Here is a 72089-nt window from a genome sequence, read left to right as displayed (position 1 = left end):
AAAGTCTAGGAACAAAGGTAAGATCAGTATAAAAAGAATTCAGGTATTTGATAAAAATTGCATAGTGTCAAAAACAAAAAAAGGTGCACAAAGAAATACAAGACTGAAGAAGTACAGTAAGTGAGGGCTCACAAGGCATGGGATTAACACTATTTGACATGGTGAGCACTGAGGGGTTGAGCATGGGCTTGAGGGACAGCCCATCTGGATTTGAATCTGAGGCCCACATCTTCCTAATCATGCAAGTACTCTGAGCAAGTACACTTTCTTCACCTACGGAATGGAAGTCAGAGAAACACTGGCACTTCATAGAGGTACTATAAGGATAGGCAAGATATATATGAAATATGAAAGATATTCAGTAATGTTATTCTTAGTCCCAAGGTATTCTTGCAAGTTGACACTATATAGATAAAGAATTTTAATAATGGCACAATGGAACCCCTATTGCTTGTTTAAGGTGAGAATAGCAGTTTCGGGTATTAGAACATTTGCCAAGCTATAATTGTAAAAGGAAAATTAGGGACTCCTCTTCTACACTCCAATTCCTACTTCTTCAGCCAGAGGCAACAGAGTCACTTTCAGCTTAAACTCATCATTCCTGGTGGCTCTTCTGTCCTGGACAGAGCCTCAGAAGTTTGGGGCTTTGGAGGAAGAGAATGATCTCAGAGGGGGGGGAGGGGAATAAAACCTCCTACTGGTGTCCCCAGAAGGTGTTATTGGTGCCATTAGTATCCAAGGATCCATCTGCTTCCTTCTCTTCTGCTACCACCTATTTCTTCAAATTAGAGAATCATTTATGCTATGGTTCTCTTGGGTACATGGAAATTCCCCCTTTCTCTGTTTGAACTCAGGCTCTGTGAAGCTCTTAGATATATTTTAACTATGTTCAACAAAAGGAAATTGAATAATATAGAAAGATGTTGGGTCCTTTTTTCTGACTAACTTCTCTCTCCACACTGCTCCATCTTTCCCCTTCAGGCCTACACAAAGACAAAGGGAGCTGAGGAAGATCTTTTAGTACTTGAAATCCTGAGCAGAGATTCAATTTGCCATAATGTTCCTGGACATTTGATTACAGAAACTGGACATAGGATTTGGAGTGTAGAACAGTATCAGGCATGGGATAGAGAGATGGTGCTTGAGGATGGGTCCAGAGTGGGGATGTTGCAGATAAAAACAGTGAGCAAAGAAAGAGATGGGGAGCTCAGGCTAGGTGGGAAGAGAAAACCAGGCCACTAAGTCCAGGTGCTGCTTTATTATATGTAAACAGGTTAGCCCCAGGCTGGACACCTGTATAGTGCCCTAAATAAATGTTTAGTGAAGGCCAAAGAATTGAAGTAGTTGTGGCTCCTTTCCCTAATGGACACAATCCAGAAGAGGAGGCAGATAGGTCAATAGATAGTTAAAATGTGTTGCTTTAAATGATACTGAGGTTTACATAGAAACTCTGAGGAGAGAGATTTAACTGGGGCCAGCTTTGCAGGTGGACAGCCTGTGCTGTTAAGCAAGAGCCCTGCATTTAGAAGGGCCTAGGGCTTAGTTCAATGCTCTACCATCATTATATCAAAGTTACTAATGATTTTTAAGCAAAAAGCTACACGATCTTATTTTGCTGTGGGCCCTAAAAGCTATGCAGCTGATACTGTATATAACCCATGTGGAATTAGGACAGGGAGAGGGGAGGGAGAGACCCTAAAAGGATGTCAGTGTAGAGTTAGCTGAATGAGCAGCCAGCAATTCATGCTAGCCGCAACACAGCTAAGGGTGGGAAGGAGCAGCAGTGGAAAAAATGCCTGATAAAGAGTGGATTCTACACTAGAGGCCAAGAAAAGGCTTTGTACGGATTTAGGCAAAAGGAGTAACATTTAGATTAAGTCTGCATTTTAGAAGGCTCAGTCTTGGGACGGTGATAGAATGTTTTCTCCCTCTGGCATTGGCAGGAGGACGGAGGTATGGAAATGAAAGAAGAAAAGATGGTTTATCATAGAAGAGGCTCTTTAGCAGCCCAGGGGAGATGATGTCACAGTTGTGAGCTAAGAATACACTGTGGAAATAGAAAAGTGACTTCAGAAGGCAGGATCAATGAAATTTCATGATTCATGGGGTGTGAGAGTTAAGGGACAGAAAGAAGTCAAGGATGTCTCCCAGATTACAGTGAATCAAAATATTTTGATTTTTTCCTTATGTATGGATTAATTCTTCATTTACATTCTTATCAATGGAATGTGAGCAGACTCCACATAGTTAAATAATTGAATTTTATTATTGAATTATTACTTCATTCAAAAATTATCTTTGTGTTGTCTCTAGAACTCGATTGTTTATATTAATGGGAATTTTGCCTTTTTTTTTTTATAGTATGGGCTGAGTCCTGCATTTTTAGCAACATTACTGGAATGGCAAAGCAAATCTCATCTCTGATGTCAGGTGAATATCAAGTAGGTGCCCTCCTCTTTGCTGGATGGTGCACATGTTACTTCTCAGTTAACATCCCACAAACATGTCACAGAGATTGTTTTCTCAATATTTGGAGAAAAGGAAACAATGGCTCAGATTAAGGAAGAGCTAATAAGGAGAAAAGAAGAGGCTCAAAACCAAGTTTTCTAACTTCATGTTTTTTATTCTTTCCACCAAATGACATTTGCCTCAAGAGAGTAAACCAAGAAAAGTTAAACCAGCAGATTAGCCACCCCCAAATATTTCCACATTTTCTTCCATTGTGCATCATTTATGTTGTCTTAGAGATGGATCAAAGAGAACCAAAAGAGCAAATGATGTGAGTAAGAGAGAAGAGAACAGTAGAAGAGTCATAATATTCACTAAATGACTGTTGGACAAAATTGATGAAAGTCACATGGTTGTGATGTAGTCAAGGAGAATCGTGGCCATGTGACACAGAGTGAGCACACGTTCCTGACCACTCTTGTAATCATCTTTCCCTAGTCTCAGGTCTTCAAGGAATGCATGTCTTTTCAGAGCATCATCTGAGATTACTCTGATTAATCTGATATTTAGCTTTATTTCCTATATTAGATTATCAGCTCCTTTGAGACAGTGGCCATTATGTCTGGTTCACTATCACCAGAGCCCAAAAAAATGCTAGTATACAGTAATGCCTTATTTATGTGACTTTGCTTATTTTTTAAAGAGTAAAAGAGAGAATGTGTGTGAGTGTGGGGCAAGTGTGGGCAGAAGGAGAGGGAGAGAAAGAATCTTAAGCGGGCTCCATGCTCAGTACAGAGCCCAACACATGGCTCAGTCTCCTGACTCTGAAACCATGACCTGAGCCAAAATCAAGAAGAGGTCACTTAACTGACTGAGCCACCTAGGTGGCCCTAAAACAAAAAACAAAAAACTCCTGTTAAACAGTGCAGTATAAACAAAACAACTTGCTAAATTAAATTATCAACTTTGGTTACGGAAGCCTGTGTATAATATTTTAGAGGATGATTTTTCCATTTCTTTATCTACTGCTGGTGCCTAAAAATGTAAAAGGAAGACTTTATAAGCCCTGAAAGAGATGTGAGTAATCTTAGGGGGAAAATCATTACAAAGATTAATGCGTATGAGTACTAATAAGGAATCTTATAATGCCACATTATATTTTATTGTTAGGGCAATGTGGAATGAATTATTCAAGAGTTCTTAAGATATAAGAAAACTCTGATTTCATGGAAGGAAATCCTAACCATTAACTCTATATGCTTTGACCCAGAATCCTGGAGCCAGGCAGTGACAGTGCAAACAAAACTGTCTTTGTTTATAGGTAGTGTAAAATTTAGTTCTTTGATCAAAACAAAACTTACTTAGCTCCAAATGCCAACATTTCTTGTTCCTATGAGAAAGAATATCATGTTCATTGTCCAAAGAAGGGGAAACTCTGTATTATACTTCAGAGATTGAGGCCTAAAATTAATAAATTGGGAGTGGTAATAACCTATCACATGTAACTTGCAATTGGGAAAACAATGATGAATGCTAAATACCCCTGGACATTTTCATTTTTGTGTATGCACATGGACTAGTTCTAATTAATTAAAAGTCAAAAAGTAAAAAGAAAGAAAATAGAAGGTATTAAAATTTACTTAATTTATCAAAATTTATTAAATAACTCATCCTCACTCTTGCAAAGAACTGATAATTACACTTTTAACTAGTTATTTAATAAAGACATTAGAAAATAATATTGATGATGTTTTTCATCTTATAATGATTTGATATCAACCGTAGGTAGATATGTTTACCTGGGCAAAAAACAAATCTGTTTCTATGTCAACTGAGTTATAAAATCTCCTTTGGATTATAAAGTGAAATGAGGGAGCTCATGAAAATAAGGCCCCTCCTGATGTAGCTCCTAGTTGCTGGAAGAGTAACACACATAAGCAGATGTTGAAAGCTATATAGGAAGTGCAGGTTAAAGGTGTATGCAGGAAATTATAGGTGCCTGAAGGAAGGTCACCTAATGGGGCCAGGCCAAAATCATCTAAAGAAGACAAAATTCTTGTTGAGTTTTTAAAAAATTCAATGGAATCCTATTGCATGTTTATAAAAACACAAGTATTCGCTATTTTGCTTTTAATATTTGCTTCATTGCTAATACTAAAATTGCCATTATGTGGCATACATATTATATCTAGATGTGTGCAAACCAATATTTGTTATGCTATCTGTGAGGAAGAACTTTGGCAGATGTATTAGTTTGCTAGAGCCACCGTAACAAAGTACCACAGACCAGGTGGCTTCAATAACAGAAATTTATTTCCTCACAGTGTAGGGTGCTAGAAGTCCAAGATTAAGATATTATCAGGGTTGATTTCTTCCGAGGACTCTCTCTTTGGCTTATAAATGGCGGTCTTCTCCCTATGTCTTTGCATGGTCTTTCCTCTGCATGTGTCTGTGTCCTGATCTCCTCTTCTTATAAACATAGCAGTTATATTGAGTTAGCGCCCATCCAATGACCTCGTTTTTACTTAATTGCCTCTTCAAAGACTTTATCTCCAAATGCAGTCACAATCTGAGGGGGTGGGGATTAGGATTTCAACACATGGATTGTGAAGGCACAATTCAGCCCGTAACAGCAAGCTGATTCATTTGTCTTTCCTTTCAGCTAAACACTTGCCCACTTCAATTTTTTAGTGGCATGAAGAAAGCAGCATTTTCCTCTTACATATAGAATGACATAATTCCCACCTTTAATAGCATACAGATAGTTGCCTTTCGTTTGAGGGACTGGAGGGAAGAGGTGGGAGAAGAGACATGGAAGAATGTTTCCCTGGGGCTTGACCCACATTTGTCCAAGCTCTGAGCCTCACATCCTGAATGACAGTCACCATGTGCTCCTTAACAATCTCTTGTGTTTGTGATATGCTGGTCCTTCTGTAGCACAGCACCTAGGGCAAGGGCCCCTTTTGTCTGACTCTCCAGAAGGAATGATGAGGGCTTCCATGATAACTTTGCAAGCCATGACCAAAGAATAGAGAATAGGAGATGATTTGATAAAAATTGATGCAAGGCAAAATCTAGGATTTATAGGAAGAAGTAAGGAAAAGGAAGGAGCCAAGAGTAATTAGGTGAATAGTAATACTACTAATTAAGGAAGGGCTTCTGGAGAATCTACTTTCAGGGTAAAAAGGTGCTGCATTTGAGGCATACAAACTCCACAGATAAATTCTACCAACCACAATTGATTGAGCTCATATTCTCCTATGTGCAGCATCGTTAATTATGCCAGCTAGCAGAACTTGATTTATAAACTATGGTGGTAATTGGTGTGCTAATTAAAAATCAACATACATCAATCAAAACGTGAAACCCGAGTTTCTTGACAATACTATAGCCATGACAAAAGGGAGAAAGAAAAGGAAACGAGACAGGGGTGTAACGTTTAAGAGCTGTGCAAAATCAGAACCAGATACACCTGAACAAACAACAAAAGCAAGCCTTTCTTAGAGAATGCCACCTATTCGGCTATGACTTTCACCTGGGCTTCTAGAGCCACCTCTGACGATACCAGTGGCACAAAATTCAGTGGCTGATTTCTGGCATATTCACTTATCATTTGATATCAAATGATAGGTATCAATGCTAATAACAATGAAGCCAAATTTTGAATTCCAGGAAAATTTAACAAATTTTTTTTCTTTCTTTTTTTTTTTTTTTAAGCATTGCACTTATAAAACCTATTGTGTCATATAGCTGAAAGTTGGGACTACTCTTAATTCCATTAACAAATGAATGGATAAATAGAGTGCAGTTTATACATACAAAAGGATATTATTCAGCTTTCTAAAAATGAAATTCTGATAGATGCCTCAACATAAATATACCTTAAAAACATTATGCTAAGTGAAATCAACTAGATACAAAAGGGCAAATATCGTATGATTCACTTAGACAAAATGTCTAGGATGAGCGAATTCATGGAGAAAGAAAGTCGATCACAGATTACCAGGGGCTGATGAGAGTAGGGAATGGGAAGTTTTTGTTTAATGGATATAGAGTTTCTGTTTTGATGAAAAAGTTTTAGAAAGAGATAGTGGTTATGGTTTCATAACATTGTAAATTTAATTAGTGTCACTAAATTGTACACTTTAAAATGTTATATGTATTTCACCATAACAAAGAAAAAATTTCCTATTGTGTAGGTTTTGAGCTGACCAACAGAGTTGAGAAATCCAGTTTTTACCTAAAAAAAAAAAAAAAACATAGTCTAATATGTTCCAGAGCAATAATATCAGAGTAGACATGAACTTACACCCCAATTACTGATTATAGGAGGACCCAGATAGTTTTCCAGAATATAACAATTTTCTGTTTAATAGATGCTGATTAGCATTTGAAATAAGGTTTTTGGGTCATCAATTCATTCTTAATGCAAAAAACCCAATCTAAATGCATCTTCAGAGATGAGTTCCTTTGGGTTATTCCTACTTACTAGATTCATAGGCAGTGGCCTACTTTTGGATTAAAAAAAAGAAAAGAAAAGAAAAAACAGTCAAAATCCTGTAAGATTAGTAGTAGCAATATATTTTATAAGCCAAAGGAAGCAAAATCTCCCAACAGTCTCTTTTTCTCAAATTTACAAATCGTTTTTTCTTAAGGTATCAGATCTAATTTTTTCTACTTCATTTGTCTTTTAAAATAAACTATTTTAGAATATTTTTAGATTCATGGAAAAGTTAAAAAGGTCTTCCATGAGGCCCTACCCAATTTTCCCCTACTGGTAACACTAGTATGGTACACTTGTTGTCACTAATGAACCAATATTAATACATTATTATTATTATTATTATTATTATTATTATTATTTTTTTTTTTAAAGAAAGTTATCTAGAATATGAGGTACACATTTTAAATTTTTTTTTAATTTTTATTTATTTATGATAGTCACAGAGAGAGAGAGAGAGAGAGGCAGAGACACAGGCAGAGGGAGAAGCAGGCTCCATGCACCGGGAGCCTGATGTGGGATTCGATCCCGGGTCTCCAGGATCGCGCCCCGGGCCAAAGGCAAGCGCCAAACCACTGCGCCACCCAGGGATCCCCTAATACATTATTATTAACTAAAGTCTGTATTGTATTTAGATACCTTTAGATTTTTTTTAACCTAATGTCCTTTTTCTGTTCCAGGATCCCATACAGAATACCACACTGCCTTTAGTTATCTTGTTTCTTTGGACTTCTCAGACTTTCCTTGTTTTTCATGACTATGACAGTTTTGAAAACAGCTTAGTTAAGTATTTTGTAGAATTTCCTTCAGTTGGGGGTTCCTGGATGTTGGTCTCATGATTAGACAGAGTTATGGGTATGGGGAGGAAGATCTCAGAGGTAAATTGTCATTCTCATCATATCATGGCAGGGTACATACATGCTGGCAATATGACTTAAGACTGATGATGTTAACCTTGATTACCTGGCTGAGATAGTGTTTGTCAGGTTTCTCCATGATAGAATTCTTGTCCTCTCATCTTCCACACTCCATTCTCTGGAAAGAAGTCACTGCGTGCATCTCTCCCTTAACAGGGGCAGCAGGAGGTTTATGTTCCAGCTCTTCCAGTGAGGAGTTGAACTTTACAGCATGAAAAGTGAACCTTAATGTATGCAAATTTCTTTAGGGGGTAAGAGGGCATTTTTCTAGAGAACACACAGATTAAGGCACGGGTTTCAAAAATTTCTATGCTAGTAAATTGGTTTATTCCATTTAAGCCCTATATAGAGAAAGCTAGAATAATCATCATTTTTTCCACCCTTGGAAGTGAGAAAATGAGAGAATTTAGCATGCATATTTAACGTAAGCATTATTTTAAGGAAACAAATGAGGTTCATATTTAGTCAAGCTGATGCCAAATAGTATTTTCATGAGATAAAAATAAAGATAAGGCAAAAACAATGTGGTGACAAAGTGAGGAAGGGATGGGCTGGGGACCAAGAGCAAAAGTCAGGCAGGTATCTGAACAAAGCCAGAAAAGGAAAATCAATTCTGGAGCCAGAACAGGTGTGCTGACTTTACCATAGCATATTTTATAAGGTTTTGAAAGTCATTTGATTTCTTCCTTGTGAGACTAAGCAGTCTCTTAGGTAAAATACAACAAAGAAACTCGTCTCAAGTCAAAGAGGAATTCTTATAGTCTGTAACGATTTAGGGAGGCTTCATGGACAAGTGCGTTAGCTTTCTTTGGAACGAAGCTGGAGTACTAACAGAGATAAACAACTGCTAACGGCATTTATTTTTTTAATATATGCAAATTTAAAACATCATTTAAGAGATTGAGGGATCCCAGGATGAAATGCAGACTATGCCAAAATAATCTATCTATACTATGAACATGGGGAATAATCTTACCAAAGGGGGTGGGGAGAAGGCTGCTGATCTAAGTAACTTTGGAAATGAATAGAGACTATATAACCAAAGGGAAAAGGAATTTGTGCTTAAGCACTGCATTCTATTGGAAAGATGAGCCCCACTGGAGTGGGTTAATGTTAAAACCACTAGATAGGTCTACCAGAATTGAACAAAGAGTAAATTGGTGGTGGATGTTGGGAGCCAAGTTTCTCACTTTTGGAGAAGATTACAGATAAGCCAAGGGGAGAGGCTAGAATGATATACGCGGTATTACATCGGAGACATCAGTAGCAATTCATGTTTATCTTAATATAGATCCAAATGAATACACACCAAAACGTGTGTATGTATAGACGTGTACGTATGCTGATTTGTACACACATGTATACTTATTGGTTTGCCAACTGAGAGGACTTAAGAACAACAGTGCCCATGCAAGAAGATACTGGTTTCTAATGACATTCTCCCATAAAAACAACCAAGACTCCCTGGAGAAATGGCTTATTTAAGATTGGGGCAGGAAATATACAAGGTAAGCTTGCCGCACCTTGTAGTGACGGAAAATAAGGAAGAACTCAAAGAAAAGCAATAGTAAAACAGCAGAAAAACAAAACAAAACTAAAAGAAAACAAAACAAAAAACCCCCACAATGACAGGAATATGTCTAAGTGACACAGGAACTAACTGAAAAATTTCCCAATGACCAAAACTGGAACAATTTGAGCAAGAAAATAGATAAAATAGTATTGGCTTATAACTCAAAGCACTGAATAAATATCCAGTGAGTAAATAAATAATAGGAAAGAACAGACAAATCTGTGCAGAAGATTTTTTGTAGATCTAATTTGTATACTTATAATTCTCATTTCAACATCATATAAAATTATATGAGTTATTAAAAATGTTGAATTTGTACAGGCAAAGTTCAGGGATGATAAAGGGTATCCTTTAATTGAAATGAGCAAACTTGGGGCATCTGGGTGGCTCAGTCAGTTGGGCATCTGCCTTCACCTCAGGTCACGATCCCGGGGTCCTGGGATCCAGCCTCACGTCGGGCTCATTGCTCTGTGGGAAGCCTGTTTCTCCCTCTGTCTGCCTCTCTTCCTGCTCATTCTCTCTCTCTCAAATAAATAAATAAATAAATAATCTTAAAAAAAAAAAAGGAGGGTCATTTGTTTAAAAAAAAAAGAAATGAGCAAACTCAAGGTCATATAAAGTCACCATTTTCACTTGCTTCACCCTTAGGTTTCCATGGTAATGAACCTTATCTGGTAATTACTACTTATACCTACTTAGGTCTTAAGCCCACACCTCTCTTAAGTCTCACCATAGGGATTTGAATTACCAGGGGTGTGTGCTCTTGTACAAGAGTGCGTTGCATAGCCACATATTACACACCTTTAAAAGAAAAAGCAATGTAACAATATTTGTTTCTGTTTGTAGCTAAAACAAGATTTCAGTGTTTACTAGTTTCTGAAAACCACAACCACGATGGGATGTGTCATCCTGCTAATCACCCATTGCTGAGTGCTCACGGTGTAAGGGCTGAGGTGACTCAGTAGCAGACCCTGCTGACACACCCCTTGTCCTCCCTGAGAGGCACAGAGGGGGTGGGCCGTGTGACTAAGCCCCTGGATATCTACAGTGAAGTTGTGTGTTGCTCAGAAGTAGGCACCAGCAAGGGCTTGTTTTATTTTATTTTTTTGTAAGATTTTATTTATTCATTCATGAAAGACACACACACACAGAGAGGCAGAGACACAGGCAGCGGGAGAAGCAGGCTCCAGGCAGGGAGCCCGACATGGGACTTGACCCGGGTCTCCAGGATCATGCCCTGGGCCAAAGGCTAAACCACTGAGCCACCCAGGGATCCCCCAAGGGCTTGTTTTAAAAAGCAAAACAAGCACCACTATGACTGCTGAGAAATATATTTAATCTTCTCTCTACAGAAGTTTTGATAGTCTGAGACATTTGAAATGATGGCAGTGCATTGTTCAACCTTGATTGTTCTTTCCTACACATTCTGTGTCACAATGTGTGTGTCCTGCTCTGTGCCACCCAGGGAGCTGTGAATGACAGCCCTCCACAGAGAATCTTCTGAGAGCAAGATTTACACCACCCTTCCATCCTCAGAGAAATGGCAGGCCACAGGGAGCAGTCACATATTCTCAAGTAACAATCTTGCCTTTAAAATCTGCTTTTCTTCTATTGTAGATATAACAACTGTTAGGGTAGATATGACCCTGAAAGAAGGACAATTCTGAAAGGGAAATTCTTAAGAAACCCAAATCAAGCTTAAAATATAAATAACAGATGTGCCATTAAAAATAACTTATTCCATCATATAAGCCAGATTCTGCAGAAATCAGAAGATCTAAAAATTTAGGTATATATAAAAAGTTCACAACTGGATCAGGATGCGCTTTTTCCCTCTTACTCTCTTGGATGTCCACTCCAGCATACCTATAATGACAATATGCTTAAAAAATGCCAATGACATAGATTTTCAATGTATTTAACTAAAATACCCAAAATGCTCACATTTAAAATATGTTAACCTCTCTCTCTCTCTCTCTCTTTCTCTCTGTCTCATGAATAAATAATTAAAAAAAAAAGTATTAAAAGAGACACCTGGGTGGCTCAGAGGTTTAGCGCCTGCCTTCGGCCCAGAGTGTGATCCTGGTGTTCCAGGATCGAGTCCCACATCTGGCTCCTCGCATGAAGCCTGCTTCTCCCTCTGCCTATGTCTCTGCTTCTGTGTGTCTCTCATGAATAAATAAATTTTTAAAAATCTTTAAAAAATTTTTTTTTAAATAAAATCTGTTAACCCAGGCCCTGGCCAATATTTTATGCTGGTCTGTAATTCTTACTCTATTGTAAAAATGATGCAGTATTGTAATGACTCTATGAGGTTTGGGTACATTATTTTTGTAATTTCCTTTATGTAATGGAAATATTTCCTGTTTCAGAACTGTAGAAACACCTGAAGAAATGCCAAGGTCAGGTTAACAGATTGTGGAATTTAGATTGGCCACCTAAGCTATTTGAGGTCGACGCTCACCGTAATCTTGAATGTTTGCACCTGCTGTACATAAGTAGATGTCCTTGGACACCTTACCAAGCTCAGCGTGTGCACAAGTTGGGGAGAAGAAGCAGATTGGCAAAATTGTTCCCTTACCAAATCACTCAAGCCCCTCTCCATCTCTCTTCATAATGTTTTGTTTACATCAATAGCAATAGCATCACTTTTTAGCTACCAAGGAAGAAGTGACCTCTAACACCCAGAAGTGTGACTGGCACTGAATACTGGTACAACCTGCTGGCTCGCAGAGTCTAGTCTATATTCCATACTATTGTTGATACCATGAATTTGGGGGTGTTCACCCCTGTTGGACTTTCTCCATGTTATATGCTGCCTTTTGGCTTCAGTGTCCCCTTATAGAAATATATGTAATGGCTGCTACCTCTGTTAAGATAACTGCCATTGTAGCAAATCCTGGAATGAAGGTAAGGCAGGTAAAAAACTTGTTCTACCAGGCCCCTGGGTGGCTCAGTCAGTTGTGTCTGACTTCTGACTGTCTCAGGTCATCATCTCAGGGTCTTTACACCCTGTGTCAGGTTCCATACTGGGCATACAGTCTGCTTAGGATTCTCTCTTTCTCCCTCTCCCCTCCTCCATTCTCTCTCTCAAAAAATAGATAAATAAATAAATAATTTAAAAAATTAAAAATTTATCCTTCATTAAAATTTTTTCCCTTTTCTATTAGATAGCTTATATTTAGGGTAACCAGATTTCCAAAATAAGGATGAAGAGGAAGGGAGAACTGGAGAGAGGAGAGAGACTACTGGAGAGGCATTGTTATCCACAAGGAAAGGATATGGGTAAAAGAAATACAAACAAGGATGACATTCTCCTCTCTCTCCCCTCAAAAGAACTTTCTTGTCACCTTGCAAAGATATATAAAAAGTTGTGTTATAATCAATATAAATAAAATATTTAATTAACAAGGAAATATGTATCCTTCACATAATTACTGAATGTTTGCCAGAAATTGGGGGTTTAGAGAAAAAATGGTATTCTCCAGTTGTAGCTGCATGGAGGATTAGAAATAAAATGAAAGTACTCACTGTTTCTGCCTATGTTTGCAAAGAGTGACAAGCTGTTGTCCCCAAAGTAACTGAAACAATACGAAAAACAAATTTGAAAAAACAGACAACGATACTGCTAGCTTATCATCTTACCACTTATTTCATTTAAACATATCTACCCTTTCATGGTTTGAAATCTAAAGTAAGTATCTGGAGGCTGACCTAGTATTGCCAATTTGTATCAATCTGATAAGACTTCGCCGTTTATTTCCTCTGTATTTTTGCTTTTTTATCAGGCTAAAAATGTCTACTTTTTGATTTGTAATAGAAGACTTGGAAATGTCTTTCAACACTTCTGGAGGAAGTCTGTATGAAGCATAAAATGCTTTTATATTTTAGAATGAACCCTCTGCATGTGCCAAAAGAGAATTAATAAAGAGTAGTGATTAATGTGCCCCAAAATGTTCAGAGAGTCTTTCCTATTATTTTGCCATACCTTAGCAGAATCACAATTTAAGGGTTGGCTAAGAGAGGAAAGAATAGAGGAGGAGTTTGGGTAGGTGGGATATAGAACCAAGTTAGCAACTTAACAGAAGTCCCTGTGGATATTTACACTTCAAAAAGACTTAAAGGTTCTGAAATTTCATGAAGCATTGTCCCAGATTCAACAAATATGCAATTGTTAAACAATGTCAGTAAAAAGTTGTGGAAAAGTAGACTAAGGCCTACCTAAGTTATCCTCTTGTGGGATGCCTGGGTGGCTCAGAGGTTAAGCGTCTGCCTTTCGCCCGGGGTCTGATCCTGGAGTCCTGAGATCGAGTCCCACATCGGGCTCCCTACATGGAGCCTGCTTCTCTCTCTGCCTATGTCTCTGCCTCTCTCTCTGTGTGTCTCTCATGAATAAATAAATAAAATCTTTAAAAAAAAGTTATCCTTTTGAATTACATGCCTCAAGGTGTTTTGAAAGCCTCGTTATCTATATTTCATGTAGTGCTTGGTACTAAAATAAGTGTATGAAATTGTGGGCTTGCAGAGCATTTATTTAGAACTTTTTTTTTTTCTCTCTCTCTAGGGCAGCAAGACTTCACTGAGACATTGTGGGACAGAGATTGGAAGAGGAACGAAGCCAGAGAATTGATGCTGGTATTTGGGGACCATTTTCCCCTTGAAGTGATTGCCAGTTCCAGTAACAGATAAATCCTCATAGAGAATGAACCCCATCTTTGACTCATCTTAATCTGTAATTGGATTTGCAATGAGTTCAGATAGCTCATGCTTCAAACCTAGCTACTTGGTGGAAATAAGAATAAATTGGTGTTAGAGAAAGATTAAGTCATTAAAAGCTTAAAATTACTTCCAAATTCTTCATATATATTTTTGAGCACCCAGTCAAAAATAACTAAGTGTAATAGGAAATAAGACCATATGACCAAAAATCCAAAATAACAATAATCCATAGAAATATATATGAATCTAGATAATGCACTTATCAGAGATTTGTTTTTAAATGCTACACATGTTTAAGGAATTAAGACAAGACTGAAAATTTTGGCAAAGTACTATAGAAGAGAACCAAATAGAAATTTAGAACTGAAAAATAAAATACATGAAATTAGATGTTAGTGAATGAATATAAAGGAAATTTCCAGATTTGAGGAAAAACTTATAGATTGGTCCCAACATTTCACCATAATGATGAATCCATATGTGGAAAGCAATCTAGGAAAAATATGCATAGAGAAATATTTGGATTAGGTTTCTCTACACATAAATGAATAAACAATCCATACATTCAACTATATAATTCAACAGACAATTTAGATATTACAAGGTAAATACAGATAGTGTCTATTGTGACATGAATCTCTTATGAAAGGATCATTCCAAATCAATATATATGTCACATTATTTTTATCCTATTCAAGTCTGACTTAATACAACTTTCTTTTTCTGAGCCTGAAGTTTAGGAATCCTCAACACTTGGATTTCTTTCTTTCCTCTTGGGCCAGATGCTTTAGAAAAAAAAGTACTTGATTAGAGGTTGGGAATCTAGGCTCATTGCCACTATCTCTGACTGACAATGACTCACAGGGCTCTCAGTTTCTTCATCTGTAACATGAACACATATTACAAATGAGTTCAAGACTCAGTTTCTCTCACTTATAGAAGTCCAGGTGATAATAACAATAATAGTAATAGTAATAACAGTTATTAAGCTTTCAAGGAAGGGAGGGTATATGTTTAAAAAAAGAGAGTGAGAGGCACCTGCGTGGCTCAGTAGGTTAAGTGTCCCACCATATTGGGCTCTACACTCAGTGTGGAGTTGGCTTGAGCTTCTCTCTCCCTCTCTCCTCCTCAACTCCTTCCCTTGCTCATTCTCTCTCTCTCTAAAAATAAATAAATAAAATATTTAAAGAAAGAGAGAGAGAGAAAGAAGGAAGAAAAGAGCTTAAAGTTTTCCAGAAGTAAAGGGCAAAATATAACTCTCACCATGTAGGGAGGTTACAGTTCACTCAGATTAACTGTAGTAAAATAAGAAGACAGATATTGACTAACTTTTAATGTTTTCTGGAAGGAGAGATACACTTTTCATATACGGATTCATCAAAAGTTGACTTCATAAATTTCTGTGTGTAGAAACCTATATATATTAATAATTATTCCATTTTACATTTATATGGTGCTTTGAGTTCATGAATTCTCCATACACTCATCTATTTTGATCTTTATAACAAATGTATGAGGTACAAATTAGAGCCCTAGAAAAAAATGTGCAACTGACAAAAATGCTCAGCCCTTGGTTCAGGACCTCAGTATTGTTTTTAAGACAGATTTCTGTTGAACTTATATTCTCTTACTTATTTTCTGGTGATCAAATATTTGAGAATTTGTTATTGTCAGGATGTATAATGGTGACAGTAGTTGTTTTTACAAGAGATATATTTTAAACCCACTGAATGATTCTGGGTTAAAAATTAGACCTTAGCTCAAAATAATTCTTAGCATGGTGCTGATGTTCAAAAAAAGTAGATTATTTGATATTCCTTGCATTACATGAAGTATCTGCAATGCCTTGCCCAAGATCTCACAAATAGTAGGTGCTCAGTGAATATTTATTGAAACAGATTCTTTAACTAACGTGGTACTTTGTGGGTATCAAACCTCTAGTGCTTACCAGGTAAGCTGAAGACAGGCCTTCAAGGAATTTGCAATTTAATGTCTAGATATTCCCTAAATAAGGAGATTAATTAATTACTATCATATTTTCTTTATATATTTTGTATAGATAAGGTTACTTCAGAATGATCTTCTATTTCTAAACATATTGGCTTAGTTTTGCTAAATGTAACTCAAGCAGAATTTCTGTGGATTCTCTTTTACCTTTTTGCCTTGTCACACTGAACTACCGGGACTGATAACAAGAGAAAAGCAATCAAACTCATCACAGGTGTTCCTGATCCTAGGTAGCAGTTACTAAATATATATGATGGGAAAGAACGACACTTCTCCCCAAGGGAGTTAGTGAATGGTGGTAACATTTAAGAGGAGAATAGGGAGAATTTTTTTTTTTTTAATTGAGGAAAGGAATGTTTATTAGGGAGAGAGAACAGAATGGAAACTTAAGAGAAAAAAACAGACTATTTTTGAAAGAAATATATATGGTACCTGAATTGCCTCTTTCATTTCATTGCACTTAATTTTACTGTTTATAAATTACATGGGAAAATGATGATTCTATCCAATTTACAAATATTTTTTCATGAATAAGAATAATAATGTTATATTTTGTATGGCTGATGTCAAAATGTTGTAAACTTTTTGGTACATGGACTCCAGTTGTTGTTCCATACGATGGTATGTGCTCTGTGTGACAATGGAGTCTCATCCTAGAGCTGCATAAACTGCTTAATATAATGAATCTCTTTTCATAGAGAACCCTCATTTTTAAATATATGGCAAATGAAGTGGCAAATGAAGTTTAGTCACTCCTGCCCTGGCACAGGAGATTATTTTTCTTATCTTCTCCAGTGGGATTCCTAGCAGAAGTGGCAAAAGAAAGAAAGAAAGAAGGGAAGAGCTTATGGTGAGATCACATGAAAATAAAACTATGCTGCAAGAATCTAGCTAAATGTCCTGAACAGGGCATTCCATCAATACTATAGCCTTGAACTGAAAGTTAACCGAGTGGTTTTTGGTTCTATTTTGATGAAAGTATTTCTCTATACACTTGTCCACTTTCGGGTTAATCAGTTCATTTGTGTTTGCCTGTTTGTTTTCAGTTTGTAGATGTTCAGTTCACTGGTAAGCTGATACTTTTCCCATTAGCTTTCCTCTCTTCTTGGCATTAGCTTTCTTAAGACATTTTCACTGTTAATACATAATCAATACATCCGACCAGTTACACTAGAGGTTGACTCACTGAAAAACAATAGTGTTATTCCTTCTCCTGACCCCTCTCCAGGTAGCAGCTCCTGGCAGCCTGGCTGGAAACAGAGCTGCCGGTCCGGCCTGTGGCCTCAACTCTGCTGGACCAGAGAGCTGGATGCAAGGAATGCTGGAGCCGGCTCCCACTAGGTCATGACAGCGGGTTGTGTGCGTATTTTCCCAGCTACTCATTCAGTCAGGTAAGCTGGTTATCTTCAGATTGGCCATGCTAGCAGTATTTGCACCCTGGAAATCAACAAATGTTACAATTCAGGGCTTCCCTGCCTCTTACCCCCGTCCAGGGAGCCTGTAGTTAAACATTCACTGCCACCCATTGGCGAGGTATGAGGTGGAAAGAAAAGTTGAAGACAGGTAAAGAATGAGATCACCAACTATTGAAAGGTCTCATAATAAAACAAGACTGTGAAGCAAGGAAGCTCATCTTCTCCAGTCCTTGTCCAGACGAAGAGCAGCACTGCTCTGCTCTGGAGGCAGTGCCACAGTACCAAGGAGCACCGGGCTGGGAAAGGAAGGAGCTGGCTTCTGGTCTCACACGGCCACTGCATGCCTATGTGACCTGGACGACCCACGTAACATCTCTCAGTCAGTTTTCTCGCCTGTAGTACAAAAGATGAAGTGTAGTTTAGAATCTCTTCCCTCAAAGTGTGGTTCATGGACCATCAGCATGGGTGTCACTTGGCAGCTTGTTAGAGAAGCAGAATCTCAGGCCAACCTGAGATTTATTGAAACAGAAACTGCATTTTAATAGGATCCCTAAGTTGGGTCTTGTTAGCCTTTGGTGAAGCACTAGACTATGGTGGTGGTTCCCAAACCCAGGTGAGTATTTGGAATGATTTCTTTAAGAAAAAAAAAATTCTGGCCTTCAATCCTAATCTATTGGACCAGGATTTCTGGGAATGAAGCTCAGATTTTTTTTTTTTAATTCTCCAAGAAGATTTTGAAGATTGATGATGGGATCTATTAGCCCAGGTGGTCCCTTCCAGTTTTATAGATTCTGGAAAGTTACTAGCTTCCAAGATATGTTATCCTTATTTCTGCCTATTTATTCTGCCGATAGTTATTAAAACTGGTGAAAAAATAACTCTTGGATGGTTTAGAGACTAAGAATTTTTAAGCCACCTTTATCTCATGAAATGCGAGAACATTCTGTAAAAAGATTAGATTTTGGAGTGAATACAATAATCTTCTAAATCTAAAAAAAAAAAAAAAATACCAGCAGAGACAAATTACTTCATAGAGCTGGAAGAAAAACTATAGGAAAATAATTGATACTGTAAATATATCTATCTCTTGAAGTCCTAGCTGACTTATTAAATTCATAGCCATGCAGAGGGTTTTAGATGTGCTCATCTGAGATAGTAAGGATTAATGGGCTAAAAGTGGCTGAAAGCTCAGGAAATCTGCTTTTAGCTACAAATTATGAAATGGATATATATAATTATCGAAATGTTATTCTCCAAGTGAACAAACTTTCAAGCTACAAAACAATAATTTCCTCATGAAATAATCCTATGATTGTGCACATTTTTATTTTAAAACTAGTTTTACTAAATACAACTGAATAAGGGCAACATTTTTCTTACCGAAACCCACGTAAGAATGGGGTGGGTTTCGGTGAGAAGTGTGATGGGCTACAAATAATAGAAAAGGTAGGTGGTAACCCCAACGGAGTTCTTTTTCCCACATTAAAAAAGAGAAAGCAGGGATGCTGAGTCCAGCATCTTCTGATTCTCTTGGCCTTTCCTCCAACTTGGCAAACAGCTCTGTAGCTTCAGGTGTCACCTGGCATGTTTCCAGCAGGAACGAGGGGGAAGAAGGTCGGCGCTGGCCCCCTTTGCTCCTTTGTCTGGAGATGAGCAGAGCTTTCTCACTCTGGCAGCCAGCAGAGTTGTGCTGACCTGTGGGCCCAAGCTAGGTCACATAGCACCTTCAACCACACTCCAGCTGTGGAATATATGAGCTTTAACTTTCAAACTACACTGCTAAGGCTTTTGCTCTCGATCCTTCTACTCTTCCTTTGCAGATCCAAAAGACCTTCCCTCTCTACTTCGCCAAACTAAATCTTAGAGTTCTACTTAGCCTTAGAGTTTTACTTAGCTTAGTAGTTAACTTCCTAATGAAGTCTGCTCCCAATGTTTCCACATAATGATTTCCTCATTTTCTATGCTTTACACATTTTATAGCATGTATTTATGTATTTATGTATCTATTGTTCTAACATAGGCCTGTTTTTAAAAAAAGATTTATTTATTTATTTTTAGAGAGAGAGAGAAAGAGAGCGAGCACGAGTGGGGGGGGAGGGAGACAGAGAAAAGAGAGAGAGAGAGAGAGAGAGAGAGAGAGCAGACTCCCACTGAGCAAAGAGTCCACCACAGGGCTTGATCCCAAGACCCTGAGATCCTGACCTGTGTCGAAATAAAAAACAGCAGACTTAATGGACTGAGCTACCCAGGAGCCGCTGTTGTTGTTTTTGTTGTTGTTTTTATATAGCTTATTTCCTGTGCTCCTCAAGAACACATTATTCTTGCAATTCCCCTTGCATCTAGAACCACACTGTGCCTATCAATGCTTACTAAGCTGAACTGAGCAAAATGTTCATGGGGCCACTGTTCTCTCCACCCTGGACAGCATGTGTAAAACTCTGCAGGCAGCACAAATCCTTTGTGTACGCAGTGAACTCTTTCTGACGTTTTGGAAGCTTATGATTAATACAAATCACAAGGACCACAAATACGAATCCTAATTGCAGCCCCTGTGAATTTCAGTTATCTCTAGTGAAATATTGGATTTGAGTGGTTTGTACAGCATCCAAGAGATTTTCCCAAGGAACCTGGTAATTCAAATGAGACTATGACTTTCCATCTCTTGGAAGAGTTGCCAGGAAAAGAGCATGCTGGATGCATGAATTACCACTGCTGAGCATGAACCCTGAGAGTCAGTGGCCTGGAACTCCATTGGATGCTTAACGTATGGGCATTAGACAAACCCCATAGCAGGCAGTGACATGTGGGTTAGTTTATGAGGGAAAAAATCAACAAACCACTTATTATGTATATTTCCTATCCTTCCACTCAGCAGCCTTCTGTTTCAAGTTATTTTTGTACTCATCTCACACTTCCTGTATTTTTCAGGCATGCATTAACAAATTAAGAGAGAAGATTTTTACTGGCACCTGCAATTTTCTCCTGATGGATATATCTCTGAAACGTATGTGTGAAACACATTAGTTTGAAAACAATCACAAGTGGCAAAATGGTGATTCAGGAATTACTGGGTCAAAAAGAAAGAAAACAAGAAAGGGGCAGGGAAAGAGAATTGAAAAACCTACAGGAAAAGAAAAAAGCTATGGTGACACACATGGAAAGTAAGAAATGCAAATTTTAACAGTCAAATTGAAAAGTCAGAAATATATCCTGCCTCTTTCTTCACGGCATAATTTATCAATGTAGCACATTTCTGAGTACATGTTCTGTTCTTCAAATCATAGCTAAGTCTACAAACAAAATTAATTCAAGAGGGGAAAACTCTACCAAAAGTAACACTGAATTGTTATTTTTTAATGGCCTGTATGACTGAATTTTTCACTTCCAACTAGTTAGTTTAGAGTCATGGCAACTGTCTACATGGATTAAAAATAAGGTTCACATCTTATTAATCAATATTATGGTTTATATAGTTCCCATTCTTGTTCCTTATTTGGGACCTTCTTTGGGAAAAAAGTGTTCATCCACACCTGCTATGTTTGAGCTCATCTTCCAAATTATTGTGTTATTATGGTCTTCATGGCACTACACTTCTAGGATGAGATTCATAAACAGCCAAACTGGAGCACATAGCCATCCATGTTTCCTCTTTGAACATTTCAGAGGTTGCTACTTTTTCTTACTTTTTAGAAGGAAGGATTCTTAAGTACAAATTTTGTTTGAGAAAAGAGCTCCATAGTGAGCAAACTGGGAAAAGCACCACAGTTAATTTTATCTACCAAGACCTGTTTCAACAACCAACAGTTTCTCTGGCTTGTAGGGCTTTGGAGGAGCCAAGAGGAGAGGGAGCAAAGGAGCGAATAGATTCAATTCCACACTTACACCATGTAGACTTTTTGGTGGAGTGTGGGAAACCCAAGATTCAGGCTAATATTTAAAACATTAACCTTCATTTTCCTTAAGATTAAAAGATACAAAACAAATTACACTCATAACCAGAAAACCCAAGAGAATTGAAAGTATATGTCCATACAAAATCTCGTATGAATTTTAATAGCAGGATTACTCATAAGAGCCAAAATGTGGAGACAACTCAAATATCCATGAACAGATTCAAAAGACTTGTTATATCTATACAATGGCATATTATGCAGCTTGAAGAAGCATGAAGTACTGATGCCTACCCAACATGGATGAACCTTGAAAACATTATCTTTTTATTTTTATTATACTAAATTGAAAGCATTATCTTAAGTGAAAAAAGTCAGACACAGAAACTGTATGTTGTATGATTTTTATTTTATGAAATGTCCAGAATAGGTGAATCCATAGAGATCAAAAGTAGATTAATGGCTGTCAGTCACTGAGAGAAGTTTGAGATTGAAGAGTGAAAATTAATGGATAATGGGGTTTCTTTGGGGGATGATAAAATTTTTCTGGAATGAAATAATGGTGATGGTTCTACATCTTCATGAATATACTAAAAACTATTAAATTTTACTTTTTAAAAGGGTAAATTTTATGACATGTGACTTGCAACTTAGTAAAAAATAATAAAAGATATATTCTTGGTATCAAATGGCTTTTAACATAAAAGTTACATTACCCCATAGACACCACTGAGATGTATCTCCCAAATACCACACAAGTTTTTCAAAGAAAAGAAACCATATGAGAATCCAATTTCAGTGTGGTAAAAAATTCAATTGACTAAAAGATGTGTGAGTTTCTTGTTCTTCCCATATAGGTGGCCTCATTTTTCACTCAATAAAGCAAGTAATCTTGAATTCAAACTACACGGATCACAGAGTCTATGGTGTGCAAGTCTATGTGGTGGACCTGGCTGGCTTAAGCCTTCCTGTCTCATTTGTGGGACTTCCTGCTCTTTTGTTTTGAGTGCCCTTGTGACATTTTGCACCTTTCTTTCTCCATGTCTGTGGCTGTCCACCTTGCTTCTGAGAACCTTAACCAGAGCTTGAAATGTGGGATTACCTATCTCAGCTGCAATCAGTTCAACCCAAAAAATGATTCCCTACAGGTAAAACTGGAGGCCTCCTGTCCAGGAAGCAGGGAGGTAGTCTTAGACAAGCAGGCAGGCTCACTCCCCTGTGTGTCAATGGCAGCACAGATGTAATGACTCACAGAGGTCCCACGCTTAGTCCTTGGCATAAGCTCTGGCCCATCTGGTGGCCTGTTGGCCACTGCCACTGGGAGTCTTTAGGAGATTTATTATACATAAAAATTCAAGGAACTTTGGATAATTCGGTGAGCATTGTGTTAAACCAAATGCTGATATTCAGTGAGTTTTAGCTTCAACTCTGCTGGGTTCTTATTATCATAAATGATAAATTTAAGGGCTGGATCCTATATAGTCCTCACAATCATTCTTTCAGTGAGAAAATGAGGCCCTGATAGAGGGTCAACTTTCTGTCCAGCAACTCCCTCTGCCTTTAAGATGCTCTCTACCTAGAAAGTGCCTTGGAATCTCCTGAAAGAAGACCCAGCCCTAACATTTGCCCACAGGGCAAGAGTACAAATGAGAGTCCCCGCCCCTCCAACCCATGGCCTGCTCCTTTTGTTTTCTTAGCATCTGCTCAGTCTTGCAACTTGAGGGACTTCATGCACACCCATAGATGTGTGGATATCCAGAGGATAACACACAAGGCCTGCAAAGAGCTGCCCTTTGGCTACTACTATCAGGCTAGGGATGCAATTAATAGCTGGGATGTGACTAGAAGCAGACTGGGATATGTAGGAAGAACATTTCAGGGTTCAAAGTATCCAAAGCATAGACTAGAAGGAAGTGTGTTGATTCTGAGTGGGCATGACTCTCTCTCCTTTGAACTGAAAGCCTGAGCCTCAGGCTAAGGCCCCATTTGTGTGGGTCTAATGGCAGAACCGCCTAGAGTCTTCCAGACAGATGCAGCTATGAAGGTGCATACCTCTGACAGGAAGCTGAGTTTGGTCTTAAACTACCTTCTTACCTAGACCCTTTTCTCCATAATACAGGATACATATCTTGTCTGTGTCTATAAGCATGCAAATAAGTAAGAGGATCTTGATGAATTCTTAGAGGAAGGAAAGAAGTTCATGTGACTTGGAGTAAAGTAGGCCAAGGTTTAGGTCTTGAAGGGATCTTTTGAAACACACACACTTCTTTCACATGTAATTACTAAGCTCTTATTCTCTCTCACTGAGACACTCAGCAGCACTCAGGAGTTTAATGAGTTTTTCTTCCTTTATTCAGCATCTAAAGTGGTTTGTACTTCTATGGGGATAATTTAGAAATTGTTGTGAAGTGTAATTGATTTTTGTAATAATGTATATATTTTGCACTAATAAGCATTTGCAATGTGATTTGTTTGTGCCTGTGTCCCCTCTGCTCCCCAGAATGCTAATGAATAAAATGAGGCAGCATTCTTCCTAAGAGGCACAATTTATTATTTTCATTTTTAGAAAACTATTTTCTCAAAAGGAGAGAAATAGAAAGTTACTGGAAAGTTAATTTCTAAGGAAGAAAGGTGAAGTCAATTAAGCTTTATGATTTATTTTTTTAAAGGGAAAAACAGTAAGAGAGGGAGAAGGAAAGAGAGAATCTTAAGCAGGCTCCACACCCAGCGCAGAGACCGACCTGGGGCTCGATCTCACAACCCTGAGATCATGATTTGAGCTGACACTTAACCAACTGAGCTACCCAGGACCCCTCAATTCAACTTTATTTTTATGTGTTTTTATTCCTGGCATTCTTCAGCAAAAGAGAAGGACTTGTCTATTACATTCTCAATATTCCCTGTAATTAGTCCTGATTTCACATGTATGTGTGTGTGTGTGTGTGTGTGTGTGTGTACAGACAGACTTAGAATACTTGCTTGTACTGCGTATATTAAAGAAGAGTTGTGTCCTGGTCTATAACCACTAGAGACTTCCTTCTGAGAAAATGTGCTTCTTCTTTACCACACAATTTACTTTATAGCATGATCTTTTTGAGGGATACACCCTTCCTGGGTAGATTATTTTCTCAGACAGACCATAAGTGCTCATCAAGGAAGGAGCCTCTTCCAGTAAGTCCTCCCTTTTCATTTATTCAATATGTATATCTAGATTCCTTCCATGTAAGTCCTCTTCAGGATGGCTCCCTAATTTAAAAGGCCCAGGGCAAAAACCCACAGACTCTCTTGTTCAAAAAGCAGGAAATATAATCTGTCTTTTCTTTTTCTGTCTCTCTCTTGACATGTCATGGTATTTTATTATTATTATTATTTGCTGTTTAACATCATGCTCCCTTGAGCCCTGGGATTTAAGGGGCGAGCACAGACCCTCCCAGCTGCCCTGGCCTTGCCCAGCAACTTGGTACACCAGGTATGCACACCCACCTCCACTTGCCACCCCCATCCACCCAACTTTGTTCAGGTTCCTGCCTGTCCAGGGGGCTGAAGGCCCTGGATGGGGGCAGGGAACTGGAGACATACAACCTGTGAGGACTGAGGAGGAAATTGGGGGGTGAGCAAGCTCCTCCTCACCCCCTTGCTCCATTGTTTCTTTGGACTTCACTTACAAAATACAAATTGCTTAAGAATTTCAAGAAATGATCATAGAGCATTAAGCCCCAAGCACATTCAAGCCAGGGGATGCCTGGTGGCCCTCACTCTTTACCTCTTGTAATATCTTTTCTAATGCCCAGGTTGGTGGTGGGCCCAGGATAAATAATATACAATTGTGAAAGTAGTTACTTAACAGCCAGCTGCTCTCGTCAGTTGTTGGGCGCAGGGGTGTACAGCATTTTCCAGTGACTATCTTCTTGCATTCCAGTCACTTACCTGCCAGTGTCCACTGTAGGGGAAATCAGGAGTCTGGCCAAGACATTCATCTGTAATTTACACCATTGCTCTGACTTCACAAAGTACCACACCTACATCACTCCTGAAAGGTGGACAATTCTCCTATTAACACAAGAAATCCATCAAAGTCTCCACAATTGCTGTGCCAGGTCCACATCCTCTGCTTTTTTTTCTTTCTGTTCTCAGTGATCATCGAGGATACACAGTGTCAGCAGTATGCCAGGCACCTACGTCTCTATCCACTGTGCACAAATGGTGGGGGAAAGAAGAGCAGGGGATGGCTTCCCACCTAATTCTAAACTCATCGTGGCCCCACTCCTTGCGCAGATTTAAATGTTCTTCCTGTGAGTCACAGGTGTTTTTGCTTTGTCCATCAAGTCTTCATTTTATTATTTCTCTATTTCTTGTGCACCTATGTCTACGTCATAGTTTTTTCTATTTGTAGCTATAAACATTATGTCCTCACTCCATTGTTTAATGACCCATGCACTGAAATATGGTTTTTAAATTAGCAACATTTCTCATTGAAAAGTCACACACGTTATAGAGAATGTGAAAATTTTAGAACATGACAAAATATTATTTATTTTTTTTAATATATTTTTTTTAATTTTTATTTATTTATGATAGTCACACACAGAGAGAGAGAGAGGCAGAGACACAAGAAGAGGGAGAAGCAGGCTCCATGCACCGGGAGCCCGACGTGGGACTCGATCCCGGGTCTCCAGGATCGCGCCCTGGGCCAAAGGCAGGCGCCAAACCGCTGCACCACCCAGGGATCCCCCAGAACATGACAAAATAAACAGCCACCAGAATTGCCATCTTACCATCCAGACATAGTTATTTAGTATTTTAGCACATGAATTTTTGATCTTCTTTATACATACATGTCTACAATGCCTATATTATTGAGATCTTGTAAATGCATGTTTTGTAATATGCTTTCATCCATTCAATAAAAATACCACGAATACCTACCATATTAACTATTAACATATTATCAAGTATTAACACAATTTTTAAATTTTTGAGACCTAAGAATCATTTGAGAGCATGTAGAAAATGAAGATACACTCACAGAGACTAACCCATAAATCTGAGATGAGGACTAGAGATCTGCATTTTGAAAAGCATCCCAGGTGACTCTGATGTAGATGATTTTCAGCACTTGGTCTGACAAACAAGATCTACAACATGATTTTTAATTGCTGCACTGTGTTCTGTTATATAGATGCTATAGTTTATTAAAACAACTCCATATTGTTTAATTAACTCTAGTTTCCAAATTTTCATTTGCATGATTGATTCCCCAATGAATAACAGTCTACATATATCTTTCTGAACATCTCATATTATCTCCTTAGGAAAATTTTGCAGTGGAATTACTGGGTCAAAAGGAATGCAAATTCGAGCAAAGTAGATGATATTTTGAGTGGAAAAGCAACTTTGAAAGCTGCAAAGTACTAGACTAATAGGAAATGTGTTAACAGCTGCCATTTTTTGAGGAACTTTCACATGCCAGGACAGTGGGTCTCAAGATATCGTGCATCAGAATTACTTTGAAGGCTTGTTAAAAACAGATTGTTGCCACTTTCTTCCCGTCCTCTTCTGATTCATTAGGTCTGGGGTGCAGTGGAGTATTTGCATTTCTAACAAGTTCCCAGATGCTGCTGCTTCTGCTGCTTTGGAGAACCACTGCACGAGACATGATCCTGGGTGTTGAAGCATGTTACTTGAATTCACAGCGGTCTATTACAATGAGGACGGGGACTCACTGAGGACCTGAGGCAGTGAAGCTAATGATGGCAGAGGAGCTGGGATTTGATTCCAAATTTGATGCTTCTCCCATAGGAAGCTTTATTTCTTCCTTTATTTCACTGCCCACAAATAAAATGTTTTGGATGTCTTTATAAGAAACACCGTAAGTTTCAGTTTAAGCCACTTCCCCTTCCAATCTCTAAGGAGTACTTCAGGGAAGAGAAAGGTTAAGAAGTGTTTGGTTGAGAATGTTTTCAGAGGAAACTGGTATGATGAATTACTCTCTATTATTCATGTCACTCCGAAGGATTGCTTCCCTGCCCTCCAGTGTCTTCGACAACATGTAGACATCAAAAGAATCATTTCTCAGCAGTGATTACAACCATATAATAGTCCTTCCTTAGTAGAGTGCTCTGTCTTCTCCAAAACCACCTCCAGGTTTCCCCACACAGAGGCCTAAACAACATGTTTGTTCAGGCAAGTCAGAAAATATATCGCATCAATGCAAAAAAAGAAAGAATTCCTGTCCAACTGGTTGGCTAATAATACCCAGCAGAACAAACACCCAGTGGGTTGGCAAAGCATGAAGCCTGGTTGGCTTCTACCAGACTCAGTTTAAGAGAGGTGAATATTTCCTAACCTACACCCAGAATCACCTAGTGAATCACACACATTTCACAACTAAAAAAATTTAAGACCTAATTATGCAAATTTTTACTTGTTTATTATCTTGGGCTGTTGTCACCCTGCTACCTTCTAATGTGTTGATAATTGTGTGGGTAGATTATTTTTGTGCATGTCATTCAGCCTTCATTTATTCACCCTGGGAGCTGAGGACTGTGTTAGGCACTGTCTAAGGAGAAACCAATGTTGTCTGTTTAAAACACGTTTTGTGTGGCGTCTAGCATAGCTCTGTTGAATGTGGATACCTGAGAACAATCTGCTCTTACTGTTCAATTACATAATGCAAACTGTAACTTCCTTCTGCATTAAAAACAAATAGAGTCTGGAATGCTTTATATTGTAAGGCAAGGCAATACTTTCCAATAGATATTTTGTCCAGAGGTTATAAGGAGCTTTGGCCAGCCTCTGGCTTTATCATTTTTAGTGACTCTCTGAGTAAGGGCAGGTTGTAGTTAAAGAAGGCTTGAGAAGTCTGTGGAAGAGTGAGTATTCATCATCAGAGTTCCTCCAAGTGCCAGAAGCTAGTATCAGTAGTTGACTGTTTTGGTAGCAGAAGGATTACAGTAATTAGAATTATCTGACAAAAGAAGGAATGTCCAATGACACAGAGGTCTCTATAAACTAAAAGAATTAACATTCACACTAGATTGTTATCTGTCAGGAATGCTGCCAAGGGCCTGTCTACACTAGTGAAGAACTTTGATTAGCTGACTCCTAGAAATCCTGTAAGACACATACTCTCTCTCTCTCTCTCAGCCTCTCTCTCTCTCTCTATCTTTATTCCTCTCTCTGTAGTGAGGGGACTTAAAGTGAGAAAATATAGTATTGGTGAGAGGCAAGGGAGGCTAGGATCACACCTGCCTGTCTTCTCCAAGGAAGTATCTGGATGAGAAGTGGGAGATGGGTTTAAGGTGTGGCAGGAATGTATATTGTAAAAGCTGTAACCTCCTCTTTTTTACAAACCATGTTTCAGTGTTGTGCGGATTTAGTGTTTTTCACTGTAGCACTGTCTCCAAACCCAGCAATTCAAAATTATTCATTGGTGGAACCACTTGAAACATTAGTGTGTAGCCAAACTTTATGAATTAGAATCCAATTAACCAGAATGACTTTGAAAATTTTGTTTCTAGAGAACATGGGAGAAAACTATCTAAAATAAGCCCATATTGATGATTTAGTATAAAGAAGGAAGTTTTCAAGGTAGAGGACAGATTCAATATAAATTCAGCTTAATGTATGTTTAGACAATGACCACTGATATTCATAATGATTGCATAACAAAATTCTTTTATCAAAAGAAGATCCTATCACTATTCTACTAAGAAAAGCAAGTGGACACATCTATTTCAAGAATATTTTCAATACTAAAGATGAAGACAAGTTTTCTCTTCATCACTGATATAGCCGGAAAATTTAACTAGCAAGTAGTCTAGTTACTTATTGTAGATGGAAAACTCCCCCTACCAGTTACTAACCATACCATGAATGCTGAGTACTATTGTCAACATTACAGTTTGTATATCAAAAAATATAGCCTGAAAATTCCCAGATCCTTATATTAAATAATTTTTGTGTTGGTAAGCTTCACATTTCACAACATATGTTTAAGGAAGAATGAGTCCATTTTCTCTGGGAATGTCACAGTTATCTTCCCAGGAGTCAAGCTCATTTGTATTGAGAGGCAGTGAAGAGTAATGTGTTAGCACGTGGGCTTCCATGGCCATGCTCACTCTCTGGGCTATCTCTGCATTCACCTCTTTCCAGCTGCATGCTCTTGGGTGAATCATTTCTTTCAGCGTTCTCTGTAAAATGGGCAGGAAAAGCACCAAGCTTATAGAAATATGAAGATTCAGGGAAATAAAGGTCCTGCATGCTTCTCACAGAGCCAGGCACTGGGCAGGCAACAGAGTTTTTAGCTATGATTATGAATACTTTATGTCATGAAGTTCTATGTTCTTTTTTTTAATTGTGGTAAAATACACATAACATAAAAGTTACCATTTTAACCATTTTTAGGTGTATAATTCTGTGTTCTTTTTATCTAGAGGGAAAATATGATCATTTACAACAAATGTCTATACATTAACACTATGCAGTTTGCTTTATCTATGAATATTGAAGAAAACAATCAAGACTAATAAGAACATTTGGTGTAAAGATCAAAACAATAAAATGATCTCTATGCCCTCATAATTTTAAAATGAAGTGTATGAAGTCATAAAGTAACTTCTCCAAAGGGCTCAACAATATTTCAAACCCCGATTTTACTGAAAAAGTTCATTATTGTTAAGTATAAAATTTATCTATATACAAAGTAGGATTGAAACCATACAGAAAGATATAAACTGAAAGGTAAAGTCTCCCTTACCCTTTACAAATCCCTTTTCCCCTCCTCCCAGTAGTTTATGTATCCTTCTAGAAATATTCTATGTACTATGTATGCATCTATACTCATATAAATCTGTGTTTATAGGATTACAAACAGAATCACACGATAGCCACTATTTTCCATGTAGGTATTTTTTAACTCAAAAGTATATCTTAAAGATCTTCCCATGCTTTCAGAGAACTCGTGGTATTCAATTATAGAGAATATGTCACAATTTATTGGTCAGCTCCTAACTAATAATTAGATTTCCAGGGTTTCTTTTTTTTTTTTTCTTGCAAAAAAAAAAAACCTGAGTAGTAACTGCTGCACCATTAGGATGTCCTGATCCTTTGTACACAGACGCATATCTTTTAAAAATAAAGATGAATGAATTCTTAGCAGATTATTTTAATGACATGTGAAAAATAAAGTTAAGATACATAATTAATGAAAGTAGAGTGGGTTGTTATGCTGTGGATCTCTTGGTTCCTTACTTGACATCATGTTTCCTTAAAGATGAAATTAAGGAATGTAGCCTTGTAGCTAAGAGTTTAGGACAAGGAATCCTATCACTTACTAATTATACAAGATACTGAACCTCTCCGAGCCTAGTTCTGCTCAATGGGTTTGGTATGACAGTCAAATGAAATGCTGAAGGTCAGCATTTTGCACAGTAGCATTTAGCATTGATAACTTCTCAGTAATTGAAAACATAAGTAGTTAGTAACTATCTGGTGATAATGAGTATTCTTATGCAACAGTTGACTAGAGCTTCCCAAATTTCCGATTTTATTTATCCTTTTATTGATTAGTTGGTGTGTATTCTCTCCTATGCTTCAAGACAATTATTAATTCTTCTCTTGAAATTTTTTTATTTCTAGGTCTGGGGTAGGACTGGGCACATATTCCACAAGAAACCTGATCTAAATCTGAAGGTAGAAAAAAAAAATATGTGTTTTTTAAGAAAATGTTCACTGAGCACTTAGTAACAAGCAAAGCAATGATGGCAAGAATATCTCAGGATGTTTGCCAGGCTTGCTGCTGATCAAACCTTTGTGAATAGCCTTTTGGGGGCTTATGCTCTTAAATCCTCAAGCTGAAAATCCGAACCCCATGAGCCAGGCTCTTCTGCAGCCTGTGACCAGGTTCTGCCCATCAGGTGCCCCAGATCTGAAAGGCGGAGTGAGAAGCAGGAGCATGTGTCCCACTTTATTTATTTATATTTTTTTCTGGTAGGGATCACAGTGACAGCTGGAGCTCCTGGCAGCAGAGGCGGAGCTTCCGGTGTCTGGTGTCAGCCTGGCCTAGGGTTGTGTCTTCCCTGGAGCAGCCTGTGGTGTTGTTTGGGCTGTGCTCCTGGCTGCAACCTCTGAGCTTGGTACTCTGCACTCCTGCAGCAGCTTTGAATGCTCCTCAGTTACTCTGCTGTGTAAATAGGCCAAATGAGTTCTGTTATTTACAACTGAGTGCCTACATTCCCCATTTCCCCAAGCCCCAAACTCCACCCATTTCCTCATTTCATTGTGTGGCAATTTGGTCCTGGTTGCTCAGGCCCCAAATCTTGGTGTCATCCTTGACCTCACTCTTTCTCTCAATAATGACCTAATTGGTTTTTCTACATATATTCCAACCCCCCATGGTTTATTGCTAAACCAGCTACCAGAGTGACTTTCCAAAAAATATGTCACATTATGTCACTCCTCTCCTTAGAATTTTTTGGTGGCCTCCACCTCCCTGAGTAAAGTAGAATCTTATGTCCTTCTAAGGGTGTCCTTCTAAGGCCCACTCCCGTATTACCCTTCTTATCAAGTAGCTGTTTCCTTCTTCACTCACTGCCCTCTACACACTCTGGCCCCAGTTCCATAAGATCCCAAATGACCCAGCTGCCTGCTTCAGCAACTCCCACCACACTGCCTTTTTGCTAGTCTCAGAACATGCCCAGACCATCACTACCTCAGGGACTTGTCACTGGCTCTTCTTTTGCCTGGAGCCCCACCTCCCTGTTTTAACATCTTGCTCCCCACCCCATTTCCATATTGTTTAACCTCTTATTTCTTCAGATGTCTTTCCCTAACCTCCCAAGACTTAGCTGCCCTTTACAACCAATCCCTCAGCTCCTGATCTCTCTCTTCTTCTATTTCTTTGCACAACATTGCTTATTCTCCAAATATACTTGCTTATTTGCCAATTGTCTGTCTCTCTCCCCACATGAATATAAGCTCCATGAAGGCAAGGACTTTGGCCCCTGCTATATTCTCAGCATCTAGAATGTTGCTTAGCTCAGGAAGTACTCTAAAAATATTTGTCAAATAATTATAAAAATGAAGGAATGAATGCATGAATATGAAGGCATATGGCATTCTCTGTTCTCTGAGAGTTTATAAGGGGGTTAATACACGTCACTCAAGGAACTGTTGCAAAGGCAGCAACTTTAATGGAAATCAGTCAGAAGCCTTGAAGGAAATAACTGGTTTTACCTAAACTCTTCATTTTAATGAAAACAAAAAGCATTGTGCAAGATTTAGTAAGAGCTCTTTGAAGTCTTTCCTAAGCGTGGTCAGAGACATCTATGGTGTGATTTAAGGGGTATATAATGGAATCACCTGCCCAAATCAATATTCCCTGATCTATGATAGTGTCTAAAATTTTTTTGAAGGTCTTATTTATTTATTTGAGAGAAAGAGAGAGAGGACAAGCAGTGGAGAGAGGAGAAGCAGGGAGTGGTCTTCCCACTGAGCAGGGAGACCAGTTTAGGGTTCCATCCCAGAACCTGGAGCATGACCCAAGTTGAAGGCAGATGCTTAACTGACTGAGCCACCCAAATGCCCTCAGAGTGCCTAAAATTCTTAATTATCATTCTTTTATTTATTCTAGAAATATCACAGGTTCTGTTTTTCCCAGCTGGGACATAGCAGTCTTTGAATCACATTTTATTTGAGGACACCAGGCATCATGTGGTATTAAGTGCCAAGAGGAAAATGATAATGGTCAGGGAGAGTGTGGTGCGGTTGAGTGTGTGGCTTTTCAGATAGGACAATTGAGGAAGTTAATGTTAGGGAGGTGACATTTCAGTAGAGGCCTAAATGAGGTAGGGAAAGAAGCCTTGCAGATGGTGTTCAAGTCACTCCTGAAGATATCTCATTGAGCAGAGAGTGATAGTGACCTCTTGGCTGTCTAGGAGATCTAGCCGGTGATTTGAAAGCGTTGTAGCACTTAAAACACCATATATTACCTATCTCATTTCACTTCTGCCATAATGCTATGAACTGCAAGGAACAAAAATTATCATTTCCATTTTCTAGTCAAAGAAACTGAAGTAATTTGCACATGGTCAAATAACTAGTAGGTAGACAATCTGGAGCAGACAGAAATTCAGTATCTTTGTATGATGGATCCCACTCACATGGACATGCAGACACAAAAAACAGTGCACAGTTTGGAAATAAGACAGACCTGACTCTAAGTTTTTCAGTCTAGCTCTTCTTGCCATAGACCAATTACCTACCTTTTCTTACCCTCATTTTGTTTATTGCAAGGTGGGTAGACAATATGTCCAGGAACTGAAATTCTAAATGAGAATTCCAAATGAGGTTCCTGAAGCTCCTAGTCTATGATCTGATATACAGTAGATTCTTAGTAAATAAAACTTCTATTGTGGGCAGATGCTTATCATCCCAAAGATTATTCCAAGGTGGGAATAAAGAAATGGAAAGCAGGGACTAGAAAGTTTACTTCACCTTGAAGTTCTATGTGTCTGTAAAGAATTTGAAATATTTTTATTTCTTTCACATTCAAAAGACCAGATTAGTGGGTCTGGGAATGACTGAGTTTTTCTTTAGTCCTCTGAATATCTTAAAAGTATTTCTTTCTATCTCTATTTGGAAGGCAATGTCACAGAAAAATGACCTTTGCTTTCAAGCTCTTCAGAAGGCTCAAGAGGTAGGAAAGCATCCATTCCAGACCAATTTTTAAATTTCCCTTAAAGGAATAGGAGTGGGAACTCATAGAGTGTGTTGAATTCTATTTCTCAACTACTGTTTCAATGCACTTTTCAAGTATGTGATGTTGGGTGGTTACCGTATAATGGGATTCAAAAGAGATTTATAAACTTCTAGAGGGGTCTATGCTTCATGAATTTCTTGAGTGGGCATTTGAGTCAGGATCAATGAAGCATTGATAGTTGATGCCCTCAACAAATCAAGTGAACACACCAGATATCATCTGATCCAGATTCTGGATTACGTTACATACAATCCAGACTACAAAGCTGTAGAGGGTCGGAGTCATATGTGACTCTCAATTTGCTGTAAGATGCATGATATTTGTGAATCTGTCAGCAAGGATAAAGTTTCTTTTGTTTGTTTTCTCTTCTTCAGACTCAACTAGAGGAGAAAAATGTCATTCAAGCCCCTCAGACCTCCATGCAAAGTTGTTCTGATATACACATAGACACGCACTTGCGATAAGTTGATGTTGACTTATTCCTGTTCAATGGGTCAGACCAAGGGACCACACCATTTATTGATGCCAGCATTAGGTAACATTCATTCGATGGAAAGGACTCTGGTAATTCTATTTAATGTCAAACAACACCTTATGCTCTGACACGGCAGAAGAGCCCGGAGTGGCAGTTGTACTCTTCATGCTCCAGTATGACATTCCCAAGGTAGGATTTGATTACAAACAGCAATAGGGAATTATGGGGAAAGAGATGAAGCACAGAGACCAGGAGACATAAAGAGATGACAATAACAAGGCTGTGAGGCAATCTGTGTTACTTTATCAGGCTGTCATCAGGCACAGGATCTTGCTGGAATGCCTCCTTGCTTTCAGGATAGACACTCAGACCTGGTCAAGTCAGGACACTTCACAGGAGCCAAACTGTGCAGTTCCTCTGAAATGCTCAACATCTCATGCAGACTCAAATGCAATTACGAGAAATTTCCTGAGAAAACAAAATGAGACCTTCTAAGCTTCTGTGTATTTATTTATGTGCCATTTGGGGATGTTTGGGATACAAGACACATGTCTCCTCCTACAACTCAACTTCAATCACATTTGAGCAATTATTCAAAGCTCAGCATACTCTAATTAATTCCTTATTCTATTTATTTATGTATGTATGTATTTTAAAGATTTGTTTATTTTTTATTTGAGAAAGAGAGAGAACAGAGCAGGCAGGGCACAGAGAGAGGGAGAGAAAATCTCAAGCAGACTCTGCACTGAGTGCGGAGCCCAACTAGGGCTGAAGGCAGGGCTCAGTCTCACAACCTGGAGATAACAACCTGAGCCAAAACCAAGAGTCAGAGGCTTAACTGACTGTGCCACCGAGGCACCCTAGTTCCTTACTGTATTTAAAAGTATTATTTACCAATAAATTAGGAAATCTAGAAGAAATGGACGCATTCCTGGAAAGCCACAAACTACCAAAACTGGAGCAGGAAGAAATAGAAAACCTGAACAGGCCAATAACCAGGGAGGAAATTGAAGCAGTCATCAAAAACCTCCCAAGACACAAGAGTCCAGGGCCAGATGGCTTCCCAGGGGAATTCTATCAAACGTTTAAAGAAGAAATCATACCTATTCTACTAAAGCTGTTTGGAAAGATAGAAAGAGATGGAGTACTTCCAAACTTGTTCTATGAGGCCAGCATCACCTTAATTCCGAAACCAGACAAAGACCCCACCAAAAAGGAGAATTACAGACCAATATCCCTGATGAACATGGATGCAAAAATTCTCAACAAGATACTAGCCAATAGGATCCAACAACACATTAAGAAAATTATTCACCATGACCAAGTAGGATTTATCCCTGGGACACAAGGCTGGTTCAACACTCGTAAAACCATCAATGTGATTCATCATATCAGCAAGAGAAAAACCAAGAACCATATGATACTCTCATTAGATGCAGAGAAAGCATTTGACAAAATACAGCATCCATTCCTGATCAAAATCCTTCAGAGTGTAGGGATAGAGGGAACTTTCCTCGACATCTTAAAAGCCATTTACGAAAAGCCCACAGCAAATATCATTCTCAATGGGGAAGCACTGGGAGCCTTTCCCCTAAGATCAGGAACAAGACAGGGATGTCCACTCTCACCACTGCTGTTCAACATAGTTCTGGAAGTCCTCGCCTCAGCAATCAGACAACAAAAAGACATTAAAGGCATTCAAATTGGCAAAGAAGAAGTCAAACTCTCCCTCTTCGCTGATGACATGATACTCTACATAGAAAACCCAAAAGCCTCCACCCCAAGATTGCTAGAACTCATACAGCAATTTGGTAGCGTGGCAGGATACAAAATCAATGCCCAGAAATCAATGGCATTTCTATACACTAACAATGAGACTGAAGAAAGAGAAATTAAGGAGTCAATCCCATTTACAATTGCACCCAGAAGCATAAGATACCTAGGAATAAACCTAACCAAAGAGGTAAAAGATCTATACCCTAAAAACTATAGAACACTTCTGAAAGAAATTGAGGAAGACACAAAGAGATGGAAAAATATTCCATGCTCATGGATTGGCAGAATTAATATTGTAAAAATGTCAATGTTACCCAGGGCAATTTACACATTTAATGCAATCCCTATCAAAATACCATGGACTTTCTTCAGAGAGTTAGGACAAATTATTTTAAGATTTGTGTGGAATCAGAAAAGACCCCGAATAGCCAGGGGAATTTTAAAAAAGAAAACCATAGCTGGGGGCATCACAATGCCAGATTTCAGGTTGTACTACAAAGCTGTGGTCATCAAGACAGTGTGGTACTGACACAAAAACAGACACATAGATCAATGGAACAGAATAGAGAACCCAGAAGTGGACCCTGAAATGTACGGTCATCTAATATTCGATAAAGGAGGAAAGACTATCCGCTGGAAGAAAGACAGTCTCTTCAATAAATGGTGCTGGGAAAATTGGACATCCACATGCAGAAGAATGAAACTGGACCACTCTCTTTCACCATACACAAAGATAAACTCAAAATGGATGAGAGATCTAAATGTGAGACAAGATTCCATCAAAATCCTAGAGGAGAACACAGGCAACACCCTTTTTGAACTTGGCCACAGTAACTTCTTGCAAGATACATCCACAAAGGCAAAAGAAACAAAAGCAAAAATGAACTATTGGGACTTCATCAAGATAAGAAGCTTTTGCACAGCAAAGGATACAGTCAACAAAACTAAAAGACAACCTACAGGATGGGAGAAGATATTTGCAAATGACATATCAGACAAAGGGCTAGTTTCCAAAATCTATAAAGAACTTATTAAACTCAACACCAAAGAAACAAACAATCCAATCATGAAATGGGCAAAAGACATGAAGAGAAATCTCACAGAGGAAGACATGGACATGGCCAACAAGCACATGAGAAAATGCTCTGCATCACTGGCCATCAGGGAAATACAAATCAAAACCACAATGAGATACCACCTCCCACCAGTGAGAATGGGGAAAATTAACAAGGCAGGAAAAAACAAATGTTGGAGAGGATGCGGAGAAAAGGGAACCCTCTTACACTGTTGGTGGGAATGTGAACTGGTGCAGCCATTCTGGAAAACTGTGTGGAGGTTCCTCAAAGAGTTAAAAATAGACCTGCCCTACGACCCAGCAATTGCACTGTTGGGGATTTACCCCAAAGATTCAGATGCAATGAAACGTCGGGACACCTGCACCCCGATGTTTCTAGCAGCAATGGCCACAATAGCCAAACTGTGGAAGGAGCCTCGGTGTCCATCGAAAGATGATGGATAAAGAAGATGTGGTTTATGTATACAATGGAATATTACTCAGCAATTAGAAACGACAAATACCCACCATTTGCTTCAACGTGGATGGAACTGGAAGGTATTATGCTGAGTGAAATAAGTCAATCGGAGAAGGACAAACAGTGTATGTTCTCATTCATTTGGGGAATATGAATAATAGTGAAAGGGAATATAAAGGAAGGGAAAAGAAATGTTGGGAAATATCAGGAAGGGAGACAGAACATAAAGACTCCTAACTCTGGGAAACGAACTAGGGGTGGTGGAAGGGGAGGAGGGCGGGTGTTGGAGGGGAATGGGTGACGGGCACTGAGGTGGACACTTGACGGGATGAGCACTGGGTGTTTTTCTGTATGTTGGTAAATTGAACACCAATAAAAGTTAATTAAAAATAAAAAAAATAAAAAATAAAAGAGATGTGCAATTTAAAAAAAATAAATAAAAGTATTTTTTATTTATGCATGTTCTCCTTCCTCCATTTTTTCTCTTATGATTTATACTAAATTTGTTTACTGGTAGGTATCTTTTTTTTTTTCTCAGATAACTCTAAGTTTCAAGAGTTTCTCTTTTGAAGTCTTAATGCCTAGGATCATATAAGCAATAGTAATCATCATCACCATCCATGCATATATATATGCATATAATAACATACACTTGCACATGTGATATTGTGTGACTTACAAAGCACTTTCACACACGTTATCACATTTAATCATAATTACAACAATAACATCCAGCCCTCTTTCTCTTTCTCCTGGTTACCATGAGGTGGACACTTTACTAAGAGCTCTTCATGCAATGTTTCCAGAGAAGAAAGAGTCAAGGAATTTGAAAGGCAATGAGGAAATCCTTGAAGGGTAGTTGAACAAGCACTTAACTAGGCAGGAGTGGTCCCAGGAGGAATGGTCACACTCTGCTGTTGGTTTCTACTTATTTGGCACCGGTCAAGTGAGAACCTCAGTGTGCTCATATGCAAAATTAGATTAACACACACCTGCCCTGACTCCTTACAGAGTTACAATGAGAATCAAATTAGAAAATATGTAAGAAAATATTTTGTGGCTTGCCAAATGAAGAATACATATTTTTATTGATTTTCTTTCCTGCACTTGACTTTTGCCAGCATTTGTAGCATTGTCTTAAACAAAAGCTTCTATTGAATAATAGAATAATAGGAAATTGAACATTAAGTAATAGAATTGGTTCTATTGAATAAAGGAAAAGATGAAAATTTGTAGAATTGTATAAGCATGTTCTAATAGTCTTTTGGCCATTTTGCTTTACTTAAAATCAATACATATAGGTATCTGTTTGGCAGCCAGATACCTGAATTCAATCTATGGGAGCTGAGCTCAAAAGGAAAATGAAATCTTGTTTCTTTTTTAAAATTTTTAAATTTTTTTCAAAGTGAAACCTGCAGATAACTTGCATACAAATCACATGGCATGATTATAAGCATTTCTGATTTCTCCACCCTACTTTTGTCTACTGAATTAGAAGCTGCAGGTGTCTGCTTTGTTTAGAAAACACAGCATCTGAGACTTAGTTAGGCCCACTAGTCCAGGAGCCCAGAACATACTGGCTGAGGTTTGCAAGTTGTTAGAGGACATTCGTTGTTTCTTTTCAGCAGTAACAAGATTTTCCTATCAACATTATATTAAAAGCAGATACACATTCTTATGTGAAATAAAAGCAGCACTCCATTTGTGTACAAAACTTGACTTCACTTGCTTGAAAGCACTTTGAAGTCATGTTTTCTCAGCTTTCTTTAATTGGATGGTGCATTTATAAGAGAACTTTGGAAAGAGTATTCTATTTCAGTGTTATTTCTGGCCTCCATTCAAGAAACCAATAATCTCATAAGCAGTTAAATTGATAACCAAGCAGTAACTCTCCAAATTAGAAAGGGGTCTCAACTCATTTCAAGCTATGATATTAAAATCCACAAGATGTTAGCAGTCTGTACTATATGTTGAAATAAAAAAGTAGAGATTTTGCTTTTGGTCATTAGTAAATATGGGATGATAGAGTATTATTTCAGAAGTTACCAATCACCAACCAGCTTCATGGAACAGAGAAATAAAAGAGAAGAATCAATACTTACTCAACACACATTTATTGAGTAACAACTGTGTACCTGGCACTTGTCCAGGTCTAGAGCTGGAGGAGTAAATGAAGCAAATCAAGGTTTCTTACTTCTTAGCTCTAGAAAGGGAGGCAGAAAATAAAGAAAAAGCCAATATTTAATATTTCTAAGATCAAATGCACATTATAAGATGATAAGTGCAAAGGCCAATGGTTTACTCTGAATCTATTATGCTGAAATTTAAAATTCTGGAAACTGCAGAGTTTGAAAATGATATGCTTAATCATTCACATTTATGGTCATATTTACAGTATAGTCAAAATGCATATTTCATATATGATTGATCTTTTTTCCCTGAAGCCAGATCCTGTCTCCCTTGTCATTCCTGCCCTTCTATGATGATGCCCCAGAAAAGCAGCCAATCAGGAGACTAGTTTGTTTGCTTGTTTGTTTTCTCAGCACTTTTAACTCAGGAACCAAACCAGTATGAACTGGATAGAGCATCAGAGTCATGTCTGAACTGTACCCAGGGTCTATGCATAGTTAGCTAGTTTCAAAACCGCAAGCTAATACCCATACTACCAGCATGCCGTTCTTTTTTTTCCCCTCTGCTGTGTTATTCATATTTAGAGTCGTAATATGACCCCATCCAAAAACTCTGTTGCAGAAATTTCTTGGAAAAGAACATACAGTTTATCTGTGCCTATGAAGAACCTGTTAATTGGGGAAGAGAATGGGAGGAGGGGTTGTAAAAACAAAATGAACCAAAAACCCAATGAAGAGCTATACATTTTCTTTGCATAACCTGACATCATTTTAGTCCAAAGTGGGAAGTCACCTTTTTTTTAGAAATATATCAGCAGCAAGGAAAGGATATTGCTATTCTGATCAGAATTCGGTCAGTAGGTATGTTTTGGGTTTGATTTAATTTTTCCTATTTGTCTTTCTGCCTATATAGAAATTTCCTCTAGGGGAAAATATGCCAAGGTTAAACTTTACATGGATTAACCAATTACCTACGCGTCGTAGCCTTCAGCAATTTTTAATAATAAGACACCATCCACTTCATGCTAAACTGCAAAAAGTGATCCCTTTTTCATAATATTAATGTTATTCCATGGAACAGCACTATTATAAAAAATCCCAGAAGCAAACATGGTACAAATTATGGAGCAGCTGCGGAGAGGTGGCTTCTAATCATATTGGACAAGAATAAGAACAAATAAATCAAGAAAGAAACTCCTCCACTTCTGCTGACCCACGGATGTCCATTTTAACCCTGAGTAAATATCTAGCAGCTCGCAAGAGGAGGGACACGCAGCCAGCCGGGAGGGTGACAGTAAAGCTCACCTGGGCTCGGAACACTCAGAGGGGCCAGGAGCACAGGAACTTTATTTTGAAATCCAGCTTACATAGTTGAAACTGTCGGTTCCCGACTTTAACTCCTTGGCAGAGGTGCTAGCTGAGTGTGCACATTGCACAGACACATGGCAGCAAACAACCTCTGGGCTGTGGGCGAGGGACTCACCTCACCGCCGCTGGGCCCTGGGCTGCTTCCAAGGGCAGGTCGAGCAGGCAGTGGCACCAAAGCAGGCAGACAGGCATGACTTTGGGACAGAGAAAGGGCTGGAGGCTCAGGGTTTTGTCATCTGTGTTTGTTAATATAAAAATAGATTGTTGAAAGGTGATTGGAATTGGATTTTCAGCTCAGGCCACGTTATTAGGAAATGGCTTTGTGGCAGTAAATGTCATCTTTAGCTAGAGACCTTCAAAAAGCTGAATCGAGGTCAGAATCAAAGCTTGGCAGAGGTCCCCGTGTGCTGCCCTTCTCTTGTGCCTTTTTTTTTTTTTTTTTTTTTTTTTTTTTAGTCCTGAAAGTGCTTTGCCAAACACTCCTCTCTCAAGAGCCACTTCTAGGGGAGAAGAGGGCCTCATATCAGCAACTTTTAGGCGTAGAACAGCAGATGTTCTGTCTCAAACCTAAACATCGTCTTGTTGCTCTATTACCTGAGCCCCCCAAATACTGCTTTCAATCAGCCATTTAGTTCCAACGAGTTACTGCAATGATAAGACGGTGTCCTTGAGTCTGGGGTTATTTCAAATACGTGACTGTGTTCCACCCACATGCAGAAGGCCTAAAAATTGCAGAATCAGAGCATTTGCTGTGCTTCTCTGTGATACTATCTTCCAGGCACAAATACACTAATCTGTTAAACAAAGAGTCTTATCCAGTTCTGAAATGCTAAGTGTGTCTCACACTGGAAGAAATAATTTACAGTCATCTTTCCCTAAGTTTCATTTCAAAGAAAATGTCTTCCATTATTTCAAGAGGGAAAACTAGGAAATAGAAGATTATTTCGCAAGGAGCCGTGGTCCTTTTACAAATTTACGCTTGCATCTCCATTTCAGGGAGGGATGCAAGTCCCTTTGCCTCCCTGAGGTCATTGCCCTGGTTTGTGCCTTAGATGTGTTTATCCCATCATCCAGACAGTTCAAATCAGGAGTGAGGTGCATTCGAGCTGGGTTTCTCCTCCTGCCAAGAGGATAATCCTCTACTGACCGGTCAGCATTTACACCTAGCAAGTTTGACCTTTCAGAAGGAGATACTGCTTTAAGTTTGCACAAAATAACCTTAGTGGTGAATGAAGCCCAAGTTTGGGGTGACAATGTTGTCCCCCTCACCACCTCCTATTTCCAGCTTTCCTTGCCTGACGTGGACATTGCAAATACAGCGTCTCTTCAAAGCAGTATTTCGTTTTGAAAACATATAGAGTTAGAGCAAATTTTGCATAATTCTATTAAAAGGCTTATACCTCAGCTTTGCAAAATATTTAAGAAAATGTGATTCAGGGGAAAGAAAGTCTTATCTTCTGGCCCAGGAGGTGCTTCCTGGAACTAAGCTTGTTAATGTCAGGAGTGCATGGTAAGCACCAGAAATTAAAAAAAAAAAAATCGAGAGACTTGAAGGGCTTCTTTGATGTCCCTTCAAGTCCCCAGTGGTCTGAAGCTTAAGGCAGAGATGCATTTTCTGTTTCTTTCACCACGTTGCAAATTTAGACACTGGCGTCATATTACAGTATGGAAAGCATAGGTGTGTCTCTGTAGAATCTAGAATAAAATTTATTGGCTCTTTCCAGTTGAGGACAGTTCTTTCTTTTTGGTGTCATTGCAGACTTGAGAACATCTTCCATAGATCAAATGACTCTGTCCTCATGCTTATTTTGATCATATGATGCTGCCGGGTGTTCACAGGTTGACGGCCAGTTTGGCATCCATTTTTCATATTCAGCTTCTGAGATCATACTTCAGAACCAAGCACCTCCAACAGTGTAAACATTACAATGAAAATGCTTCTAAGTATAGAGCAGGTCCCCATTAAACAGGCTGCTGTTCCAGGAGCCAATGGCTATATGTTCAGTTGACGCCATATGGTCAGGAACCCTGCAAGAGAACTGCACTTGTACTGTGAATGGAGAGTGCCCACAGCCCTCAGAAGCCACCATTCTAGAACTCTCTGGAGCCTTAAGCCTACCTTCTTCTTCTTTTATTCTTTTTTTTAAAAGATTTTATTTATTTATTCATGAGAAACACAGGGAGAGGCAGAGACACAGACAGAGGGAGAAGCAGGCTCCCTGTGGGAAACCCAATGTGGGACTCAATCCCAAGACTCTGGGATCAATCCTTGAGCCAAAGGCAGATGCTCAACCACTGGGCCACTCAGATGCCGCTGAAGTCTATCTTCTATTGGGACCTTCTATTGCATTCTTGGGGGTTCCCTGGGTGGCTCAGCCAGAACATGTATAGTCTAGAAACCTCCCCTGATATGTGTCTTAATTTTCACTTCCTATTCACCTTAACTGTTGCCAGGACCAGACCCTAGCTTTTTAAGCACATAAACAAAAATTCAATTTTACTTTTTGAAATTACAAAATTTATAAGTATGTTGACAGCAGAACAACTTTTTTTTTTTTTTTTTTTTTTTTTTAATCCATAGGTGATTTTGTGATTATAAAGTTCTGGGTAGATTTATCAAAATGGAAATTTCCAAACATTTCTTTATCTGTGCTTCTAGGATAACCCAGCAGCCACTGCTGTGATAGCATCTAGTTAGCAGCCACTTTTGTCTCCACAGTCTCTTCTGCCTACCAGCATAGCAAGGTGAATCATACTTGATTGTCAATTTTGAAGATTTTATTGGGTCTTAATTGTATTTCATATCTAATTTAAAGCATTTCCAGATGGTTTTGTGATTCTCCTTATCTAACTGACCTTAGGCTGCATTCCTCTTTCCTGCCAAGTGATCTTCCTTGCCATGTTTTTCACCTATCTTGCTATCCACCTATCTTGCTATCTACCTCCAAATTATATTAAATCAACCTTTAAATTATTTAGATAAAGAACACTTAGGAGAGCTTTTATGTCATTTTAAAAAGCAACTTATATTTAGTTCCTAATTGCTCTGGGAAGTTATATACATTTGGTCATCCATTCATAAATGTGTATGTAGTGCTTTGGTGCTTATAAGTAAAATTCACATGCTGAAGATTATGCGGACAGAAGAGTGCTATTACCTAGAGTAATAGTAATGTAATAATTAATCTTAATGTAATGTAAGAGTAAAAGTAATGTAGTAGTAATAATAAGTAAAAGTAATAAGTAATGTAATAGTAATGTAATAATTAATCTTAATGTAATGTAAGAGTAAAAGTAATGTAGTAGTAATAATAAGTAAAAGTAATAGTAATGTAATAATAATCTTAATGTAATGTAAGAGTAAAAGTAATGCCTTTTTAGGATTAACATTGAGAATTGTGTTCTGATTACATAATTCATAGGCAAAGTTATGTTACTCTACCTGACATGGCACAAATATTTGTAATATCCAGCCAAAGTTGCCACCTGGGGACACAAAGAACAAAGAAACAAAAGTCCCAATCAAATTAGAGTTTAATGAATCCATCTCAGGCCAGCTGTGAACTTCTGATGCCAAGGAATTCTAATGAATAAACAGAGGAAAAACTTGGAGAACAAAAGTCTTCATAATTATTTGCATTCTTGGGGATCCCTGGTTGGCTCAGCAGTTTAGCGCTGCCTTTTACCCAGGGTGTGATCCTGGAGTCCCAGGATCGAGTCCCAGGATCGAGTCCCAGGATCGAGTCCCACATCGGGCTCCCTGTATGGAGCCTGCTTCTCCCTCTGCCTGTGTCTCTGCCTCTCTCTCTCTCTATGTCTCCCATGAATAAATAAATACAATCTTAAAAAATAAAATAAAATCTTTAAAAAACATTATTTGCATTCTTTTGGTAGCTGTAATCACAGAATTTTTTTTATTGTCTGTTGCAACCTACAACTATACTCATGTTGGTGTATTTTTAAGTTGTGGTTTATTCTCTGTTGTGAGTTAGCTATGATAATTATTAAAATCAGCAAAATCTCCTTCTGAAATGCATGAAGTATAATAGATATATGTATTTCAACTTAACCAGAACTTGCAGATGAATAGCAGTTCCAGGTTGGTTTTTATATAATTTAGTATAGCCATTACTAGACTGCAAATACACCACACACAATATACTATATTATAAAGTATGCAGCTAAAGTAGAAATATTAGAAAATCTCATAGCTAATATTTATATATTTGTCCTTTATTCTTAAATTCCAATTTCTAAGGTAACATTTTTTTTTTCCTGATTATTAAAACAACACATCCTTGTTTTGGAAGAGATGGAAAAGACACAAAAATAAAAGAAAGTCAGTAAGAATAATATAATGCTACAACCCAGAGACATCCATTCTGGTATTTAAGAGTGCATGTTAATGTTATTAACTGTTTTTTGTAATTTTAAATATAAATATAGTTAATTTAATTACATATATATTTATTTATTGGGTTTTTTTTCCCCTGCCAGTTAGTACTTTTCAAATCACATTTTTAAGAGATGCATAGTATTTTGCAATGCATATACTAAAATTTTTTAAAAATGGCCCTTATAACCAATAAAAATTACTGTGGGTACTTACAGCTTCAAGTCATAGTGGCAATGGCAGGTCATTTGGGCCTTCCGTTTCTTATTTAAGGTAGAGCTATTATTTTCTTTGATTTGCATGGATTACCATTAGACAATCTAGCCTTTTTCTATTTGTTCTTCTCCATGTGCGAGGTCCCACCATTGTCCATTGTCCTATTTCTGCCTATTTCATGCATTTCACCTTTCTGCCTGAATATGCCACCTTTGGCACTGAATGTACAAGAGTTAAGGTAAACATCAAGGGAATTAAAAATGATTGAAAGTGACTTTTCTGAATTAAAATCACTGTTTAAGTGAGAGGTACACTTTCTTCACTATTCAGCACAGCTGTTTTGTCCCATGTAACTATTATGATTTTTCCTCTGCGGCATTAAGTGGATGGATATGTGCTATTTGGAGAGAAAAGAGAACAAGAAATTAGGACAGTCTGTGGTGATGGCTTGGGCTCAGTTCTCTTGGAAGCATTTTACCCAGAAGTCATGGTTTCTCTTTAGTCTTGGGCAGGGTAGGCCATGCTGTAGTAACAAATTAATCCTGAAATCTTTGTGGCTCAGAAGAATAATTATTTACTGCTCACGCAGAGCAATGATGGAGACTCATGGAGACTCCCCTTCATCCATAACTCCCTGATGAAAACTCCGCCTCCATTTTGTGGTGATGCCATCTCAATATGCGGCTTCCAAGATTGCTGTTATAGAGAGAAGAGGGATGTAAAGTCACACCAGTTCTTAATGGTCTAAGCCATTAAGACACATTACATGTGTCTCTCAATCTCTTGGATAGAACTAGGAACATGGGAAGGGGTGAAAGGCTGAGAAATATCCAGAGTATATGGATATTTGATAAGTGCAGTCACTGCACCTTGTCACATATCAAACTACAGAAACAAATTTTATACTTCTCTCAGTGAACTAGACAGGGAATCAAAAGATTACTGGGATCAGAGAGTCTAGAGAAACCAGTAAATCCATTAAGACCTAAGAATCAGAACGGTCAAAAGAGTACTAACGGTCAAAGTGGGAACTAACTGACCAACATGACTACCGGATAGTAGTTAACCAGATAGAGTGAAACCAGAGAGAAGATGTAGCCCATAAAGCCATGACCTTATGCCTTGACTTAGATTCTTTGCAAGTGTGGTTCCCAAACCTGGTTACTTAGGTTTAGAAAACTTCAAAATGAGCTTTAGAAAATGTTGAATTCTGGCCTCACCAGAGAACTACTGAATTAAAATCTCTTAAAGAATATCTGACATATATTTTAAAGGCTCTTCCTGATTAGTCTGGTATACCCAGGATTTGAAAACCATTGCTTAGAGAAGAAGAAGGTAGATGATATCCTTAGGAGGAGGTTCAATGACAGAGTACTTCATAGAAAAGCAAAGGGAAAAGCCACACCAGAAGTGGGCCCAGTTTATGGTCCCATTATTGGGTGAAGATCTGTATTATAAAGGGAGGTATATTCAGCTCTGAATCATGGTAACCTGAGAAGAATCACCTCAACCAATTATCTAGTCAGATACTTAGTACCCACATGGATACCATTCTTGACCACCCAGTAGGTTGGAAGGCTTTTGACTTATTTAGTCATCTGTCTCCTGGTCAAAAAATTACTAGGTAGCAGCACTGTTAAACATGCAGAGGTGTCTAAAAACAAGCCAATGCAGGTAAGTCACCAGCTTCATACAAAGTAGGAGAAGAAAATCTGACCTTTGCCTGATGGCTGGAGTTTTTACTCATCATACCTGTTTTTGCATTTTTCTTTATATATGTCAGGAGATAGCAAGACCAAAGCCTAGGGTAAGTGCCTAAGTACTGAACAAAGTAGTAAGTAAATATGTTCAAAATGGAGAGCTGAGTACAGAGTTTGAGTGATGCTAAGGTCAATTAATGGATTCCAAATACAAGATCACATAGCTGAGTAACAAATGCATTAAATCAGAGTTGTGAAATGGGAATCAAAACCAGGACTGGACAAAGACAGATGAGTTAGCTGGAGTCATGAACTCAAGGAAACATGAACAGCCTGTCTTAATTACAGCGAAAGTCCAGCTAGTATGTAGTTGCTTTAGTGTCACCAGAGAATACCTTCCTACTCCATATTTTTTAAGCTGCTGGAAGCACAACTGACTATAGAATGTGCCCTTTTAGACTTATGGTTTTTTCTAGAAGACCATTTCCATGCTTTAGTTATAACCACAGTCATGGTTCATTAAGACCACAGCAGTGGGTTTTGAAAGTAATTCATCTGTTTTCTTTTCACTCCATATCACTCTGCATTTGCTTAGAAGTCCTGCAGATGGCTGGCTGGTCAAACTGGAACATTAAGGTTTGGGAGATGGCTGCTTCTTAGCCATGTTCTAGGGCATTTGGATATTTCTAGACTAAAAGAGAGAAACCCAATAGAAAACATACAAGGAGACTTCTTCATCTACTTGAAAAGAAACAAACTTGTTCTGTGTTGCTCCAAAAAGGCCAATACTGGGCCTGCCCAGGTGGCTCAGCGGTTTAGCGCTGCCTTCAGCCCAGGGCCTGATCCTGGGGACCCAAGGTTGAGTCCCATGTTGGGCTTCCTGCATGGAGCCTGCTTCTCCCTTTGCCTGTGTCTCTGCCTCTCTCTCTCTCTCTCTCTCTTTCTCTCTCTTTGTCTCTCTCAATCTGTGTCTCTCATGAATAAATAAATAAAATCTTTTTTTAAAGGCCAATATTTTTAAATTCCAAAGGGGCAAACTCAAAACAAAACATCCTAAACATTTGACCATCCAACAATGACATTGGCTTCCTAGGTATTATTGAGCTACTGTACTTGGCCAAATTCTAAATTTTAGGGCTGCTCAGATTTTAGTTTTGGGATCTCTTTTCTTTCTACATACTTTTTCTTTAGCATGTTGTTCAGTTCCATTGCTTTAAATGCTTTAAATGTGATAATGAACCCATTACTTTCTCCATCAGCTGTCTTTGTGACCTTTCACTTGAAAGTTTCATGAACATCTCAAACTTAATATGTGAAAAATAGAATTCTTGATTTCCCTTCTTCATCCTCCACCCCAAAGTCTTGTCATCTTCGGTTTATTCTAGCTCAGTTAATTATACCATCATGTACCTGTTATTTAGCCCCCAAATTCCAGGCCACCCTATACCTATCCCTCTCAAGCCATGGCAAACCAGTTGCTTCCAAATGGACAGGGAACATAAGTACATTATTCATTGGATTCCCTGAAACCACTGATACACAGTAATAAATATTTGAAGAATGAATGATGCAGAATGAAAATCTGGAAGAAATAATAATGACCCCCCTCTTTTTTTTGCTAAAAAAAGAGCTTTTTTTTTGCTACAACTTTAGATAGCACTTCCTAGCCCTCCACTTTAAAGACAAAAAAAAAAAAAAACTTTCTAAATTTCATAGAAAATCTAAAGTTGTTCTAGACCCACACAAAAATGTTACCGACTATGATAAATCTCTCTCTCTCTCTCTCTCTTTTGGTGAGTTCTAGCACACAAATTCCACCTAAAGTGATGATAAAAATTTCCCTATTTTTATAAGTTTTGATACATTTCAAGATGAGATTCCCATCTTCTTAATATCCAGACTAAACTAAACAGCTTGGCAATGATTCCTGAAGCCATGCTAGCAGATACACACCGCAGGACACCATCCCAGGACTGACTAACCACACAGACTATCTAGTGACTCTAGAATATTATTCTCAATAATCCCAAATTTACTGAGAGCTATTTTAAGTACCCTTGAACAAAAAAGACCTTATTACAATTAGCATATCTTTCAAAATAGAAACACCAATGCCAAAATTCTCTGCCAATCCATATATAGCTCTTTTGAGTCCTTGATTCTATTCCTTAGAGTTATACAATTATATGGAATTATTTCATGCCAACTCCACTATTCCACCATCATTTTTAAAAAGGAAATTAACAACGATGCCCCATTTGACAAATGTTTGCAATAGGAAAGGAGCACTGTGATAGTGAAATGATAATTGAAACAATGGGAAAGCAGTGTCAAATCTCAAAGCAATTCATGATGCTCAGATGCTTCCATGTGAAGTCAGGAGATTGGGGTTGAGGAAGAAGCACCAAGAAATCTTGACTTCTTTTCTACATAGCTCAGAGAGTTTTGCAGCTCTTAAGCATAACTGTTATTTTTCCTGTTTGTATATCTGCACCAGACACCAAGCTAATCATGACAAATTGCTCTTTAAATTCACAAGGCAACAGCATCCTGAAACATTTTCAGAAATTATTTGCACTCACATAATGATAGCAGGTACTTATCCAATGCTTACCAAGTGCTGATCTAACTAGAGCTAGGGTTGGAACCCAGTGGGTCTAGCACCATAAAGTGCTCTTATCCTTCACACTGAACTACCTCCTCCAAGACAGGCTATTTTAACAAGACCCCTACTTAGAGGCCTCATCTGTTTGCAGCTCACAATCGTGTGAAAGCAAAGCCACAAATCAGATCATCTCCACCACTGACAAGGGGCTTTTGAGTCACTAACATCACTCACTGGTCAACTGAAATCCACAACTTTGAAAAGAATATCACAAGCCTGGCTCATTACAGGGGTAAAGGGAGGATGAGAGCCTCCCACCCCACCTGTCCAGGTGGACAGAATTGCAGAGGAGAATCTTGAAAGAGGTGCGGTGTAAGAGGCTAAGAATTTTGACTAGTCCTCTCCTATTTTAGGGAGTGTTTTGAATTAGAATTTTCATAATTATATTATGCAAACAGTCCTTTTCTTCACTTCTCTAGATAGCACTTCATTACCCTACCACTTTAGAAGAAGTTGATTTTTAAAATAAAGTTGATGTTTAAAATAAAGGCACTTGCTTTATTTAAATGTTTGGTGTTTCTACTTTGGGCCAACTGTGTAGACAGGATGGTAACAGAAGGGTGTTTATCCCATCCTATGGCTTCAGTGGCTCCCATAACAGGGATAGGCACCTATGGAATAGACCAAGACTCCCAGCCAGGGAGGCGTCTAACATACAAGAGTGCCTAAAAGGCAGAGCTTGGGGAGATGGAGCCTCCACCTGTCTCTACCTGCACATCAGAGCAGCACTTCTCCAGCTTCCAGATGCATGCAAATCACCTGGCGATCTTGTGAAAATGCAGGTTCTAATTCAGCAGATCTGGAGACAGGTCTGAAGCTCTTCAAAGCTCTGCATGTCTAACAAGCTCCCTAGTGAGGTCAAGGCTGCTCAAGGCTGCTGGCCTATAGACCACACTTCTAGTAGCAAGGAGCTAGAGGCCACAGCGACTGGGATGCAGAGGGATTTTGTACACCTGTACATGTATTTTCATTGCCCCTCATTGTTTATTCTCTTAGTCTCATATCCAATTGCATTGGGAAGAACCTCCCTCCCTCTGGTCATATGTCCTGAGGGAACATTCATAAAAATAATACTGAGGCCTCTCTCTGCCTATCACACTCAAGTCATCTTAACCAATTGCCTCCAGACTTCCACAACGTGAGTATATTCTCCACGGTTACCCTCAAACCACTGGCACAGAGAGAGGAAGACTGTTCCTCTTCTCTCTGCTGCATAGTTTGAGTCTGGGTGGATGGTACTTTTATGTGGCCCCAGGGACATCAGCTCCCTGGCCCTGGGACAGCTCTATAGGTTTTGTCAGCTCCAATATTGCTCTCCACTGCTATGGGTAATAGAGGATATGGCCTATTCAAAGGTGATCGCCTGGGTGGCTCAGTCAGTTAAGTGTTTGCCTTCAGTTCAGGTCATGATCCTAGAGTCCTGGAATCGAGCCCCACATTGGGCTCCCTGTGGAGCTCTCTCTCTCTCTCTCTCTCTCTCTCTCTCTCTCTCTGTCAAATAAATAAAATCTTTAAAGAAACAAACAAACAAACAAAAGTGATGCTGGGCTCAAAGCTGAAGGAAGACTCCAGAACGAGTGGTTCTTTGGTCCCATTGCCCAGAAAGATCAATATGCTTCTGCAAGTACAACGCAGGTGAACCCTTTACTCTGTGTCTCTGAGTTTACCAAGGGAAATGTTTGTGGGTGTGCCTCCATATCCAACTTAAGTTCTGGTTAAAGGAATCATTTAAGAATCTTTCCCTCACTGAAACATCAGCAAAGAGGATAATTATTTGCATTGTCCAAACTATTTTCATAAAACCTGCAATGGAATTAGGAAACCCAAATATAGATGAGGTGCAATGGAACTGTCTTCCTGAGAGAGAAAAGGTAATTATAGAAAGGCCTTTCAAAGAAAAGTGGTGGAAACACTTGCTAATTTTTCCTTGAGACCTTCACAGGGCCAGGTTACACAGAGAGGAAGCTGGAGGTCTAGATAACCTATTACTTCTTTTCCCAAGGCAATTCCATGACCCAAGCAACCACCTTAGAGAGCCAAGACAATGAGTGGAATCAGGCCATGCTGAAGGCCAAGATAAACTGGGCTAATGCTCTGACTGTTCTAAATGGCTTGGAACCCAGCTGCCACCCCTGTGAACATTGGCCCCCCAGACCCAGTCCCACCTTCCTGGCAGGCAAGATTCCCCCACATGCTACCACCTCAGAGAACTGTAGGACAGAAGCTTCTATATGTTGCCAGATTACAACATTTTTCTGTTTCCCTGGATCTTCTTGCATTTCTCTTCAAAATTTTTTTAAACATGGCTCAAAAATCAGAATCATGTAAGAATGTACACTGAGCAGCATTGTGCTCTCCTTGTCCACACCCACTCCTGCCCTCTGGTCCACTCTAAGTCATCATTGAGTTTCTGTTTATATTATTTCATTATGCACATATGAATAAATATTCTCATCCTTTTTTTAATTAAAAAGATAGAATTTACTGTTCTATATTTTGCTTATTTTTCACTTAATGTATTCTAGAGATTTCTCCATAGCAGTATGTAGAAGTCCTCCTTACCTTGATAGATGCATGGTATTCCAATATATGAATGTGTTAGGGTTTTCTTTCTTTCTTTTTTTTTTTTTTTTTTTTTTTTACTAAGCAAAGATCTAGGAGTTTATTTTTTTAATATTAATTATTGAAGTATAGTTGACATACAATGTTATATTGCTTTCAAGTGTGCACTACAACAATTTGACAATTCTATACATCACTCGGTGCTCACCACAGTGAGTGTAGTCTATCACCATACACCATTATTACAATATTATTGACTATATTCCCTATGCTGTACTTCTCATCTCCATAACTTCATTATTTTATAACTGGATATTTGTGCCTCTTAGTTCCCTTTACCAATTCTGCTCATCCCTTGTCAGGCCCCCTATGGCAACCACCAGTTTGTTTCTGTATTTATGAGTCTGTTTGTTGTTTGTTTGCTCTTTGTTCTGTTTTTGATTCTACAAATAAGTGAAATCATATGGTATTTGCCTTTCTCTGACTTATTTCACTCAGCAAGGTACCCTCTATGTCCATTCATGTTGTAACAAATGGCGAGGTTTTATTCTATTTTTCCTATTGATTTCATTGTACATACATACACCCTATACATATACATATGTATACATTGTACATATATACACCCTGTTTCTCCATTCATCTACCCATGGATATTTGGGACGCTTCTCTATCTTAGCTATTGTAAATAATGCTGCAATAAACATAGAGGTGCATTTATCTTTTCAAATTAGTGTTTTCTTTTTCTTTGGGTGAATGTGTTAGATTTTATTCAGTTTACTGGTTGCTGTACAGTCTCTTCTATTGCAAGCAGCATCCTTTTGCATATGCAATTTTGTTTTTGTACTGTAACCAAAGGCCAGATTCTGAGACAGGTTTTCTTGGCTTAAAGAGTAAATGTATCCTTAATGTTGATAGATATTTCCAATCTCCCTTCCTTAAGAGTTGTAATATTTTATTCTCCTCCAGTAATGTGTAAGAGTATCTGTTTCTCTATAACCTTGTCAAGTGAGTGTTCATCAAACATCTGGATTTGGCAAATTCAATAGAGGACAAATGTTATCTTGATTTTAATATTCGACCTCTTATCATGAGTATGACAATATATTGTCACATCTATAAGGGACATTTAAATTTATTTTTTCTGTGAACGTTTTGTTTATGTCCTCTTTTTATGGTTGAATAATATTCCACTACATATTTTATATATATAAATAAAAAATACATATCATATCTTTATCCACTCATCAATCATTGGACACTTAAGCTGCTTCTATATCTCAGTTATTGTAAATAGTGCTGTTACAAAGATAGAGGTGTCAAATATCTTCATATTTGCAGAAATGATTTATGGAGTTTCTCCTTAAACATCATTAAATTTGACAAATTATATTAATTTATTTCCTGATGTTGAGTATTCATGGAGCAAAACTAACTTGGTTATGATGGTGACTTTTTTTAATGTATTATTGGATTCTGATTATAATCATATGTGATATTGATCTATAGTTTTTTTATGTTAAACTTTAAATTAGATTTTGGTATCAATGCTATATTTGCTTCATATAAAGATTCTGCTTTGGACAATCTCAATAGCATTTAAATTATCTGCTTTTTAAAGTTTTAATAAAATTCTCCTTTGAACCTGGCCTCACCCCATATGTTTTATTTTCTAGCCAGTAAAGGAATCAATATTGGCTGTTGTTTAGCATAAAGTTTTGTTTCTTGCCAAAGTGAATTTGCAGAAACAGATATCAGTAGAGTCAAAGTAATGAAAGCCAAATATAAAGAGCAAATCTAGAAAGTGGTAAGAGGGAAAAGAACACTTTACATGTGAGAGAACTATTTAATTCAATGAATAGCCAATATCTTTGAGAAACCATGGAGGCCAGCAGAGAGTACAACATCTTTTTATTTTAGTTGTAATATATTTGACATATAACATTGTGTAAATTTAGTGTGTACAATATGTTAACTTGATATATTTGTATAATGGAGCATGATTGCCATTGTAGTGATAATTAGCACCTCTATCACATTATGTAATTATCAATTCTTGCTAGGAGACTAGAACTTAATTATTCCAACCAATTAATATAATGAGACAACATCTTTAAAGTGCTGAAAGAAAAAAAGAAAATTTTCAACCCAAAATTCCATATACTTTATTAATGGAGAAATAAAGACATTCTCAAATGAAGAGAAATTAAGAGTACATAGTCCAAGCAGATCTTCACAGCAAGAAACCCTTGAGGCTGGAGTTCTGAAGGAAAAATGATAAGTGATGGAAACCTGGATCCACAAATAAGAATGAAGAACATCAGAAATGGTCACAGAAGAGCATCAGTCTGAGTAAACAGAAAAGATTTGATTTTTGCTTTTTCATCTTAATTTCTTTATAATCAATATCACTGTTTAAAGCAAAATATATCTTTATCTTATGTGGTTTGTAACCACATACTATATATAATAACTGAATATATATAATAACTATATATAATATAGTTGTAATATATATAATAACTATAATATAAAGGATCAGAATATGTCAATATGGACCTTGTATAGTTGTACATTTTCTATATTTTATATGAAGCCTTAATGCATAAATGTATGTGAACTCTGACAAATTAGGGATATATATATATATATTGCAATCCCTAGAACAACCACAAACATGAATAATGCAAAGATGTACAGCTAAAAAGCCAATAAGAAAAATAAAATGTGGGACGCCTGGGTGGCTCAGCGGTTGAGTGCCTGTCTTCAGCCCAGGGCATGATCCTAGAGTCCCAGGATCAAGTCCCACATCGGGCTCCCTGTAGGGAGCCTGCTTCTCTCTCTGCCTATGTCTCTGCCTCTGTGTGTTTGTGTGTCTCTCATGAATAAATAAATAAAATCTTAAAAAAGAAAAAGAAAGTGTAATTCTAAAAAATAAGAAAAATCAGGAAGAGGGAACAGAGGAACAAAATACAGAAAAGACAAATAGAAAACAAATAATAAAATGACACACCCAATTACAAACATATTAATAAATAAAGGTCTAAGCGCTTCAATTACAATATACAGACAGAATGGATTTAAAAAAAAGCATGACCCAAACATATACTATCTGGAAGAGCTGTACTTTAAATATAAAGACAGAAGTGGATTGAAATTGAATAGATCAAAAGGAAAAGTACCATGAAAACAGAGATATAAGAAGGCTGCAGTGGCTGTCTTAAAATAAGATTTTTTCAGAATAATTCTATATTTATTATTATTGTAGCTATAAACTGTCTTCTTATAGTCAGAGGTTGTTCTGTGCTATAAAACAAGATGGCTTATGATTAAACTTAGCTAAAATTTAGTACAGGAAAGAAATAACAATGAAAAATCAGAAAAAATAAAAGAGACCATAACAAACAATAATATAACACTGTTATATTGAAAATAATGGCAGCTCTTTTTAAAAGATAAAATAAAATTGGCAATGCTTTAGCTACATTAGCTAAGAAAAATTAGAGAAGCCTCAAAAACCAAAATGCTGCATTATTCAGCCATTAGAAATGACAAATACCCACCATTTGCTTCGACATGGATGGAACTGGAGGGTATTAAGCTGAGTGACATAAGTCGATTGGAGAAGGACAAACATTATATGGTCTCATTCATTTGGGGAATATAAAAATTAGTGAAAGGGAATAAAGGGGAAAGGAGAGAAAATGAGTAAAAATATCAGTGAGGGAGACAAAACATGAGGGACTCCTCTAACTCTGGGAAATGAACAAGGGGTAGTGGAAAGGGAAGTGGGCGGGGAGTTGGGGTGACTGAGTGACGGGTACTGAGGGGGGCACTTGGTGGGATGAGCACTGGGTGTTATCCTATATGTCGGCAAATTGAACTCCAATGGAAAAAAACAACACCACCAGAATGAGAAATGGAAGAGAAAACAATACAGCAGATAACCATAGAAATACATAGAGTGATAACAGGTTACTATAAATAAATATATACTAACAGTAAGATTCTTAGAAAAAAAAAACCCCAGATAATTCTTAAAAATTTACAAGTTACTAAGATTGATTCATGAATCTTGGATCCAGGAAATAGGAAATCTTAGATGAATAACAAGAATGGAAGTTGAATTAGGAATTAAAAATCTGCCAGCACAGAAAAACCCAAGACCACATGGTTTCATTGGTGGATTCTACCAAATATCTAAAAAAATTAACTACAACCTTTATCAAAATCTTGCAAATAATGGAATAGAAGGAACGCATCCAAAATTAAAATAAGATTTTAAAAAGACTTAAAGAGGGCAGCCTGGGTGGCTCAGTGGTTTAGCGCCTGCCTTCGGCCCAGGGTGTGATCCTGGAGACCCAGGATCGAGTCCCACGTCGGGCTCCCAGCATGGAGCCTGCTTCTCCCTCTGCCTGTGTCTCTGCCTCTCTCTCTCTCTCTCTCTCTCTGTGTCTCTCATTAATAAATAAATAAAATCTTTAAAAAATAAAAAAAAGACTTAAAGATAAGAATGTCACCAGAGATAAGAAGGACATTACATAATAATAAATCAGCCAATTCATCAGAAACATGTAAGAGTAATAAATGTTTATGTGCCTGATATCAAAATTTGCAAATACTGTAGACAAAAATTATAATTCCCCAGTCATCATTGGAGATTTTAATACTCCTCTCTGAAACTTTTTTTTTCAAAACATAGACAATATAAAGTCAGAAACATACAGAAGATTTTTATAAAACTATCAACACCTTGACCTAATTGACATTTATAGATCCCTACAGCAGATATTTTTAAGAATATATGAGATGAATCCTTTCAAATGTAATATGACATAGTACATTTGCCAAGGTGGAGAATATATCCAGCCACAAACAAGTTCTATTCAGATTTTCAAAATGATGAATCATACCAAATAAGTTAGAAACCAATAGTCATAAGGTATCTAGAAAAACTCCAAATATTAGGAAATTAAACATTTTAATAATACATTAATTAAAGAAAATAATCACACGGAAGTTAGAAAATATTTGGAACTGATAATGGAAATGTAATACATCAAAATTTGTGGTTGATAGCTAAAGCAGTGCTTAGAGGGAAATTTATCACTTTTAATACTTTTTTAGAAAAGACAAAACCTAAAAATCAAAGATCTGCATTCCAATCTTATGAAATTAGGAAAAGAAGCAAATAAGCAGAAGAAAGGAAATCATAAAGATAAAAGCAAAAATCAATCAAATATAAATTAAACAAATATAAATATAAATATAAATATAAATATAAATCAATCAAATATAAATTAAAGTGTCTCTGAAAAGAGACAAATATAAATCAATCAAATATAAAGTGTCTCTGAAAAGATTAATATAATTTATAAAAATTAATACAATTTATAAATATATAAAACAATGTGTATAACTACAACTTATAAAAAATATAAAATTTGTATATGAGATACAAATTGCCAATATCATAACCACGGGGCATGATTTTATATTTTACAATTATTAAAAATGCAAAACAAAACTACAATGAGATATCACTTCACATGTTAGAATGGCTACCATCAAAGTAGACAAGAGATGACAAGTGTTGGTGAGGATATGGAGAAAAGAAAACTCTTGTGTTCTATTGGTAGGAATGTAAATTAGTGTGACCACTATGGAAAACAATTGGGAAGTTCCTTAAAAAATTAAAAATAGAGCTACCAGATGACCCAATAATCCCCTTCTGGGTATAGAAATAAAACAACTATTCAAAAGAAATAAAACAAAACAACTATCTCAAAAAAGCTATCTTACCTCCCTGTTTATTGTGGCATTTTTTTTACAATAGCCAAGACATGGAAAAAACCGAAGTACCCACTGATGGATGAGTGGACAAAGGAAATATAGTGTGTATATAGTGTGTATAAATATATATATGTATATATATATGCACAATGGAATATTATTTAGTGACAAAAAGAAGGAAATCCTGCTATTTGTGATGATAACATGGATGTATCTTGAAGGTATCATACTAACTGAAATAAGTCAGACAGAGAAAAACAAATACTGTATGACCTCACTTATATGTGGAATCTAAAAAACCCAAATTTATAGAAACAAAACAAATTGGTGGTTGCCAGAGGTGGGAGGTGGGGGTGGGATGGGAGTAATGTGGGAAGGCAATCAAAAGTTACAAACTTCCAATTACTTTTTTAAAAAAGATTTTATTTATTCATGAGAGACTGACAGAGAGAGAGAGAGACAGACAGAGAGACAGACAGAGAGAGAGAGGCAGAGACACAGGCAGAGGGAGAAGCAGGCTCCATGCAGGGAGCCCGACGTGGGACTCGACCTGGGTCTCCAGGATCGCGCCCTGGGCTGACGGCGGCGCTAAACCACTGAGCCACCCGGGCTGCCCCAAACTTCCAATTATAAGATGAAAAGGTTCTGGAGATACAACGTACAGCAAGGTAACTACAGTTAACAATGTTCTATAGTATATTTCAAAAATGCTATATGTGTAGATATTAAAAGTTTTAATCACATACACACACAAACTATAACTTTATGAGGTAATGGATGTTAACTGAACTTATTGTGGTAATTATTTTGCAATATATACTTACATCAGATCATTATGTTGTACATCTTAAACTAATACAATGTTATATGTCAGTTATATCTTAGTAAAACTGGAAAATATTTGAAATACATAAATGAATAAAAATAGTCATACTTTAAAAGATCATAAGACAGTGTTATGCACAGCTTTTGCCAGTAACTATGACAATCTAAATGAAATAAAAAATATTCCTAAGAAAGGCGTGTGGGTGGCTCAGGCAGTTAAGTATCTGATTCTTGGTCTCAGCTCAGGTCATGATCTCAGCGTCCTAGGATCAAGCCCGGTATTGGGCTCCATGCTCACTGAGGAGTCTGTTTGAGATTCTCTCCTTCTCCTTTTGCCCTTCCCCCTGCTGGTGCAAATGTGCACTCTCTCTCTCTCTCTTTCTCAAATGAATAAATCTTTTTTTTTTTTTTCAAATGAATAAATCTTAAAAAAATTCTTAAGAAACACAAATTACCACACCTGATCCAAAAAAGAAATCGAGAATTTAAATATCTCTGTATTAGCTACGGGAACTAAATTCAAAATTAAGAACTTTTGCACAAAGAAAACTTTAGACCAGAGGTCTTCACTAGTCATTCTCATTAAATGTTTAAGGAAGAAATAAGACTATCTTAAACAAATTCTTTTAGAAAACAGAGGAAAACATTCAATAGTCAACAAGGTTAGCATTATACTGACACTAAAAGACATCACTTTGATATGCCCTGTGAACAGAAATGCTAAATTCTTTAACACAATTTTGCCAAATTAAATCCAGAAATATGTAAAAAGGATCATACTTTATGACCAAATGAGGTGGAACTTTTGAAAATAAATTAATATATTTCACCACTAACAGTGTAAAGACAAAAAAATCTAATTATTTCAATTGATGCAGAAAAAGCACTTCATGAAATTTCAGTACCAATTATGAAAAATACTGTTTTCCTAAACCTGATTTAATATCTATGCATACTTACAGATCACATCATATTCAGTATGAAAACAGAATGGTTTCTCTTAAGATAAAAAGAAGATAAGGATGTCTGACTACTTTCACTGTGTCTATTCATCATTTCACTTGAGTCTTCACCAAGGTAATAAGCAAGAAAAACTAATAAAAAAAGCATACAGATTGGAAAAGGAGAAGCAACGTTCTCTTTATGTATAAAATGATGTGTATACAGAAAATTCTAAAGAATCTACAAAAAGTTTCTGGAACTAGTAAATGAATCTGATAAGATTGCATGATACAAGTTCAATAAACCAACTCTATTGTGTTTCTACATACTAAAAATGAACAATTAAACTTTTAAAACTATTTAATTTATGATTTGCATAAGAATAGTTTGGGATAAATTTATTAAACGATGAGTAAGATCTCTACACTAAAAACTACACCACCTTGCTCTGAGAAATAAAAGCAGATCTAAATAAAAGGAGAGATATACATATTCATGGATTAGGAGATTTAAGATCACTAAGATGGCAATTCTCCCTAAATTGATTATACATTCTAGACAATACACATCAAGGTCCCAATAGGCTTGTTTGAAGAACTTAAAAATCTGCTTCTACAATTTACAAGGAGAAGCAAAGGTATAGAAGAACAATAATAGTTTTGAAAATGAAGAGCTAAGTTGGAGGCCTTACACTATCCAATTTCAAGTTTTACTGTAAAGCTATAGTATTTGAGACAGTATGGAAATGGTTTAAAAATAAACAATTACATCAATGGAATAGAATCAAGAAATAGAGCCACACCCACAATTTCAATAAAAGTGCCAAGGTAATTCAATATGGGAAGGATAGTCTCCTACACAAAATATGCTGAAACAATTGTATATCTCTATAAGCTTTTTAAAAATTAACTTTGACATTTGCTTCAAATTATAAGCAAAAATGAACTCAAAATAGATCATACATCGGGATGCCTGGGTGGCTCAGGGGTTGAGTGTCTGCCTTTGGCTCAAGGCAAGATCCCAGGATCCTGGATATGAGTACCACATTGGGCTCCCTGCGTGGGGCCTGCTTCTCCTTCTGCCTGTGTCTCTGCCTCTTTATCTGTGTCTCTCGTGAATAAATAAATAAAATCTTTTTAAAAAATAGATAACAGGGACATCTGGGTGGCTCAGCGGTTGGGCACCTGCCTTGGGCTCAGGTCGTGATTCCGGGATCGGGGATGGAGTCCCGCATTGGGCTTCCTACAGGGAGCCTGCTTCTCCCTCTGCCTATGTCTCTGCTTCTCTCTCAGTCTGTGTCTCTCGTGAATAAATAAATATATCTTTTTTAAAAATAGATCATAGATCTTAATATAAAAGCAATAAAACTCATAGATAAACACATAGAAGAAAAATATTTGTGATACTGAGCTAATCAAAGATTTTTAAAAAGATTTTTAAAATAAGTCACAGAAAGTCCCAATTATAAAAGGCAGCACTGATAAATGGATCCTAACAAAATTAAAACTGAATACCCTTAGAAAGACACAATGAGAGAAATTAAAAGGCAAGCTGCAGATTGAGAGAAAATATTTGCCAAGCATATGTCTATCAAAGGGCTTGTGCCCAGAATCTATGGAGAATTCTTGTGATCCAATAGTAAGTGATCCCAATGAAAAATTTGGCAAAAGATTGATTTGAACATATTCTTTTTGTTTGTTTGTTTGTTTTATTCTGTTTTGTTTTGTTTTCGACAGACAGTGAGAGAGCACAAGTGGACGGAGAGGGAAAAGCAGGCTCCCCACTGAGCAGGTAGCCCAACATAGGGCTCCATCCTAGGACCCTGGATCATGACCTGAGCTGAAGGCAGACACCCAACTGACTGAGCCACCCAGGTGTCCCTGAAGAAATTCTTCACATAAGCAGAGACACAGATGACAAGTAAGCATAAGAAAATGTACTCAACATCATTAATCATCAGGGGAATGCAAATTAAAACCACAGTGGTATCCTACCACACACCCTTTAGGATAGCTAAAATTAAAAGACTGGCAATAGCAAGTGCTGGTGAGGAAATGTGGAACCACTGGACTCTCATGCAGTTTTACTGGACCTACAAACCATTACAGAATCTTTGGAAAACAGTATGGTAGCATTCTTGAAGTTTACACATATATTTATCATCTGATTTAACAATCCCATTCATGGATATTGAAGTGATAAATTAAAGATATGTCCACATAGAGACCCTTGTATGAATATTAGAGCAGCATTATTCACAGAAGTTGAAACAACTGAATTCCAATTGATGAGTCTACATTATGAAATACTCAGCACTATCATGGAACACAGTATCAATATACATAGCCTGAATGAGCCTGAAAACATCATGTTAAGGGAAATAAGTCAAACCAAAATGCTATCTATAGTATGATTCTTTTATATAAAATTCTAGAAAAAACAAAATTCTAGTGTCAGAAAGAACAGTAATTTCTGAAACCAAGAATTGAAGGAAGACATTAACTTCAAAGAAGCAAGAGGGACTCTTTGAGGGGGATAAACAGTGTATATTTTTATTTGGGTGATGATTATATGATTATATAGAATTGCCAAACTTATCAAACTGTGCAATTAAAAGGGGTGCATTTATTTTATGTAAATTACATGTCAATAAAGCAAGGATGGGGTGGAGGAACTTCAAACTGAATTATATTAAAAGCATATCATCAAAATTTGTGGGTTGAAACTAAATAAGTTCTTGAGGGAAATTTATAGCTTTAAAGACTTACATAAAAAAAAGGTTTTAAGTCAATAATCCAAATTTTTGTCTTAGAAAAAGAGCAAATTAAGCCTCAAGAGGAAAGGAAATACCAAAGAGCATAAATATATAAAGTAGAAAACAATACAGAAAACTTTACAAGCTCAATTTTGATTCTCTGAAAAGATTCTTAAAAATTGATGAAGTCCAAGCAAGACGGAAAAAGAAAAATACAACGAACCAAAGCTATGACTGAAAGAGAGAATATTCCTGAGATCCATCAGTCATTACAAGGATCCTAAGAGAATACCATAAATAACTTTATGTCAATATATTTAACATTTTAGATAAAATGGACAAATTCTTTTTAAACAAGCTAGCCGGCTGAAACAGTAGTGGAGACTATCCTGCAGAAGGAGCAGCTTGTGCACAGACGAAAATGTGGCCCTGTCTGGAATGGCATGTAATTTTGACAGGAAGGTGGAATGCAAAGGAATGAAAAGTGGGACTGGAGAGTTCCGTGGAGGTTGACTCACATGCTTGGTCCTGCAAGCTGCGTTCAGGTCTCTGAATTTTATCCTGGGACCTTAACATATATGTGTTTTGGAAAAATCTAGGCAACAGGATTAGGGAGAAAGGGAGAGTCAAGCTTCTATTGCAATTATACTGGCAAAACAGAATGGGTGCCTGAAGCAAGATGCCGCAGCAGAGAAAGAGGAGAAAGGTGAAGAGAACCAAGTTGGCCTCCCCATCTACCTCCCAAGTAGTTTCTTACTTCCCTCTGCTGGTGCAGAAAAAGGTGTAAGGGGCATCAGTGAGTCGCAGGCTTGGACTGACATAGCTGATGGTGCTTCCTGAGAGGAGAGACCAGAGGAGCAGGGCTATGTGATGCTCCTTCCTTCCCTTGGATAGAACCTCAAGCGTGTGCACTTCATCTGCTCCTAACAAGGATGTGATGCTCAGTGGGTATCCACATCGTTTTTTCACATGTAATTCTGTCGTGCTTCAACAGGAATATACTATACTCTTGTCTACTTCTTTGATCAGACAGTTATCCATCCAGGAATAATTCTGATATGAATTTGCAAATTAAGTTCGATGGACAGATGAAATTGACTGATTCTCTAACCAAAAGCATCTTCCCTGGCCAAATGAATTCTACTAGTTGAGCTATGTATTTTTAAGAGCAAGAAAATATGCATGCACAAAAAGCCCTGTCCCTTTTTCTTTTTTTTCTTTCTTTTTCTTTTCTATTTTTTTTTAAAAAGATTTTATGTATTTACTTGAGCAAGAGAGAAAGAGATAGAGAGCAGGAACAGTGGGAAGGGGCAGAGGGAGAAGCAGACCCCCAGCTGAGCATGGAGCCCAACATGGGTCTCAATCTCAGGACCTGGAGACCATGATGTGAGCTGAAAGCAGATGCTTGGGCAACTGAGCCAGCCAGGCACCCCTCTTCTTTTCTTTCCATTCCTTTTCTTTCCTTTTTTTGATCTCCATCTCTTTTCTTCTCTTTCCTCCCACTATCCCTCAATTTCTCTTCCCAATTCCCTCTCTTTCTTTGTTAATCTGAGAGAAAAATTTCTCCAAACTGGAATTCTTATCATTGATTGGTTTTAGCACAAACATGAACTCTAAAATCTGGAGTCAGGTAGACATGTGATACTGAGCTTGACATTTCCATGGGGAGTTCCATCAAATATCTCCTTCTTACCAGCTCCTGCTCTTCACATGACCCACAGTTTAACTTCTGCAGAGATTACATTCTCTCCCCCAGGTGATATGCAGATACAACCTCATGGAAAGAAGTTTAAAAATAATTGTAAGCTCATTAGACATGGCAGGATCCAGAGGAGAGGGAGCTGAATGGATGAGGGGAGAGTGGATTCAGGAGATGAGAAAGGGCACATGTTTCAACTTACAAGCAAGGGCTTTAACACTGTGCCAAACAAAGCTGCTGGTGGATCAACGTAGAGCAAGCACATGAGCACACACCACTGCATTGGACTTTGACAAAACACTTTGGCTGAAGCAATAAAACAATTTTAAGGTAACCTTTGTGGGGACTTTCAATCATTGCTCCATTGCAATCAACACATGATATACAAGGCTGATGAAAAGAGCAATGTGCTGGGAAGCCGGCCATGAACTCAAATTATGGGTTTTCCATTGACTTGCTATGAGAATTAAAAAGACTTTTTAATTCGCCCGACCTTCAATGTCCTGAGCCATCAAAAAATAAAACAATACTTGCTACCTCACAAGATTTTATGAGAATATACTGAGATCTATCTTGTGAAAAATTCCCCAGTATAAATTATTTCTATTACCATTATTATTGAGAAACAATGTTCAGACAGAGAGTATTTAATTTTAGAAAAGCAAGGCACAAAAAAATTAATTTGTGGCAAAAAAAAATTCTTCTGTATAAAATGCTGACCTCCTCCTAAAATCTGACATAAGATAGTGAGCATTTTAATACTCAGTGGAGACCATTACTACAATAAAATCTTCCTGCACAGCTAATTTTTGGTTTGGTTTTTGTGGAATAACCATCACATGGAGTATCAGGTAATGGAACAAAAGGTGGAACTATGAAAATAGATTTTAGTTTTTTAAAAAAAATATTGCAAAAGTCATTTTGGCAGTGGAATGAACTTCTTGGCAGATATGATAGTAATAGCCCTTTGCTGTAATGGAATTATAAGAAGCATTTAAAAATTTTAGCTTTCGGGGGGAATTCATTTTTGTTTTTTCAGCATGTATTTAATTGCTGAAAACAATATTACCTAATTTCATTTCAGCTTCTGTATCTCCTAAGCAAAAATCACGATACTTATGTAAATTTATGTAAATAAGATACAGAAGGTCATTGGGAATCAAGACCTCTTTATGCTTTCATCACCAAATTGGAGCTCTAGCTCCAATTCTGGTAGTGAATTTGGACAACTCTCAAGTTTCAGTTTTTGCTAATAAAGGCTACTAAAATAAACCCAAAACCTCTGAGTAAATTCAGTACATCCTAGAACATGGCCTCCAGGCAGGCAAATCTGGTTCACTGGGGATGATGATTTGATCAATGATAAGTGAACAATTACAGTCCATATAACTAGACCCTGAACATAATCATATTCAAATATTTAATGGAATAAATATTAAAACATTCCCTTCTAATAATGATGACTAGATCTCAGAAACAGAAATAGATAGCTAGGGTTTAGTTTCTTTAAAATTCATATGCAGAGATGTAGGTTATATTTTTCATAAGACATAGCAACCTACTTAATGTTAAACTCGCTAGAGAGCTTAGTGTCTAACTTGACAATTAAAATGCAGACACACAAGCACGCACACAAAGAGTGTACTGCAGCTGCTGCCCTTTGTCACTTAGCTAGTTAGAGCAGAGGACAGTTAACTCCACACCACTCTGCTGAACTGAATCTGGCTTTCTGTAGGAAATACCACAGTTATGATCTTTACAATGAAGAGCTCAAAAGCAGGGTATTAGTTGTTTTGTCTACTTCATATTGCCATCTTCTGATCAGCATTGCACATTTAGTAATAATAAGAGAATTATGACCATGTTAGGGACAAGATAGTTTTATTACATCTATTGTTATGGGAAGACTTAATTTAACCATCGTGAAAAAAGACACAGCAGCACATGAACAAAGCCTGGACAAAAGAACACAGGAAAAGGAAAAACAGTTGGTGCTGCAGTAATGCGGCTGGGAGTGAATTTCATTTTTGTACATTTTGTTGTTGTTTTTAATGTTTTTTGTATCTTTAAACCCCTAATAGAGTAAGTAGAAAGTGCCTTTCAACCTAGGATATACACATGGAGAATTTTTAGTTATGGAAGCATAAACTCGTCTTGTTTAATTTTGTACCAGCTGTGAAAGAAATGTTAACACAAATGATACATAAAAAAAAGTTGTGTTTGGGGAGTAGGTGGTTAGCTTAATCTGAGAACAATTTATTTTTGAGCATTACCTTCATCCATTTCTATAAAAGCCTCATGGTAGGAACACACAATCTAAATTCTTTGCTTCAGCAGATTTGTCAGGATGGAAGGAGACAGTTATGTTTTAATCATGAGATCACATTATTCTAAGAACTTGAAAACGATATATTTGATTTTCTTTAAGAATCTCCTATAATTGAGGGTTATTTTAATAGCTCGATAACTTGCCTTACCAATTCTGGGCTCTCACTCTCCATTCCTCTTGCCTCCGATGTAGCAATACAGGATACATCTTCTCGAGTCCTCTTTCCTCATGAATGCTCTCCTGCTAAACACTTGGGTGACTTCCCAGTGCCTGTAGAACACTTTTGATAATTGGTTTTTTCCCCCAAAAGCTTTCTATAATTTGTTCCTGCAAAAACTATACAACCTTCTCTTCTAGATTTCCAACAAAAAACTTCAATTTCTCCTACTTGAAAATCTTCCCACAACTTCCTGCTTCCCTAAAAACTACCCTGTCTTCCACTTTAATTTCTGGACCATCCAACATGAGTCTTACCAGAGAATCACAACCCAAATTGATAGTTCTTATTTCTGAATTTCATGAAAATGTGTACACTTTTATCACCATATAAGCATAAATAGCCTTGGATTATTTTTAAAAAATTAGTATGTGTTTTCTTATTATTTTTTTTTACCAGATCAATGTTCCTTAAAACATCTGCTTTTTTATTACATTTATATTGTATCTTTCTAACAGCTATTATTTCCCAAGAGTTGTTAAATTGTAATAATGTGGCCTAAGTAGACACTCAGTGAATGCACTTTGAATAAATGAAGGTGGAGATACTGTACCCAACTAGCAAGAAGGATTCTGGCTTCAACTTTGCTCTATTTTAATCATAATGATGTTGGCCAAGTCAGTTACTATTTTTGGTTCTCCTTTTTTTCATCTCTGAGAGGAGCCAGGTGTAAGAGCTAATCTTTATTCAGGCCCCTCTCACTTCTAGTGACTATCTGCATAACTATCTCCAAGCCTTGTCTTACTCTTACTCAGCTGACTCACCTTACTCACATGGGAGCATTCAAATAGCTGGAACAAATTTAGGGAATAGGTATGAAGACACTGACCTCAGGGACTCTGACAGTCTGGCTGTGTGGCCAAGGTAACAGGCACTCTGGGACCGAGCCAGAGATCAGAGTTGGAGGTGAAGTTTATAAAACAGATATAGGGACTTGAAGCTCGAGGGAGAGAGACAAGATTGAATTCTTTGGTGCAAGTTCTTCTGAACTTTGGTGCAAGCCAAAGTTCAGACTTTAAGCTGCCTGGCTGCTTGGAGAGTGCCAGAGGTCAGGATCCACCAGAGGCTAAGGTGGGGGTGTGGTTATAGGGTGGGGGTGGAGGTGATAACAGTTGAGGCTGCTTCTTAAGACCCAGAGATCCCAGCTGCCCTGACTCATGCATACTCTTGGAAGAATAAAGTCTGAGGGCCTGGGCATGCACGACTCAAGCCCAAGCTGGCCTAAGGAGTCAGGCTAAGAATGGAGCTCAGAGCCAGCCCAAGCAGGCCCTGCCTTGACACCAGTGAGGGCCACCGGCCACAGCCACAGAGGCCCGAGCTTGCATCATGACTTGAGTTTACAGATAATGATAAGCAGGTGGGCAGCAAGATTCTGCTAATGCTGGAGAAGGCAAGGCCCTTTATGTCCTTAGAGAGCTTTACTACTTTTACCAGAGGCCAGGAAGGCACAACCGTCCCCCAAATTCCTTTACAGAGCTGTTATCTGGCAACAGGGATGTGCCAAGGGTGTGTGAGGTATAGTCCCAACAACTGCCAGGGCATCTTCAGCGTAGTTCTGGCTAAGCATTCCTTCCAGGGCAGGGCGTCTCTGGTGATGATGGGCTCACCACCTCAGCTAGCCGGTGGGCACCCGCACACTAATGTGAATCAATGACCACCAAGGGTGCCCCGTAGTCTCCCTCTCCTGGTGACACTCCCCTGCTGCCTGTGGGGAACTCTGGAATGGAAGAAATGGAGACACTGAGGGGGTGGAGAATGTGGCAGGGATCCTAACTTTTTGCTTAAGGAAGCTCTTAATGAGTACCCACCTCCCTTCAGGGAACAAAACATAATTCACTTTAGTCTTTCAAATGCAGTGCTCATGACCAAATCCTGCCACCAACAATCTGTGTCCCAATGCGTTCTTCAGCAACAGCATTATGCTGTGGACTCAGTTTCAGAAGTTCTTTCCTACAGAATCTGTTGAAGATGACAAAGAATCCAGATACTTACTGACCACATTTTATTTCTTTAGTGAGCAATTATGACATTTCTTGAGCTATTTAAATATGTTCTCTGAGTCAGGTAAAGGAGATCGTCATAGTTAACCAACAAGTCATTCTTGGGTACTTAACAATATCCTAAGCACTTAATCATACTTAAAAGTGACTATTAATGAAGCTTATAAACCATTTGCAACTCTGAAAGTGAATTTCTCTGTAGGCTTAGAGAGTATTAAGTCATTTAGATTTTACCACACAAATATTATTCATGCTTTAATTCCTGAGAAAAGAGATTCAGAAAATCAGGTTAATACTCAGTTGTCTTTTGCTAAGTTTCGCAATTACTTGCTCCATCTGGGAAGCCCTGAGCTTAGGTTAAATGTTTCTGAAGTCATTCCCAAGCTTCGTAAACATTAGTGACCAGTTTTTAATGATTATTAAAGAAAATGAGAATGCAAATCAAAGACATTAAAGAATAGCTTTGCTTGAATGTTGGCATTTTAGGCAAATAGGTTTTTTCTTTTTCTCAAGAATTACTGATGCATAGGAAAATGAATCAAAAGACAACCTATCCAAGATCTATAAAGAACTTATTAAACTCAACAGCAAAGAAACAAACAATCCAATCATAAAATGGGCAAAAGACATGAAGAGAAATCTCACAGAGGAAGACATGGACATGGCCAACACGCACCTGAGAAAATGCTCCACATCACTTGCCATCAGGGAAATACAAATCAAAACCACAATGAGATACCACCTCATGCCAGTGAGAATGGGGAAAATTAACAAGGCAGGAAACCACAAATGTTGGAGAGGATGCGGAGAAAAGGGAACCCTCCTGCACTGTTGGTGGGAATGTGAACTGGTGCAGCCACTCTGGAAAACTGTCTGGAGGTTCCTCAAAGAGTTAAAAATAGACCTGCCCTACGACCCAGCAATTGCACTGCTGGGGATTTACCCCAAAGATACAGATGCAATGAAACGCCGGGACACCTCACCCCAATGTTTATAGCAGCAATGTCCACAATAGCCAAACTGTGGAAGGAGCCTCGGTGTCCATCGAAAGATGATGGATAAAGAAGATGTGGTTTATGTATACAATGGGATATTCCTCAGCCATTAGAAACGACAAATACCCACCATTTGCTTCGATGTGGAGGGACCTGGAGGGTATTATGCTGAGTGAAATAAGTCAATCGGAAAAAGACAAACATTATATGGTCTCATTCATTTGGGGAAAATAAAAATTAGTGAAAGGGAATAAAGGGAAGGGAGAGAGAATGACTGAAAATATCAGTGAGGGTGACAAAACATGAGAGACACCTAACTCTCTGGGAAATGAACAAGGGGTAGTGGAAGGAGAAGTGGGCGGGGGGTTGGGGTGACTGGGTGATGGGCAATGAGGGGGGCACTTGGTGGGATGAGCCCTGGGTGATATGCTATATGTTGGCAAATTGAACTCCAATAAAAAAATTTAAAAAAAAAAAAAAGAAACAGGAGACAATGATGGTTAAGAATGAAAAATAAAACTATTTCATTTTAGTGGTGTTTTGTTTTTAAAAAGGAAGAGGATTAAAATAAAGCACCTTCTCACCTGTTTCTTTTAAAGATTTATTTATTTATTTTAGAGAGAGCGAGAGTGTGTATGTGTGCATGTGAGCGGGGGCGGGGCAGAGAGTGGGAGACCAGCAGACTCCTGGAGGACCCAGGAGCCCGACAATGACCCTGAGGTCACCACCTGAGCCAAAACCAAGAGTTGAGCACTTAACAGACTGAGCCACCCAGGCACCCCCACCTTCTCATCAGTTTTTAAAATAAAAGACTGAATGGTAGAACCCATTTAACAAACATAGCAACACATTAAAGCCTTCAAGATGGTAGTGAGGAGCAGGTAAACGAAGAACAAAAGAGGATCAAGGGGAAAGAGGACAGACTAGGAATGTGATCCACAGTTCCTCAAGATGTGACAAATACTGTTTTTTAAAAATAAGCAATGCTTTGGAGCAAGGGTTGGCAAACTTTTCCTATAAAGGGCCAGATAGTAACTGTTTTGTATTTTGCAGACCATATAACCTTCTGTTTCATATTGTGGTTTCTTTCTTTCTTTCTTTCTTTCTTTCTTTCTTTCTTTCTCTTTCTTTCTTTTTTTAAACAACCCTTTGAAAATGTTTAAGACATTCTTCTCTCATACTTGTACAAGAACAGACAGTGAGCTAAATTTGACTCACAGTTGGTATAGTTTGCTGACTCCTGCTCTAGATTTCAGAGTAGGACAAATGTTGGCCAGAATCTTATGTAAAATAAAAAATAATTATAAAATAAATAATCTAATAATATAAATAAAAAAACAATATTTTATATAAATAATTAGTGATTTCATGGAAATTGGCAAATAAAAGAGTTCTTGACATTTTTTTTAATGGAGAAAGGTATACAATTCCACTTCTTAGAAAGTGGAAATGAACATGCAAAATTTCACTTTCCCAAAATAAAGGATC

At 37.8% G+C, this 72089-nt stretch overlaps 1 long non-coding RNA gene across 1 annotated transcript; it reads right to left on the bottom strand.

Annotated features, from left to right (window-relative positions):
* Window positions 1–31027: 31027 nt before the first annotated feature.
* Window positions 31028–41692, bottom strand: LOC140595857 (uncharacterized). Its single transcript, XR_011997790.1, has 3 exons — window positions 41448–41692; window positions 40116–40216; window positions 31028–35173 (listed from the first exon to the last, which is right to left on the bottom strand). It is a non-coding gene; the product is annotated as an uncharacterized lncRNA (long non-coding RNA).
* Between the last annotated feature and the right edge of the window lie 30397 nt (window positions 41693–72089).

Source organism: Vulpes vulpes, chromosome 1 (genome assembly GCF_048418805.1).
Source record: "Vulpes vulpes isolate BD-2025 chromosome 1, VulVul3, whole genome shotgun sequence".
Lineage (NCBI taxonomy): Eukaryota > Metazoa > Chordata > Mammalia > Carnivora > Canidae > Vulpes > Vulpes vulpes.
The sequence above is the reverse complement of the archived record's forward strand: the minus strand, read 5'-3'. Positions and strand labels throughout refer to the sequence as shown.